This window comes from Myxine glutinosa, unplaced genomic scaffold (assembly GCF_964187855.1).
Source record: "Myxine glutinosa unplaced genomic scaffold, kmMyxGlut1.1 SCAFFOLD_2208, whole genome shotgun sequence".
In the NCBI taxonomy this organism is placed as follows: domain Eukaryota; kingdom Metazoa; phylum Chordata; class Myxini; order Myxiniformes; family Myxinidae; genus Myxine; species Myxine glutinosa.
Window position 1 is genome coordinate 318 of NW_027618303.1, and position 72,089 is coordinate 72,406.

At 48.8% G+C, this 72,089-nt stretch overlaps 2 long non-coding RNA genes across 2 annotated transcripts; both read right to left on the bottom strand.

Annotated features, from left to right (window-relative positions):
• Positions 1–31,052: 31,052 nt before the first annotated feature.
• On the bottom strand, positions 31,053–48,471 carry LOC144889279 (uncharacterized). The gene is made up of 3 exons (XR_013621681.1): positions 48,311–48,471; positions 46,863–47,018; positions 31,053–31,150 (listed from the first exon to the last, which is right to left on the bottom strand). It is a non-coding gene; the product is annotated as an uncharacterized LOC144889279 (long non-coding RNA).
• Positions 48,472–60,934: 12,463 nt separating this feature from the next.
• On the bottom strand, positions 60,935–63,825 carry LOC144889278 (uncharacterized). Its single transcript, XR_013621680.1, has 2 exons — positions 63,518–63,825; positions 60,935–61,274 (listed from the first exon to the last, which is right to left on the bottom strand). It is a non-coding gene; the product is annotated as an uncharacterized LOC144889278 (long non-coding RNA).
• Between the last annotated feature and the right edge of the window lie 8,264 nt (positions 63,826–72,089).

Sequence of the window (72,089 nt, forward strand, 5' to 3'; positions counted from 1 at the left end):
GAGGGAGAAGGGGTAGGGGGGAGGGGGAGGGGGGAGGGGAGGGGGAGGGGGGAGGGGAGGGGGGAGGGGAGGGGGAGGGGGGAACGGCTAGCTTGGCAAGCGATAGCAGGCTTTTTACTTTTATTTTTACCTCAATGAGGGTTATATATATAGTCCATGCTTGGAGTCTTCAAGTTCAACATAAAGTCTTTTTATGAAAAATAATGCAGATGTATAACAAGCCACCAATGCAAGTTCAGAAATGAATGCAGATCCTTTACTTTGCGATACAAACGCAATTCCCGCTATTTCTACTCACGATCGTGGCCTCCACAGCGACCGCGCCTCTTCTTCCTCTTACAACCTCGTCTCACTTCTTTCACTCAAAATGCACGAAATTCTGCCGCATGAAATTATGTAGAGGCCTCGTCGGGGGGATATAAGGTAGATAAGGAAGGTGTTGTAACAGAAGAATAAAAATAAAAGTGGAAGAACATTAGGAAATGGGAGCTATTCTGGACCCACAGCCAAACCCGACAAACCATTGCAATACACCCCGAACGTCTAGCCGCCACAAACTACACCATGGAATTGCAGCTGGCGCGGTTTTTTAAACCATTGATATTAAAATAAAACGTAGCCTAAAACCACCGGGATTTTATGCTGATTCCGAATCTCTGTCTAAAACTTTTCTCCGATGTGTAGTTCTTGAGTTATAACTATAAGCGGACATCCAGACAGACACACACACACACACACACAGACACTCCTCCTTTATATATAGATATATCTCTCTCTCCACGTACTAACTGCCAATATATATTTGAAGTGTTAAACAGCATTAAAGCAGTATTACATTGTGTGTAAAAACAAAAAAATATACTGTATATTACATATGATGTAATTCACCTTTCCGTCAGAAGACAAGGCCCAAAGCCGTTACACCTACCTTATCCAAAATAAAAACATAAGTTCTTTACCAGCTGATTATTGCTCCTTATTTGAGTGAAGGCAAAGTGTAGAAGGTAAAGGCAGAAGCTTGATATCAACCAATTACAGGAGATTCCCTTTAAAACACATTTTGATAAGATGAGTAATTAAATTTGTGATGTTGGAATTTGTCTCAAATACTTTTAAAGAGAGTCTACTGTAATCCGTATTTGTAACTCTTGGCACGTCTTCGCAAAAGCAATCGCTGTGGCTGAAAAAGCTCGTTTAACAATGCTGGTCCAAACTGGACAGGAATTCCAGCCGCCGTGTACTACTCGTGAGCAGGTGGTTCACTTATTCCTGGTAGCCAAAGGTCTCCGGCTGATCTTTTTGCTCTTGTCATTGGTTTTGGGAGGGGGCGCGTTGTTCGCCTGCATGTGCCGCCCGTACAAGCTGTGGAATGAAGAAAGGAAAGAAAATTCGCTTTAATTGATGAGTACACCCGCTCACTATGGGAACGGCAAGGGGAGTCATGTTATTATACTTTTTATTATTTCCAATTATTATTACTTTTCCAATATGTTAGATTAGGTCATTGAAAGGATCAGAACATGCATGATATTATAACATGTTAGATCAGGTCATTGAAAGGATCAGAACATGCATGACATTATCACATGTTAGATCCGGGTCATTGAAAGCAGAACATGCATGAAATTATAACATGTTCGATCAGGTCATTAAAAGGATCAGAAGATGCATATTATAACATGTTAGATCAGGTAATTGAAAGGACCAGAACATGCATGACATTATAACATGTTAGATCAGGTCATTGAAAGGATCAGAACATGCATATTATAACATGTTAGATCAGGTCATTGAAAGGATCAGAACATGCATGACATTATCACATGTTAGATCCGGTCATTGAAAGCAGAACATGCATGAAATTATAACATGTTCGATCAGGTCATTAAAAGGATCAGAAGATGCATATTATAACATGTTAGATCAGGTCATTGAAAGGATCAGACAGACCATGCATGGCATTATAACATGTTGGATCAGGTCATTGAAAGGATCAGAACATGCATGACATTATAACATGTTGGATCAGGTCATTAAAACTATATCATTAATATTACGGTACGCCATTATCATAAGTGTTGTTATTACCTTTTCAATGAGAAGTGGCTTGGAAAAACACCACAAACAAGCGTTACACCTAGGTCCCCCGTCGGTGAAGTGATGCGAGTTGACAAAGTGGAAGACGCAAGGCGGCCATCTTGGATTTTGACGTGGCGACCCAATTTTCAATAGCATTCTCCCTTATGCGTAGATACACCCACACACCAGATTAGAAGTTGGTACTTCGCTTATTTTTCAAGATATTCCGCTCACAAGGTTCATACATACATGGCGGCGGCCATCTTTGATTTTGACGTGGCGACCCAATTTTCAACAGGGTTCTTCCTTATGCCGAGATACACCCAAACACCAGATTAGAAGTTGGTACTTCGCTTATTTTTCAAGATATTTCGCTCACAAGGTTCAGACATATATATGGTGGCGGCCATCTTGGATTTTGACGTGGCGACCCAATTTACAATAGCGTTCTTCCTTATGCCGAGATACACCCACACACCAAATTAGAAGTTGGTACTTCGCTTATTTTTCAAGACATTCATCTCACAAGGTTCAGACATATATGGCGACGGCCATCTTGGATTTTGACGTGGAGACCCAATTTTAAACAGCGTTCTTCCTTATGCCTCGATACACCCACACACCAGATTAGAAGTTGGTACTTCGCTTATTTTTCAAGATATTTCGCTCACAAGGTTCAGACATATATATGGTGGCGGCCATCTTGGATTTTGACGTGGAGACCTAATTTTCAATAGCGTTCTTCCTTATGCCGAGATACACCCACACACCAAATTAGACGTTGGTACTTCGCTTATTTTTCAAGATATTCAGCTCACAAGGTTCAGACATACATGGCATCAGACATACATGGCGGCGGCCATCTTCGATTTTGACGTGGGTTGCACCCACACACCAAATTCGAATGCGGTCCTTCGCTTACGCACGCACGCACGCCCGCACGGACGGACGGACGGACGGACGGACACACGGACGGAGGGGAAAACCATAGTCCCCCTTTCGCTCTGCGGTGCGACGGGGGACAAAAAACGCCTCGGAAGAACTCCACGTCAGAGGCAGGAAGGGTTATGTTATAAACCAACCCTTGTGGGGTATATAGAGTACAGTAGATCTTCGCTCAGTTCTGTAAGTAAAACTTACCTCACGGGTGTCGGGATTCCTCCAAATTTCTTTATTTAGTGTTATAAACAGCATTAGCGACTGTTTAAATCGCTAATCATATGTGTTTGTGGTTTATAATATTTTTACTTCTGGTAGAGGCCATTGCTCCCATGAAAAAGCCATGATAAGCTATTTATAAACGTTGACTCGACGTTTGTTCAAGTCGGAAAAACCCCTTCGGAAGGTGGGATATGTTCTAGTACCGACTGCAAAGCCGCAATGAGCCGGCGAAGCCAAAGCCTCTTGCCACTATTTTACCCATCACTATGGCATCAGTAGGTTAGGTAGTTGGTAGTGGTAGGTGTAGTAGGTACCGTACCTGGTAAGACTTGGTAAGTAGTTGGTAGTAGGTAGGTAGGTCGTTGGTAGTAGGTAGGTGTAGTAGGTATCGTACCTGGTAAGACTTGGTAAAAGAGAACAGCAGACAGTCCTCCCCAATACCTGCATACAATAAATGTCACAAGAAGCTTAAGGAAATAACTATACGATGTGCTAGCTTAAGGCCTATTTTAAGACATTTTAACTGGGCTTAACATACGTTTTCACAGTATGTGTGTAGTCTTCTAACTTCAGTCGCTGGCAGGACTGGTTCTCTCCGGGCACGGCGGCTTCGTCCACCAGAAGACGTTAGCTTGCAGTGATTAATTCGGTGAATTCCGTCTCAACTTCGGATATTTCCGGCCGTGAAAAACTATCCGTATTTCTAAACTAAATATGTAAACCGCTTATACCGTATTTCTGGCCGTGAAAAACTATCCCATACGGCCGCGAGATTTCTAAAAAATAATTCTTCGTCAATGTTAGAATATTTGACGCCGTTTTCACCCTCCAAAACGCGTAATAAGCTTTAAAAAAAATATTTTTTCAAATGCTCGAATCTCATTGGTTCTGGTGTTTGATGACGATTTTCGTTGAAGATAACGAGGTTGGTCTTAACGTATTTTAATTACTAATGAGAGGTTTCATTAGATTGTGAATCAAAGAACGACGGGTGAAACAAACTCCTATTGAACTTTTTCGCAATTGTTTTATGCAAACCTCCGCATCCGGTCGATGGCGCCCACCATTGAGCGCTTTCATTTTAGAAATATTTTGGCAAATGCTCGACTCTCATTGGGTCCGGTGTTTGGTGACGCGTTTTGTTGAAGATAACCAGGCCCGTGCGGGCCGATGTTGGTCTTAAATTATTTTATTAATACATCGGAGGTGCATAAGATTGTGAATCAAACGACGACGAGTGAAAGAAACTCCTAATGAACGTTTTAAATTTGTTATGCATACTTCCGCCTCCGCAAGATGGCTGCGCCCACTGCGCTTCGGATTCTCGAGCCAAGGCATAATCAGGTTTTCAACATAATACGTACTCGTTTATTGACAACACCGGCTTCGCCGGCTATTATTGGTATTAATATTGTTTTGTAATAACATTAATATTATGCTATTATCGTTAGTTTTGTTATAAGAAGCGGCCTTGGAAAAACGCCACGATAAAGCTCATTTAACATTGATATACACCTCAACATGCAACCCCATTTACAGCAATGGTGGGGAAAACCCGCTTGGGGTGAAAACCCCCTGGCAAACGAATGCGCTACAACCTTCATTATGTAACCCTTCGTCATCCTGTCAAGTTTGGTTGAGACTGGATAAGTAACGACGGAATGTATCGCGGTCAAAAAATCATCAGACAGACAGACAGACAGACAGATGTCAAATTGCGTATTTTAGTATGATGAAGTCAATAGGTCGAGCGAACTTGATAGCCGATGGATTTTAACGACAACCAACTTAAAATTTCAATATCCTTAATCGAACTATAGGATGGCCCATAAAAAAAAATCATAACTCGACACCATGACAGATATAAAATAATTCTTTTATGCGAAATATTTGTGAAATACTTAAACCAATTGTTCAGTTTGACCTCCCCTCTGTACTACACATTTTCTTGTGCCAGCAACAGGTTACACATCACCTTATGATGGGTGCCTTGTGTAAATCCCGACACAATCTGAATAAGTGCATAATCATACTTAAATAGGCAACTTAGTGTCTGTTTGTCTGATTTTTTTTAACCATGATACATTTGATCGTTACTTATCCAATCATAACCAAACTTGGCAGGGAGACAAAGGGGCAGGTGATGGAGGTTGTAGCGATTTCACTTCCTCCCCACCCCAAGGGGTTTTTCCCCACCAACAGGATTGCGTGTCGAGGTGCATATCCGTGTTAAGATAGTGTTATTATGGTGTTTTTCCAAGGCTGTTTCTAATAACAAAAGTAACTAGAACAGCACTCAGTAGAGGGCATACCTCCACCTGGTGAACAGTTTACGTTTTGTATGCCACTGATAAACCGGATCTGGATTCGGACATGAACCAAAATCTAATCAGCTTGTGTTATGGATCCGTCACTTCCGTTGTGGTGGTTTGCATCCACTGTAAATATTTCTGATTCCATGTACTATTATTGTTTTCAAAAGGTTTATTGTCCATGAACTGTTTTCAAAAGGTAAAAAAAGTTAATGTTAAAAGAAACAGGAAACCGGATCGGGAACCGGACGACCAAGATGAAGAAGAGGGATGGTCCGAGAGCTAGGTGGATTTTATTTGACATGGAAACTACAAAAGCTTTGTCATGCTGGTGTGGTACAGGTAGCTAACCTGACCCCAGAAAGCCAATTCTTAAGTGCAGCTAGCGGTGGGTGGGGTAGGGGGCGCCACTCAAAGTACCCCCCAGATTGGTTTTATTTGACATAGAGACTACAAGACCAACTCATATGCCAAGTGGTAGGGTGATCTCCACCGACTACAAATCTGCAACTTAAGAAGAAAATTTCTGGTGGGGAGGTCACTTAAGAACAACATTAATTAGTGCTAATTAGGCCTTTATTTGACATATAAGCTACAAAACTGAAATCACATACAACATGTAGAGAATGGTCCCCTCATCAATAAACAACAACTTAAGAACAGAATATGTGGTGGTAAGGTCACTTAAGAAGAGGTCAAAGGTCACGGAATAGGGGTTTTCTGCACTTAATTACATGAGAAACTTGTAAACTGTGAAGACAATGTAAAAGCTGTAGCATTTATTATAACAATTTCTGCTAAATTAGTACAGGTAAAATTTCTTCTAAATTACTACAAGTAATTTCTTAGAATTGCCTGTACAAACTATACTTCAACAATTTCTGAGAAATTATATTTGAGGAATTCCCTGTCCAGCAATTTCCTGTAAATTATAAACTCCAAGGATTCCTCATCTAACATACTCGAAAATAATTCACCAAATTCCGAGAAATAATATTTGAAGGACCCCACCCACTGCTAGCTGCACTTAAGAATTGGCTTTCTGGGGTCAGGTAAGCTGCTGTACTACACCAGCATGACTAAGCTTTTGTAGTTTCCATGCCAAATAAAATCCACCCAGATCTTGGACTATTAGACCTGTCAGACATGTCAACGATTAACGACATACCTAATCTAATTTACATTATAATGCCCTTAAAGAGAGGTTTTGCGTTTCTGATTTCCACACAATCTGATAATAGGAGCATTATAATCGACACATGCAAAAACCTTCAGAGATCCATGTTTCATTTTCTCCATAAGAAATAACATGCCCCCAACTTTTGTTTATTTTCGAACCCACTAACATATGTCATTTTTTTATTTCAGGTGAGGCCTATGCTTGATTATGGAGCATGCTAGCGGGGTAGCTCCTGACCCTGGCAGGAAGTGTATCCTCCATGTGGGAAAAGCAGATGAGACCACTGGCAACATCGCACCCATCACTGAAGACCATTGGTCATCCATCATCAATGTAGCAGCAAGGAGGAGACAAAAACGAAATTTTGTCACATCCAAGTACTATACGATAATTCAGTCGCTGCCAGATGAATCCGACAGTAGCCATGGCTATCACGTGAACTGTTACAAAAACTTTACTGCCGTGCCACATGATGATACAACAGAAAAAACCCAGACACATGCATCAAGTGAGAAGACCCTGCGTTCATCATGTGATTTTGCCCCGTCAACGTCTACCTCGGGTATTTTCCCACGCATTTGCCTGTTTTGCAAGAAAGCTAGGAAGAAGAAGGGTGGTAGAGAAGAACATCTTGGTGAATGTGAAACTCTCGAAGCTGAGATAAAAATAAAAACTGCTGCAGCTGATAAAAAGGACAACAGCCTTCTTGGACTGATCTCTGGTGTAGACTTTCGATGTAAAGAGGTTCGGTACCATCACAGTTGCAGAAGTACTTACCTTTCCAATTCACAGTCTCTCCATAGGCCTACTGCTATTGCAGGTAGCATTTCTTTGTTAGGTTTATATGCTTACATCGAGACATCAGTTATATTTGGCAAAAGGCCTGAACTTCTTACATCCATCTTCACTCGGTACCAAGAGCTTTGTGAAGACGCCGGTGAGACTCCAATTTCTACAGCCAGAAATTTGGCAACAAACTTACAGAATAAATTTGGTGACATAATAAGGGTAGAGTGTAAAGATAGGGCTAGAAAGGCAGGAGCCATTGTTTATCCCACAGGTTTAGGTGAGCACCTTATCCATACAGCCTATGATTATGCAGCATCGCCTGAAGCTGTCATTCATAAGGCAACTCTTGCGTAAAGCAATCAAACATGCACAAATCACACCTCTACCTGAACCTCCCACTCTGCAAAACCTGTATGAGGGTGAAGTTACTGTCCCAGATATGTTGATAGATTTCTTTCAGGTCTTGTACGGGGGCCCCAATCAAAACTTGTACACTCCAAAACTCAAACGTCGTGCCTTGTCCTCAAGCCAGGATGCCTTATTCGTTACTCAAAGGGGGAAAGTAAAACCAGCCAAACAGATAATTCTCGGAATGGCAATCAAGTCTATGACTGGTAGCAGGAAGCTGATTGAAATGTTGAACAGATTTGGCCATGTTGTCAATTACCACACCATTGAGACACTGGAGACATCCTTAGGAGATGCCATTCAGAGTACGGAGCAGACCTGTCCGGAGGGAACCCTTCTTGATCAGGTGTTTGGTTTGGCGTTCGACAATTTTGATGAACTGTCTGAGACATTGTCAGGAGCCGACACTCTTCACGATACAATGGGTATCTTGTATCAAAATAAAGATGTGGTAGGGACAAGCAGACCCGTTAATCAAGTTGCGCCAACAACATCACAGCCAGAAAAAGTATCAAGAAAGAGAAAACTGCATGTTCGGGAACAGCCCCTTGAGCCATACCGTAAAAAACCCCAAATGGGCACATTTGATTATGAAACCACCGATGTTGACAACCGGCCTGCTAATCGGAAGCTGGCTCTAGACAAGGACCTTGCATGGATGATATGTCATGCCTTGCAGATGGCTAACATTCCCATGTGGGTAGGATTCAATGCTTTGATATGCCCAGACACAACTCCAGAACAAAATGTCTTGTATATGAAAAACTTGAACAAGCCGATAACGTCGCTTGATGTTATACAGGATACCCTAATCACCACACAGAATTGTGCGCAAGAGTGCGGTCAGCAGTATGGTGTTGTAACCTATGACCTCAATGCTGCCAAACCTGCCATGCAGATTCAGGTTACCGAGTCGCCCAGGTTCGACAAGGTCTTCATCATGCTTGGTCCATTCCACATAGAAATGGCTTTCTTTAAAGCCCTAGGGAGACTGATCGATGCATCTGGTGGCCCAGAAATGCTGCGAGACACAGATGTCCTAGCTGCTGGATCCCTGATTGGTTTTCTGAGTGGCAAGCACTTCAACAGATGCAAACGGTTGCACCCGATACTGGCCTTGGCATTTGAACTGATACACTTCCAAGCATTCCTTGAGACATTTGAAGGCAATGATGAAGTTGAAGATTTACTTTCAAGGTTACAAACAAAACAGGATGAAGAGACATGGACACAAATAGAATCATCTTCTGCGTTCACAAGATGTGTCACGTCATACAAGGAGTATGCTGTCCAAACCCGATCAGGGACACATGGACCAACTGCCCAATTCTGGATGATTTACATCGACTTTATCCACGACTTCCACCTCCTGGAGCGAGCAATTCGAACAAACGACGTGGACCTGTTCACTCATGCACTAACACCAATCATACACTTGTTCTTCGCCACAAACCATGTCAATTACTCACGGTGGCTCACGAAGTTTCAGTTGGACTTGGTAAACATGGACAGTACTCACCCAGGACTTCGTTCTATCTTGGAAAACGGTGTCTTTACGGTTAAAAGGACTGACAAGGCATTCAGTAGATGCCCAGTAGATCTTACACTGGAACAGACAGTAAATGCCGATTCTGCATCCAGCCGGACTGGTATATCATCCATGACAAACAACTTCAGTGCACGTCTTCGCTGGATGTTAACCAAGTCCACCAGAGCAGCAATTATATCAAGGGCATTAGCAATGACCGGACTATCTCAAACGGAAGACATCACAGCTGAACTCCGCCCAGCCCGCATCAGAAGGGACACAAGCGATTTGCATAAGGTTGTAAACCAGATAAAAGACTCATGCAATCCATTTAAGTACACTGAAATATCGGATAGGCTGTACAACATCAGCACTGGTAAGGCAGCGACAGATTCCATCAAGACATGTTTGCTGGCCATCCGGGAGAAAGGACAAGCCAGATACAACGAATTTGTTGATGCCTGCATTGAAGATCCAAATCGGTTTGAACGGCCAATCAAAAGGGAGAAGCTCAGAACCTTCACGGAAAATGGCACAGTAAATAAGCGTAACAGAGACAAACGTGTTGCATCACTTGTGTGCACTTGTGACCTTATGGGATGCCTGGTTGTCATTGCTTGTCAGAGAAAACTTGATTTGAAACATATCTTTTCATATCCACTGACACCGGTTCCACTGTCCATGTGCAGCACAGACGGTTGTATGGTCAAGACGGAAAAGAGTGGCCTTCTGGAGCTGTTAGAGAGCAAAGTTCCCTCTGTCACACCAAGCTCAGTTGATGCCTATGTGGTTGATGGTATGTTCCTGCTACATGTTCTTCCACCCCACATTCCAGGAACGTATGGAGCCTTGGCAGCCGGCATTTTAAGACAAGTCACCGCTCTCTCCCGTGGAAGAGTGCATCTCATCTTTGACGCATATCCAGTCCTATCAATAAAAGACTGTGAAAGAGCAAGAAGAGGTCTGGATGACACAGACAAGAAAGAATACGCCATATCTGGACCTGAACAGCACCGCCCGAGAAATATCTTGGATTGTCTAAAGTCAAGATCATTCAAAGAGCAGCTACCAAAATTCCTGGCAATGGAATGGGAGGCCCAGCAATATGCAGACATAATTCAAGGACGACTTGTGTATCTCTCGTATCTTGGAGCATGCTACCTTTTCTACGTGAAAGATGGGAAAGTCATGAAGGAAGAAGTAGAGACCTTGAAAACCAATCATGAAGAAGCTGACACCTTGATCTGCACTCATGTTAGTCACATTGACAAGGAAAATGCGAAGAACATAGCAGTCAGGGCATCAGATACAGATGTCGCCGTCATTCTGCTGTATCACTGCAGGCAGTTCAAAGCACATATTTGGATGGATGTTGGGACATCGGGAAGGAATGACAGGTGATTCATAGACATCACTGCAATTAGCAAAGTCTTGGAAACCCCACTCTGTCAAGCACTAGCTGGCTTCCATGCATTTACGGGATCAGATTACACATCTGCCTTCTTCAAAAAAGGAAAGAAACGTCCCTTCAAAATTCTTGAGGGTTATAAGGATGCTCAAGACGCATTTGCAGAGATGGCAACGGACAACTTGGGATTGGATTCAGTGGAAGTAATCATGTCTTTCACTGCAAGAATGTATGGAGCCAAGCCAATTCAAGCACTTTCACTCAATGCACACCGCTATAAAGTGTTTCAGAAGACATATGCACCAAAGGCCACAGCGAAGAATCCTCTTGAGAACCTTCGGGGCATCGATGCAACCATGATACCACCGTGTGAAGCCGAGGTCTCCCAGCAAATCAAGCGTGCATCATTTGTTGCCAAAATGTGGGCGGATGCCAACAAAAAGATGATATGTCAACAGCCAACTGCAGAAAATGGCTGGGAGGTTCAAGGGCAAGCCTACGACGTCATATGGTTTGATGGACCACAGATACCTGGATCTCTTGTTCCTGATGAAGGAGAAACTGAAACTGATGCCGAGGATAATGACAACTTTGAACCCTGCTCTTCTGATGAGGACATTTTGCAATCCGATGAAGATGACGAACAGTAACTCTTAATTTCAAATCTCAGATACAATGTATGTTACACTTACAGGAGGACAAGGCATTGCAAACAGTTTCCAATACGTTTTCTAACATTCTAAACACTAGGAATTCGTCGAAGGATGCATTCAGTGTTTGGTTCTTGTGCAGGAGTGTTTTGTGCTCGAGTTTTAGGCCTACTTAATTATCCAGGTGTTATCGATGTACAGTGTACAGTAATTGCCATTTAACTTTCCAATCAAATTGAGAGGGTTAAATGCCCTGTTCTTAAGTGACCTCCGCACCACAATTTTTTTTCTTAACTTGTTGTTTATTGATGAGGGGGCCATTCTCTATACATTTTGAATCTGGTTTCAGTTTTGTAGCTTACATGTCAAATAAAACTAGTTCAAAGGTCATTCAGTCAAAATTGGCATTTTTGACCTGTTCTTAAGTGACCTCCCAAGCACAAATTTTATTCTTAAGGTGGTGCTCGTTGATTAGGGGACCGTACTCTACATTTTCCATGTGGTTTCAGTTTTGTAGCTTACATGTCAAATAACAGTGTAAATAGCCATGGGGGCCAAATAGGTACATTTTTAAATGTTTTCGCTGATTGAAATCAAAGGAAGTGGTAAGATTGGAAAAATTTCTGCTTCTCATGTATCTCACTTCAGGCTCCACTGATATAGGTTTCATTGACAACGCCATGTGTGTATCATGTGGCATGTTGTAATCAAACAGTAATTAAGAGCTGGAAACCCCTATTCCGTGACCTTTGACCTCTTCTTAAGTGACCTTACCACCACATATTCTGTTCTTAAGTTGTTGTTTATTGATGAGGGGACCATTCTCTACATGTTGTATGTGATTTCAGTTTTGTAGCTTATATGTCAAATAAAGGCCTAATTAGCACTAATTAATGTTGTTCTTAAGTGACCTCCCCACCAGAAATTTTCTTCTTAAGTTGCAGATTTGTAGTCAGTGGAGATCACCCTACCACTTGGCATATGAGTTGGTCTTGTAGTCTCTATGTCAAATAAAACCAATCTGGGGGGTACTTTGAGTGGTGCCCCCTACCCCACCCACCGCTAGCTGCACTTAAGAATTGGCTTTCTGGGGTCAGGTAAGCTACCTGTACCACACCAGCATGACAAAGCTTTTGTAGTTTCCATGTCAAATAAAATCCACCTAGCTCTCGGACCAGAGCGAGTGAGTCGGACAAGAAAGCTGAGTTGCTCCGAGTTCTGAAGCGAACGTTGGCGAGCAAGAGTCACTAGCGAACTTTCGGGTTCCCGGGAAAGGGGTCCCTGCGAAAGAGTTGTCATCACTGTGACCGATCAACCTGCGTGTCAGGGTTTTGGCAGTGGATTCCGAGGAGAATTATCGCCGGGCCGTTACATCTCAAGAGCGGGTCGTTGGCCATTTTGACTCGCGCAGGACTTGTGCTTCGCTCGTGGTTTCGTCTCTTTTCGACCATTTTCACCGCATTCAGACGTCGATCTGGGGCGTGTGTGTGACGTGGCTTTTTGAAGGTTCATTCGGCCATACCCGAGGGTGTGATCTCTCAGTCGCCTGTAGGGCGCCTTTGGATTTTCCAGTCGCCTTGAGGGCGCCTTTGTACAGCTTCGGCTGTGTGACTGTACGTGCCATCCGCACAGGGTTCTGGTCTCGATTGGACATTGTTCTGACGATCGCTGGAGCGAATCAACTTCGTCTTGAAGCCGGGAATAAGAGACATTGGGGAATGTTCTTGTTTCACTCACTTGGAGCACAGTGAGTTGTATATTACAAAACTGATGGTACCATCATTGGACATATTGATTGTACTTTTGAATACTAATGTTGTTGTACTGTTATTCTGGTGTGATCTTAATACAATATTTGTTTATGAGTAACAATTGGGGTGGCTTCTCCATTGATCTTTGACACACAGAATAACACATTATTCGGCCGTGACTCCTCTCGGGGCTCGGAGGTACACCATGACCAGTGGGTCGGGGAGGAGCACGAACAGAACTTGGGGGCTCATCCAATTGGCTCGGGGGCTCGAAATTGGGATCCTCGTCCGGGATTAAATTCCCTAACATTCGTCCGGGATAGAATTCCCTAGCATTCCCAAAGTTCCCAAATTTGGAATTTTTCAAACATTCCCAAATTTTTCAACAAAAAATTGGAAACTTTTGTGTGAAGGTTAACAGGTGCTAACTGATAGTCACCATGGTGTTTGACGCAGAACAGTTTGCGGCGTCCCCTAATGAGGCACAGTTCCAAGCGTTAAAAAAAATTGGAACTCTTAATATTGGCCAGACATTTTAACTTGGAGGTCCGAGTTAATATGAAGAAAGCAGAGATGCAGATATTGGTGGTAGAATCTCTGGTAGGACAGGGAACATGGACAGAGGTAGCCTTGGATTGGTTACCCGAGGAAAAAGAAAATGTGGAGCTCCAGAAAATGGAGATGCAACTGCAGAGCCAGGAAAGGTTAATCGCAGAGGAAAGGAGAGCTGCAAGAGAACTTGAGGAGAGAAAAGCAGAGGAAAGAGCAGAGGAAAGGAGAACTGCAAGGGAACTCGAGGAAAGAAGAGTAGAATAGGAACGAGAACGTGAGGAGAGAAGAGCAGAGGAAAGGAGAGCTGAAGAAGAAAGAAGAGCAAAGGAAAGAGCAGAGGAAAGGAAAGCCGAAAGGGAGTTAAAGGAATGTGACATGGAGTATCAGAAGGAAGTTAAACTCAAGGAGATGGAATTAATGGGAGAACGGGGAGAAGTAGCATCCCTGCCGGCTGGTTCGACAACTAGTCAGAACACCTGGGATGTTGGTAAACATGTGAGGCTGGTTCAACCCTTCAATGAAAAGGAGGTAGCCAAGTTTTTTTTACACTTTGAGAAAGTGGCTCAAATGCTAAAATGGCCTGTGGGGTCCTGGACTATGTTAGTGCAAAGTGTTCTGGTGGGTAAAGCTCAAGATATATTTTCGGCTTTACCGATTGACAAATGTACAGATTTTGAGGAAGTGAAGAAAGCCATTCTCAAAGCCTATGAATTGGTTCCTGAAGCTTACCGGCAAAAATTTCGGAATGCCAGGAAGAGGGAGAGTGAGACCCATGTGAAGTTTGCCAGAATGAAGGAAACCATGTTTGATCGGTGGTGTGATTCGAAGGGGATTGGGAAAGACTTCAACCTGTTGCGACAACTGATCTTGGTGGAGGAATTCAAACAGTGTGTCCACGAGGACATTAAAGTACATCTGGAGGAAAAGAAGGTACCAGAGTTGTATGAGGCAGCAACCGTGGCAGATGACTATGCCTTGACACATAGGATGGGGTTCCACAAACCTAACTTCCCGCCTAGAGTCCGCCAGGGGAGTTATGGTACATCCAGTGCGGAGAACGAATATTCATGGGGGCGGCCTAGAGATGACTATGAGGACAAATCTGATACCGCGACTTTTAGGGATCGGAAGACTACAGTTCCAAGACAGACTTATCTTCTGGGGGGCCCAAGGCAGACCACGAGTTTTTCCTCCGGGCCTGCTTGCGCTTTTTGCAAGAAACCTGGACATTTGATGTCCCAATGTTATGCCCTGGAAAGGAAAAATCAGGAGCGGAGTCAGATTAGTACAACTCCGAATGCATTGGCAAATGCGAGAAATCGTCCTTGGAGGACAGTGCCTTGTGAAGGTTCCCATGCCAAAGTTACGGCATCACAGAATGACCTTGCTCAAGAGAGTTACAAACCTTTTATTTCAGAGGGGTTTGTGTCACTGGATGGAGACTTGACTAAACAGAGACCTGTTAGGGTATTGAGGGACACAGGAGCACATCAATCTTTAATGCTGGAAGGCATTTTGCCATTGTCAGAGAAGACGGCAACTGGGGTGAGTGTTCTTTTACAGGGAGTTGGTGGCTGTGTTAAAGCTCCACTTCATGTCATCCATTTAAAGTCTGATTTGGTGTCAGGACTGGTCACCGTAGGTTTACAAGCCACTCTACCGGTAGAGGGAATATCTTTTGTTATCGAGAATGATTTGGCCGGTGGTCAAGTTTCTGGTAACCCGATGTGTGTTGAAAAGCCTAGCATGAAAAATAACACTGCACAGTTAGAGCAGAAGATTCACGGTATCTTTCCATCCTGTGCCGCGACTCGTGCTATGGGTAGGAAGCACTCTGAAGAGAAGAGGAAGGTACTGACATCACGCTTTGCATAGGCACGTCTTGTCAGGTACCCAAAAACTAAGTGTCAGCACACACAAGTCAGGGATGGAGGCAATGTTGGCAAGCTCTTTGTAGATGGACTGAACTTCAAAACAAGGGAAGTTGTTCTGGACTATGTCTTCGGCCAATATAGACCACTCTAGAAAATTGCGGCTGATAAAAGACAGGGAGATGCAAAAGTCAAGAGGGTTTGGCTTTGTCATGTTTGAAAACACAAAGGATGCCAAAGATGCAGAAAAGGATTGGAATGGGAAGGATTTGGATGGTCGGACCTTAATAGTAGAGCAGGCAGGCTATGGGCGTCGAGGGGGCTACAGAGGAAGAAAACGTGGAGGTCGTTTTAGGGGTGACTATAGCTCCCGGGGTGGAAGTTGTAGTTTTGGTGGTGACCGCAGTCGAGATTACTATGGAGGGCTCCCAGAGTTACGGCGGCTCCCGAAGGGATGATTTATCAGGGTAGTGGCCGAGAAGGAGACCGCTATTCACGTGACTACAGCGACAAGCGCCCCAACCGTGATTATTATGAAAGTTAGGAAGAGTTTGAAGCACTGAATGCTGCGGAGCAGCCGAGCCAAGATTCCTATACGGATTAACCGTGAACTCCACGTTCCTAAAGGCATCCATGTAGTGAATACTTCCAGGCCTCACCACCCAACCACCATGAAACCTGGCTCTCAGCTCGGCCTCCCTAAAAAATGTTATAGATTTGATTGACTTTGGATTTTTGATCACAACCCCTTAACCTTCATTCAAAAAAATGAAAAAATAAAAATCAGAGGTTGATGAGATGGAGTTTGGCTTTGCAGGAGTTCAACTTGGAAATTGAGCATGTAAAGGGCAGGGACAATGTCGTTGCTAATGCTTTGTCCAGAGTGAACTAACTTTGGAAATCTCTAGTTTGTTTGAAGTTTTGTTGCTTTATTTTTGGGAAATATTGATTATATCGTTGCTCACGGGAATTGATGATTTGGGTGTGAGTTTACTTTTGTTTGTTGGGAGAGTTTTGCCGGCAAAGAAAGTTTTCACTATGTTCAAACTTTCTTTCTTGAGGGGGGGAAGTGTTACGGATTCGTCACTTCCGTTGTGGGGGTTTGCATCCACTGTAAATATTTCTGATTCCATGTACTATTATTGTTTTCAAAAGGTTTATTGTCCATGAACTGTTTTCAAAAGGTAAAAAAGTTAATGTTAAAAGAAACAGGAAACCGGATCGGGAACCGGACGACGAAAAGGAAGAAGAGGGAGCGAGTGAGTCAGACAAGAAAGCCGAGTTGCTCCGAGTTCTGAAGCAAACGTTGGCGAGCAAGAGTCACTAGCGAACTTTCAGGTTCCCGGGAAAGGGGTCCCTGCGACAGAGTTGTCATCGCTGTGACCGATCAACCTGCGTATCAGGGTTTTGGCGGTGGATTCCGAGGAGAATTAACGCTGGGCCGTTACGTCTCAAGAGCGGGTCGTCGGCCATTTTGACTCACGCAGGACTTGTGCTTCGCTAGCGGTTTCGTCTCTTTTCGACCATTTTCACCGCATTCAGACGTCGATCTGGGGCGTGTGTTTGACGTGGCCTTTTGAAGGTTAATTCGTCCATACCCGAGGGTGTGATCTCTCAGTCGCCTGTAGGGCGCCTTTGGATTTCCCAGTCACCTTGAGGGCGCCTTTGTACAGCTTCGGCTGTGTGACTGTACGTGCCATCCGCATGGGATTCTGGTCTCGATTGGACATCGTTCTGGCGATCGCTGGAGCGAATCAACTTCGTCTTGAAGCCGGGAGGAAGAGACATTGGGGAATGTTCTTGTTTCACTCACTTGGAGCACAGTGAGTTATATATTACAAAACTGATGGTACCATCATAGGACATATTGATTGTACTTTTGAATACTATTGTTGTTGTATTGTTATTCTGGTGTGATCTTCATACAATATTTGTTTGTGAGTAACAATTGGGGTGGCTTCTCCATTGATCTTTGACACACAGAATAACACATTTTTCTGCCGTGACTCCTCTCGGGGCTCAGAGGTACACCGTGACCAGGGGGTCGGGGAGGAGCACGTAACACTTGTTCTTGTCACTTATCCAACTCGTACAACAAGTTTATTCATAACTCGTCCATAACTTTTTAAAATACAATGTTATATATCGCTTTTCACCCAATCTCTTAATGGTGAATCATCACATAATAATTAAATAATTCTCATATCCGAATCCATTTTCAGATCTTCGAATCGATTCTTCCTTTTCACACACACAACCGGTCCACCAAGTTTCGTCCAAATCTGTCCATAACTTGATGAGATATCCTGCTATGTATCATTTTTGGTCCTATCTTCCAATGGTGAAGAATCACTTTAAAAATTCCAGTAGCCGGATCCGAATCCGGAACTTCACCAAAATCTAATCATTTCTTCCTTGTCACATACGCTACATCTCCACCAAATTTCGTCCGAGTCCAGACAACTTTCTGAGACATCTTGTTCACAAACAAACAGACAAACGAACAGACTCGTGAGATCTCGGAGACGGTGGGAGGGATTTTCGAAGCTCCACATGGTCTCCACGTTTTTCGAAGTTAAGTCTGTTCACAATTGTATTTTGTCGAAACTGTATTTATCTTTCGGTGTGTGAAGTTATTGTGTGCAACTTTGGTTGTTTCTCGGTGTTTATCTTTCATAAATTGATCGTCTGTTTGCCGTGTCGCGAGCAAGGCCTTTGCCGCGTCGCGAACGATTTGAAATCGAAGTTAAGTGATTGTTCCCATTTGTATTTTCGTTAAAACTGTATTTATTCTTCCTTCTCAGTTATCTTCTCTGCCGGTCCTAAAACTGGGTTACTCTCTATGTTGCCATCCCATTCATTCTCTGTATTCAACAGCATTTCCATATATCTTTTCCATCTTCCTTTAATTCCATCTGGGTCCACAACGATTTGTCCCACTTCATCCTTCAAGCAACTCACCCCCATCACATCACACCTCTCTTTCGCTATCTGCTTTGCAATCCTGAATACCGCTCTCTGACCCTCTTCCGAATCCAAGCATTCTCCAAACATTTTCCTACATGTCTCCTGCGCCTTTGCTACCTCTTTCTTTGCAGCCTTCTTGGCTGCCTTATAACTTTCATGCTCTGCTTTTTCTGCTCCCGTACCCTTCGCCTTCTGCCACTCCTTGAACTTCTTCCTCTTCTCGTCAATCCTCTTTCCAACTTCATCATCCCACCACCATGTTTCCGAGTGTAGTCAGGTTCACTATGTTTTTTCGTTCAAAATCATGGTAGAGTAGCAAACCCATACATTTTTGGAAACGTTATTGCATGGAAAATCTGAAAATCTTCGACCTGTCGAAATCTGAAAAACGACTTCCGTTTCCGGTCTTGCTGGCGAGGGTTCGTTTATTCTCAGCCCTCCATGCTATCCATCGAAATCGAAGTTAAGTAATTGTTCCCATTTGTATTTTCGTTATAACTATTTATTTTATGGTGTATATATTGTCTCCCGACGAAGATTTTCGGTGCAAATCTTTCATACCTGCATTGAAAATCGTGTTAATTCGTGTCGTGTCTTGAGGCCTTGTACAGTGTGCACTGTACAACCTTGAGGCTTTGTTTTTCTCTCAGCGGTCCGTCGTTTGTGATCCAATAACTTTCGTTCTCTGTATTCCCAGTCTTTTCACCCATAGCCTACTTCCTTGTGTAAATCGCAACTCAAAAAAAAAAAAAAAAAAAAAAAAAACATTTCCTTCTCTGTTCTCATTCGTTTATTCATTCTTATTCGTTCGTTCGTTCTTCGACCACGTGTTTCTCCCCCATTTCCCCAGATAGTTTTCACTCATTAACCTTCAATGTTTACACTTTCCCCTCAAGTTATGTATTCCATCATATTTTATAACACCTTTTTCTTCTTCTTCTTTAAAAGGCTGCTTTCGACTTGCTCACCAAATCAATTCATCCCAAAAAAAATATCCATCTCCTATAGTGCCTTTTTTCTACATTCCCTAAACTCTCCTGCACTCCATCCTCCATCCAGCGTCCTTAAACGTATTTTTAACTCGAAGGTCACAAGAAACTCATTTTGCAATAAATGTTCGTTTCCCATAAATCGTACACTTTCAAAAATCCAATCTCACCCCTCCCCTCCAAATCTTCCCCATAACCCCTCCCCTCCAAATCTTCCCCATCACCCCTCCCCTCCAAATCTTCCCCATCACCCATCCCTTTCAAATCTCCCCCCTTGCCCCCTCCCTCCTAAACTACCCCCTCACCCCTTCCCGCCAAGACGCCCCCTCGCCCCTCCCCTCCTAGACTCCTGCCTCACCCCTCCCCTCCAAATCTCCCCCATATCCCATCCCTTTCAAATCCCTCCCCTTGTCCCTTCCCTCCCAAACTCCCCCCTCACCCCTCCCCTTCAAATCTCCCCACCCTCATTGCTTCTCAATTTCCCCCCACTCACTCCCCCTCCTCAAAGCGTCCTCCCCGCTTCTTCCCCCTTCAAACTCTCACCTCCATCTCCCCCAACCTTCTGCCTCGCTCTTCCCCCTCCTCAAATAACACCTCATTGTGGCTCACCCAATCACCATCAAACCTTTTGTCCGCCCCATCCTTCCCTTTCTCCGAGCTATTCTGAAATCTCTGACACACCTTCAACAGCTCTCCCTACCTCTTCCACCTCTTCCACATCTTACCCTACCCCTCCTCCCCCCTGTTCTGTATCTGATGCTCCCCCTTCCTCTTCATTAACGGTATGGACCTCAAACATCCGGGGCCTTCGTTCAAACTTAACTGATCTCTCCATACAGGTTGCTTCTGTCAAACCAGACGTGATCTGCTTAACAGAAACTTTCCTCCTTTATGATGTCTCTGATTCCATAGTATCTCTCCCGGGCTACTCCCTCCTCCGGTATGATAGACCTGAGCCTCGTCCTGGAGGCGGGGTTGCTATCTTTATCAAAAACTCTCTTCCTCACTCGCCCTGCACTGCACTCTCTCCACCTCACCCCCAGGAATGCTTCTGGCTACGGCTTCCCCTTCGCTCCCACCTCTTGTTCATATGTGTGTTGTACCGTCCACCAAACAGTGATGACTCCATCTACATCTCGCTGTCTGATGATATGGACCAACTTCTATCTACTCATCCCAACTCTCTCTTCCTCATATGTGGTGATTTCAACTGTCATCATGCCAGTTGGCTGGGTGTGGGTACCTCTCTCACCAGCCATGGCTCCTCAGCAAAGGACTTCTGCGACTCACTGGGACTGACACAATCTGTCAATTTCCCGACCCGGATCTCAGTCAACAGAACATCTTCTCTTCTGGACTTGGTTATGACTAACTTCCCTGAAAATGTCTGCTGCTCTTCTTCTGCTCCGATCGGATCATCTGATCATGTCCTTGTTAAAGTGGACATCTCTCTGACCATCCTCAGGGAGCCTGCTCAGCGTCGACGAGTCTGGCATTTCACTCAGGCCAACTGGCACGGTCTTCAAGCAGCCATCAATCATCTGGACTGGTCTCCCATCTCTACCACCTCTGACATCAACTCATCCTGGGAATTCTTCCAAAGTAAATTGCTCTCTCTCATGCACAGATTTATCCCATCTCGTCTTCAGTTGTCATACCCTTCCTCCCGTCCATGGTACACGGAATCTTGTGGTGAGGCTGTTGCCCAGAAACAACTTGCCTTCGTCTCCTGGAAAGCAAATCCAATGGAAGGAAATCTCATTTCCTTTCACAAAGCCCGAAACAAGTGTGTGTCCACCCTCAGGAGAGCCAGGAAACAATATCTCTCCGTTCTCAAGACCGAACTCTCTTATCTGTCTCCCTCTTCCAAATCCTGGTGGCGTGTGGTCAAATCCGTTTCTGGTGTTTGTTCCCACTCCATCCCCTCCCTTACCTCAAACGGCTACACAGCTGACTCCGCACGTGAAAAAGCTGAATGCCTCAACTCTGTGTTTGCCTCTAAATCTTGTGTCCCAAACCCATCCCTCTCTGTACCCACCATACCCAGTCGTACCCTGCTGCTCCTGGACTCCGTGTCCTTTCCTCCTGACAAGGTGGAAAAGTTTCTGTCAACCCTCGACTCTGATTCTGCAACTGGACCCGACGGCATCAGCCCACGGGTCCTAAAATCCTGCTCTGCTGCTCTATCTCACCCTCTCTCTGTTCTCTTCACCCTCTCTTTTGCTCAAGGTCAACTGCCATCTGCTTGGAAATCAACCAACATCACCGCTTTGCACAAAAAAGGTGCAAAAACAGATCCTAGCAACTACAGACCAATCAGCCTTCTCCCAATTATCAGCAAAGTCATGGAATCCATCATTGCTTCGGATATGAAATCTTTCCTCTTCTCCAATGGCTTGATCTCTGATCATCAATTTGGTTTCAGACCAGGTCACTCTACTCTAGACATGCTGCTTCTGCTGTCTCAACAATGGATGGAGGTCCTCAATGCCAAACAGGAAATTAGAGCTGTCTCCCTCGACATATCACGTGCCTTCGACACGGTCTGGCACCCCGCTCTGCTCACCAAACTCTCCTCCTTTGGTATCCATGGAAATCTCCACGCATGGCTGGCGGACTTCCTCTCTAGTCATCGTCAACGTGTGGCCCTGAATGGGTTTCTCTCATCTCCTCTTCCTGTTCAGGCTGGAGTTCCCCAAGGCAGTGTTCTGGGCCCCGTGCTTTTTCTGGTCTTCATCAATGATCTCTCTGACTCTCTCGAAAATCCTCTCTATCTCTTTGCTGATGACTCCACTCTCTGCCGCTCCATTCCTCTTCCCTCAGATCGGCAGTCTGCTGCCTCCTCACTCTCTGAAGACCTGGACAAAATCACAGACTGGTCAAACAAGTGGAACATGTCTTTCAATCCTGACAAATCTCACACTCTTACTATGTCTCTCCGAAAAGATCGACTGGACAACCCTCCCATCTACTTTCTCAACAATCCTCTCCAAGAAGTTCTGTCACTCAAGATTTTGGGTCTCACTATCTGCCATGATCTTTCTTGGGAAAACCACATTTCCAAGCTGGCCTCCAAAGCCAGTCGCCGACTGGGCATCCTCCGTCGTGCGAAGTCCTTCCTCGGCACACCTGAGCTCCTCACCACATACAAGGCTTTCATCCGCAGCTCAATGGAATACTGTTCTCCCCTATGGGCCGGTGCTCCTGCCTCACACCTAGCTCGGCTTCACGCTGTTGAAACCAAAGCTTTCAGAATTATTGGAATCTCCCGCGATGAAGCTATCTCTGAGGGCCTCTCACTCACTCACCGCAGGCAGGTAGGTGGTCTTTCTGTCTTCTAACGACTCCTCTCCGGCCTTGCACCCCCAGCTCTCTCTGTGCTCTGTCCCCCAAATATTCCTACAGGTCGCACAAGATCTGCCAGCAACCCTCTGATGGTTAAACTGCCGAAATCTCGGCTCTCTGCTCACCTTCACTCTTTCATTCCTCTTTTCTCCCGCCTCTGGAACAAACTCCCTCACTCCCTTCAATCCCACTCCTCCCTCCAGGTCTTTAAAACAGCTGTTCACCACCATCTCTTATCTTCCCCCATCCAAAACCTTGATCTTTTCTACCCCCGCTAATTCACCCCAGATCCACCTTGTTTGAAATTCCAACTTCTTTCCTGGAAGTCCTGGCAGTGTCCATATGTTTTATACCTCTCCCACCGCCCCCTTCCCATGCCCCACCCCCCCCCCCCCCCAAAGCCCTCGCCCTCTCTCAGATCTCTCGATGCCTCCATGTCTCTCGGTCCCTGCTCTCAAATGTTGTGTTTGTGTCCTTCCCCCTCTCTCCCCATCTTGTCTACCGCTCCCGATGTTATATGTTTTATGTGTCGGTTTGTCTATCTGTGTGATTAATGTTCGCTCTTTCACGAGCCTCGATCTTGTATACAAAAAAAAAAAAAAAAAAAAAAAAAAAAACACGTTTGATTACCTTTTGAAACATTCGCTACTCCTGTTTTACACGAAACTGAAAGAGGGAAAATCTGGGGTGTTTTCAGCTACCAAGCAGCTAGCTAGCGCTTGCCAAGCCTGCCGTTCCTTATCAATGGTTTTGAATGGATTGCTTGCTCGAATGCTTAAATCACTTAGTGAGGTCTCCACAAGAAACTTGGAAAATGATGACATCCCCGATGTCTTTGAGGGCCGACCCTAGATATACTATAATCTACAGTGCATTCAGAAAGTATTCAGACCCCTTTACTTTTTTCACATTTTGTTATGTTGCAGGCTGATGCTGAAATCGTTTAAATTCATTTTTTCCCTCATGAATCTACACTCAATACCCCATAATGACAAAGAGAAAACAGGATTTTAGAAAGTTTTGCAAATTTATTAAAAAGAAAAAACTGAAATATCACATTGACATAAGTATTCAGACCCTTTGCTATGACACTTGAAATTTAGCTCAGGTGCCTCCCATTTCTCTTGATCATCTTTGAGATGTTTCTACACCTTGATTGGAGTCCACCTGTGGTAAATTCAATTGATTGGACATGATTTGGAAAGACACACACCGGTCTATATAAGGTCTCACAGCTGACAATGCATATCAGAGCAAAAACCAAGCCATGAGGTCGAAGGAACTGCCTGCAGAGCTCAGAGACAATTGTGTCGAGGCACAGATCTGGGGAAGCCGACAAAAAAATCTCTGCTGCATTGAAGGTTCCCAAGAGCACAGAGGCCTCCATAATTCGTAAATGGAAGAAGTTTGGAACAACCAGGACTCTTCCTAGAGCTGTCCGCCCGGCCAAACTGAGCAATCGGGAGAGAAGGGCCTTGGTAAGAGAGGTGACCAAGAACCCGATGGTCACTCTGGCTGAGCTCCAGAGATCCTGTGTGGAGATAGGAGAAACTTCCAGAAGGACAACCATCACTGCAACACTCCACCGATCTGGGCTTTATGGTAGAGTGGCCAGACGGAGGCCTCTCCTCAGTGAAAGACACATGAAAGCCCGCTTGGAGTTTGCAAAAAAGCACCTAAAGGTCTCTCAGACTGTGAGAAACAAGATTCTGTTGTCTGATGAAACCAAGATTGAACTGTTTGGCTTCCGTATGACCGATTTCAGCATAAGGCTGCAACATAACAAAATGTGAAAAAAAGTGAAGGGGTCTGAATACTTTCTGAATGCACTGTATATACCCTAGAGAGGAATGACCCTTCCTCCCGCCTCCCGTAGGGAACGGGTGTACTTGTCTTTCAAATCAGCAATCGTGGTCGATTCCGACGAAAAAATTCTTCCTTTGACGTCCCCATAAAAATATATTGTAGTGACAACAAGTCGGGTGGGGGGAACATGAAGATAACGATGCAATGTCACGGTTACTGGCATTTTGATATTACAATCTCCAAAAAATATAGGGGCTGTAGATTTATGACAGTCAATCCACACCACCAGGCAGTGATTTCTGGAGAGTAAAGTGGTGCTTCTTCATGTTCTTGTGACTTTTACAATCCTCAAAATCTGCAATTCTGTTTCATCATCCTCCCATAAATGTTGCAAATATGACATTCACCAGAAAAGATTAAGTCATCGACACCAAGGCCTTCATTTTCCAGTGCTTCAGAAAAGCTGATACAAAATCCATTCAGTCTTCTTTGATCATTTTCATCAAGTGCCTGGAAAAGCTGCATTTTGGAAGGAAAAAGCCCAAGGTCTTCCTTCAGTATTCGTCACCCTGATGTATGAATTATTCCTGGTTCAGCTGAGAGTCGTCTTGTTGATTTGCATGGATCTCTCTCCACACGTTGCCGTTCACCTTCAACAGTCTGGGACGCAAAACGAACACGCTGTCCTCAACACGCCATATTTGTGTTTTGTAATGAGCCGGTATCTTTCATATCTTGCACTATTACTAGTACTACTACTAGCCTACTTTTGCGAGACACTGCATGGGATCTTCATTTTGCAGATGTAATGGTCAAACGATTTCATGTGCCCTGATGACAACAGAACAGAGAGCAATATTATTTGGATCCAGTTCTGGAGTCCAACGGAAGACCAGAGAGCACATACCACATTCACAGCTAAAACCAGTGCGGACCCTCATTCCTCCATCTCCCAAAGCATGTGAATAGAATGTTTGCACATAATCAGTGCCATATGGGGTGGAGTGTTGAGGAAGGGGACATCTTCAATTCAATTCTATACAAGTGTTCTTATTTCTCATGAACGACTAAAACTCGGTATTGTGGTGCTGTGCACACACGATTCGTTTGCCAAGAAGGTAGGCCACCACGCGTTGTACAAACTGAAATGCTTTATCAACAGCTCGCACGTAAGCACTGGGCGGGCTCGACTATCGAGCCCGCATATATGTCCCGAGACCACGCCTTGCCCCCGGGCGTGGCCGGTCGGCCGAAAGGCGGGGCATGTCCTCAGTTCCACCCTGCGCCTCGTGACGCCTTCGCTCCGGGCGTGGCCCGAGCTGCGCTTCCACGCCCGGACGCTCGCGCCACCCACTGGTGCGTGGAATTATTGCCCATTGACAATGTGTCCGCCACACACGCCCCCCCAGAATTCCCACGCACCTGAAGGGTGAGCTTGCGGTGAAGCCGGATGACCCGGCCTAAGCGCCCTCAGGCGATGCGTGCAGGGCTGGGGTGTAGCGGGGCTGGGGGGTGCCGGGGTCTGACCGCCAGGGGGCGGCCTCGACGCGGAGGCAGAGCTGCTTGCGGGAGTGGTCCAGATCGAGGTGGGCCGGCTTGAGGCGGTCCACGGAGATACGATCCGGAGTACCGCCGATGTCCACAGTGAAATGTTTGTCCCCGGTCTCCAGCACGCGGAAGGGCCCGTCGTACGGGGGCCGCAGCGGTGCCCGGTGGGCGTCGTGCCGGACGAAAACGTACTCCGCCGTGCGAAGCTCCGGGGCGACGTGGGAGGACGGGCAACCGTGGTGTGCCGTCGGCACCGGGGCAAACCTCCTGGCGGTCTCCTGCAAGGTGGAGCGCTATTGCGCCGCGGACCAATGAGCCGTGGAGTCGGGGATAAATTCGCCCGGTACCCGCAGCGGTTGTCCGAAGACCAGCTCCGCCGAGGACGCGCACAGGTCGTCTTGGGCGCCGTCCTGAGGCCCAGCAGGACCCAGGGGAGCCTGTCAGCCCAGCTGCCGTCGCGGAGGCTGGCCCGGAGCGCGGCCTTCATTGAGCGATGAAAGCGCTCGCACAGGCCGTTGGCCGGGGGGTGGTAGGCCGTGGTGCGGTGCAGCTTGACGCCAAGCCCTTGCGCCACCGCTCCCCAGAGCTCCGAGGTGAACTGGGGGCCACGGTCGGACGAGATGTCCGAGGGGGCACCGAACCGGGCAACCCACGTGGCGATGAAGGCTTGCGCGACATCAGCCGCAGCCGTCGCCGCCAATGGCACGGCCTCCGGCCATCGGGTGGTGCGGTCCACCATGGTGAGGAGGTGGGTGAAACCCCGCGAGGGGGGCAGAGGTCCCACCAAGTCGACATGGACGTGGTCAAACCGACGCTCGGGCACCGTAAACGGGGCCAACGGGGCCTGGGTGTGGCGGTGGAACTTTGCACGCTGGCACGCGAGGCACGTCCTGGCCCAGTCGCGGACGTTCTTCCTGAGGCCATGCCAGACGAACTTCGCCGCGACGAGCTTCTGGGAGGCCTTCGTGCCCGGGTGGGACAGGCCGTGGATGGCGTCAAACACCGGGTGCTGCCAAACAGCAGGCACGATGGGGCGAGGCCGGCCGAGGGAGACGTCGCACAAGAGGGCAGTGCCCGTGATGTCGAACGGCACCTCGGTGACTCGGAGGCCCATGACGGCGGTCCGCAAGGCCTGGACGTCGGGGTCGGCGGTCTAGTCCTCCGCCATCCGAGCATAGTCGATCCCGAGATGGACCGCGTGTGTGACGGACCGGAAAAGGCAATCCGCCACCGGGTTGTTCTTACCCGCGACGTGACGGATGTCCGCCGTGTACTCGGACACGGCAGAGAGGTGACGTTGCTGCCGGGCCGACCATGGCTCGGCGACCTTGGCCATCGCGAACACAAGGGGCTTGTGATCGACGAAAGCCGTGAACGTGCGGCCCTCGAGCAGATGGCGGAAGTGTTGGACCGCCAAGTGGAGCCCGAGCAGCTCGCGGTCGAAGGTGCTGTAGCAGCGTTCGTGCGGGCGAAGCTGCCGGCTAAAAAACGCCAGCGGCTGCCAAGCACCACTCACCCACTGCTCGTGCACCACGCCCACCGCGTAGTCCGACGCGTCGTTGGTGAGGGCGATTGGTGCATCGGGCGCCGGGTGCGCCAGCATGGTGGCGTTGGCCAAGGCCAGCTTTGCGCCCGCAAACGCTGCGGCCATCGGCTCCACCCAGGCGATGTCACCTTTGCCCGGCTTCCCCCGGAGGGCCTCGTGCAGTGGGCGGAGGAGTTGGGAGACGCGGGGCACGAAGCGGTGATAAAAATTCACCATGCCCAGGAATTCCTGGAGCCCCTTGATCGTGCGGGGGTGCGGGAAACTCCTGACCGCCTCCACCTTGGCTGGCAAAGGGATGGCCCCGTGCCTGGTGATGCGGTGCCCCAAGTAGTCGATGGCGGTGATGCCAAAACGGCACTTCGCGGGGTTGATTATCAGGCCATGCTGGCCCAGGCATTCGAAGAGCGTGCGGAGGTGGAGCAGGTGCTCCTCCCGGGATGCGCTCGCGACTAGGATGTCGTCCAGGTAGACGTAGATGAAAGGTAAGTCGCGCAAGATGCTGTCCATGAGCCGCTGGAAGCATGGGCCGCATTTTTCAACCCAAAAGGCATCCGCAGGAACTCAAAGAGGCCGACAGGGGTGATGACGGCCGCCTTTGGTACATTGTCCGGTTGTTCGGGGACCTGGTGGTAGCCCCAGATGAGGTCCACCTTGGAGAAAACGGTCGTGTTTGCCAACCAGGCGGAAAAATCCTGAATATGCGGGACCGGGTAGCGGTCGGGGGTGGTGGCATCGTTGAGCCGGCGGTAGTCACCGCACGGCCGCCATCCGCCGCCGGGCTTGGGCACAATGTGCAGAGGAGAGGCCCATGCGCTGTTGGAGCACTGTACGATGCCCAGCCGCTCCAGCGTGGCGAACTCCGCTTTCGCTACGGCGAGCTTCGTGGGGTCGAGGCGGCGCGCCCGGGCATAGACCGGTGGTCCGACAGTGGGGATATGGTGCTCCACCCCGTGTTTGACGGCCACCGCTGAAAAGGTGCGCCGCGTGAGTGCCGGGAAACTGGCGAGGAGGCGGGTAAACTCGTCCGCTGCCGGAAGCGTACAGAATAACCTCGCCGGGACGGAACCACTCAGCAATCCGTTTGGCAAGCCGCTCTGTGAGCCGCTCAGCGAGCTGCTCAACGAGCCGCTCAGCGAACAAGCGAGCGAACTGAAGGTTTCGGCCTGGACGAGACGTCGACGCTTAACGTCCACCAACAGCCCATGCGCACAAAGGAAGTCTGCACCGAGCAGGGCCATTGGCACGCTGGCGGTGACGAAAGACCATTGGAAGCGCTGCCCTCCGAACTGCAATGAGAGGCAACGCTTCCCGAATGTGCGGATGGGTGTTCCGTTGGCGGCGAGCAAAGCGGGGCCCAGGCCCGCGGCTTGCTTGTCGGATGCGGAGGCAGGGAGGACGCTTACCTGTGCTCCCGTGTCGCACAGAAAACGACGACCAGACGAGGTGTCCGTGATGAACAGGAGGCTGCCGGAATGGCCGACGCTCATGGCCGCAAGTGAGCGCTGGCCCGGTCGTTTCCCGACCCATCGAAAGAACACGGGGGGCGGCACGTTCTAGCCTTGCGGCCGATCCTGGCATGATAGCAGCACCAGGTTTGCGGTGGTGGCGGCCGCGTCGGCCGTCCGGGTGGCGGTGGTGTTGGTGGCGGCGGCGGTAGTGGGCGGGGCGTAGCAGCGGCCATGAGGGAAGCAGGGGGCGCTGTAGCCTCTGCACCAGGATCCACTACGGCAGCACCATACACCGACCGCATGTCGCAGGCCGTGAAAAATTTGTCGGCCTCTCCGGCCAGGGCGCGGGGTTCCGTTAATTTAGAACTGGCCAGCACGAGCCGCACCTGCACAGGTAGCTGGCGGAGGAAAAGCGCTCGGAACAGGAAATCCGGGCGCTGGTCTCCAAGAAGGGACAGCATAAAATCCATCCGAACGGACGGTCGTGTGTCGCCGAGAGCGGGAAGGTCCAGGAGGCAGTTGGCGCGTTCGACCTCCATGAGCCCGAATGTGGTGAGGAGGAGACGTTTGAGCGCCGCGTACTTGTGGTCGCCCGGCGGGCACCGAAGGATGGACACGACGCGGGCGGCAGTGCTGGGCCCGAGGGCGGCGACCACGTGGTAGTACATGGTCTCATCCGCCGTGATGCCCCGGAGCTGGAATTGAGCTTCGGCCTGCACAAACCAAACGTCGGCTTGCGCTTCCCAGAACTCCGGGAGTTTGACGGCGACAGTGTTGGTAGCCATGGCGCGTTCGGGGGTCAGCTACGGCTGAACCAGTCGGGGTCACCAGTGTGGTGCTGTGCACACACGATACGTTTGCCAAGAAGGTAGGCCACCACGCGTTGTACAAACTGAAATGCTTTATTAACAGCTCGCACGTAAGCACTGGGCGGGCTCGACTATCGAGCCCGCATATATGTCCCGAGGCCACACCTTGCCCCCAGGCGTGGCCAGTCGGCCGAAAGGCGGGGCATATCCTCAGTTCCACCCTGCGCCTCGTGACGCCTTCGCTCCGGGCGTGGCCCGAGCTGCGCTTCCACGCCCGGACGCTCGCGCCACCCACTGGTGCGCGGAATTATTGCCCATTGACAATGTGTCCGCCACAGTATCTGCATTATGCTCGAACCAAACTGCCGCAAATATTTGACTTCCTAACCCTTAGAAAGGTTGTTATATTTCACAAGTCCACCTTTTCATGCAATCTGCGAAGAAGCAGGAAGTACTTGATTACATTCGATGGGATACACTGCCAGCTCTATGGACTACAGAGCTCAATGTCAGTGGCATCTACCTGGTTGGGACCAGGATTTCTGTGCTCCCAGCCCTATCAAGACAATGATTCGAGATTATCAAGAGCAGAAAATCACTCTTGATTTGGGCTTTTCTCATAACAACCATAGTGTGTGCTCACCTTTGAGTTAACTTGCTATTGGAGTTGTTGGTTGTTCAGATTGATCACTTTGCCAATTAGGACCTTTACCAGTCAATAACCTCTACTACATTGACGAAATTCATTAAAGGACTCCATGAATGATGAGCCTTCAATGGGAGATTACATCACTTCCCATTTCATCAACCTCGGTGTTGGTGTAGCGAAAAAGGTAAGCACTGGTGGTGATGTAGGAATGAGTAAACTGGAAGTCAAGAAAGTTTCCTACCGAGACAGCTGCAGAAAGCCTGAGTTTTCATTCCCCAGGTAGAAGGTGCTATTCAACTTCAGTTTGCTCTGGCAAGTTCTATTGTCCTTACAGCCCAGGATAAGGAAACCAACCTGAAACAGCATGACCAACATTTGAACAAGAATCAGGATTAAAAGTAAGTCATAATCTCAACAACTTGTCGCAACTTATCACGTTTAAAGACTTAAGGAGAGTATGGAAAATATCAGAAGTTGGGAAATAATCCTGGCAATCCATGAGGTGGGCACACAAAGCTAGAAAACTTCTGGGGTATGGACTATTACAGCCATTTGTATAATTCCTGTAATTGATTCCTATAAAGGTAACCTGTTAGTAGTAGTCTAGTGGTTACGACACTAGATTAACATCACAGTTGTTAATATTGTTGCGGATATGGCATTTGGCCTCAATATCCGCTTGTAAATATTCCCCTATTTCCCCAATACTCCCCAACTATCCCCAATCCCCCATTCCCTAGTCCCATTGTCTGTAAACAACACTCCGTAGAACCGACCGTCCCCTTTTTCCCCCATTAAATGTCGTGCCCAGGTCCACCGCATCTCACGTAGACAACTTTCGGACATCTTGCTAGTTATTCTTAGTCTATGTCAGTTAAGGACTCGTTTCCATTAATTCTGACTCTTCGTTGCACCAGAATGTGATTATATGGCACCAGTAGTGAGTTTAGGACCTTCCCATACCTCCTCCCACCTTCTTCCCCAAACAACAACTACAACAACAACTACAACAACAACTACAACAACTACAACAACGGCGCGCGCGGGGAGTGTGCGTCCTCACTCCGGCTCGGTTAGCCGCCATTACCCATGCGCTCCACTGGGTTACCACGAAGGGGCTGGCTGTCAGCTCCTCGTCAAGGGCGGAGCCTGGTAACCCCCCCGCACCCAATAAGAAGGGCGGACCGATTCCATCTGGGGCGGAGCTAACGAGCCGAGGGCGTGTCACTCCCCGCCGGATATACGCAGCGACTTACCGGACGTGACGTGAGATGCGCCCCCAGCTTGGAGAAAGAGAAGTCACTACCTCCGAGCGCTGAGAGACCTCCTGCATCTTTTGGGCCGCGCTATCCTGTCCCTGAGCACAAGGTGCACCTTGTGCTGGCCATCGAATACCCGCTTTCCTTGCCATCAATCCCCGTGTGAGTCAGTTTTTGTCCTGTTTATCTGTGGTCTGTCGGGAATAAGATAAGTGTGTCTAAGTGCCTGTCTTTCTATGCTGTCCCTCTTGTAGTTGTAATCTGACCTTCCGCCCTAATATAACCTCCTCCGGAGGTCTTGAGAACTGAACCCTTGGTGTCGTGTCATTTTAATCCCAGCCGTTGTGTCCCTTTCCATCATTGATTCAGCGTAGCGCGACTCGGCAACGTTCGAGTGGAATCGGGTAAACTGTGCAGACGTGGTCATACCAAACCGCTCGGTAAACCAACATCCACAACCGCGTCTGTAACATTTGGTGTCAGGAGTGGGATTCGAACCTGGGACTAAATTTATTAGGCCCAAATTTTGGAACACCAATTGTACCACTAGGGTAACAATTGGTGTTGGGGAGGTAGAATTCGATTCGGAGCGCGTTTCCCGCTCGAAATTATAACGGCGAAATTTGAATTTGTTTTACGAAAATAAAAACCCGAATTTTGAAAGTCGCGCTATGGCGGATCAAGACAGCTGGGTTCCGGTAGAGGAGAGTGAGGCAGGGTCGGTCCAGGACCAAATTGAGGGACGTGAGGAGAGCGAAGCAGCGAGGGTAGCAGGCGCGCAAAATGGCGCCTCGCTGGTCACCGCGCCCGCGACCGTGGCAGCGCCCCTGGTGGATTCGAACCTTTTCCTCCTGCAAATGAGGGCCCTTATGGAACAAATGGGTGAGCGATTGGAGGGCCAAATGGGGGTAATGAGGGACGAAGCGAGGGCTCGGAGTGAGCAATTGGGGGTAATGGGAAACCAAATGGGGGTAATGGGAAACCAAATGGGGGTAATGAGGGACGAAGCGAGGGGTACTGGTGAGGGATTAGACAATAATTTTAAGGGATTAGACAATAATTTTAAGGGATTAGACAAGAAATTTGGGAAATTAGACGATAGATTAGGGGAAATACAGGAGGGGTTAATGGGGGTAGAAAACAGAATGGCCGCTCAAGAGAATCAAATGGAAGGGATGCAAAAGGGGTTAGAGGGGTTAGAAAACAGTATGGAAGGCAAATTGAGGGACATGAGGGACCAAGCGGAAAGGGAAGTTAAACAAATGGGGCAGCAGATAGAGGGGGTCAGAATGGGGGTAGAAACCAAACTGGATGCTCACAGGGAGGAAATGGAGCAGATGAGGGTGGCATCTGGGCAGGAGATGCAAGTGATGGGAGAGGAGATCAGAAGAGGAGTGAGTGAGGAGGTCGGAGGAGTGCGCGAGGAGGTGAGGCACTGTAAGGAGCACATGGAGAAGGAGGTGAGAAAGGGGACTGTAAAGTTACAAGGGGGCATAGAGGACCTGACGCAGGAGGTGGAGCAGCTGACGGTGGGACAGACGGAGTTAGTGGAGCAGGTTCAAAGGAACACTGCGGTATTAGGAGGGTTAAAGGCGACACAGAAAGAACTAAAAAACGACTTAATAGCGACGAAGAGGGAATGTCAGATGGTACGTGAGGGACTGACAACGAGGCTGGACGAGGTGATAGAGGTAATGGAGACGAAGGACCGGCAGGTGAGGACGCACATGGAAACGGTCAAGGTAGCCTTGGAGGACGAGCTTGAGGAGACGTACCGGGGAATAAAGGAGGTGAAGCAGAAATTAGAAGAAGTGGAAGAAGGGGTGAGCGAAATTAAGAAGCGACGGAGAGAGGATAAGAAAGAGATAAAGGAGGAAGTAAAAGAATTGGTCCAAAGTCTGTGTTCGGATCGTGATGATGTGCTCATTAACCGGATGAGGGATTCGCAGGTGATGGAGGAGAAGCGAAGAGGAAGAGGACCTGGTGTAAGTGGTGGCCAATATGGTCGTGCGTATGATGCGCCAGGTGATTTAATGAGCTTGGGGGTCGAGATGGACCCGGGTGTTCGTGAGAGGCCACTGGTGAAGTGTGCGACAGGTCTGGTGTGCGAAAAAGGAGGTGTGCGAGGAAGTCCGACTCTGGGGTGTGTGAGGAAAAAGTGCGTGCCAAGGAGTGAGGGTGCTGGCGAGAGTGAGTCGGTCGTAGCGTGTGTGCGAGGGAGCACATGGAAGCGCGGTGTGGTAAGTGTTACAGAGGGTGTGACGGGAGAGTGTGCGGGAGAAAGGTGTGTGACGGACAGGTGCATGGGGAAAGAGTGCGCTGTCAAAAGTAAGGAAGAGTGTCCACCTGTGGTGAGTGTTGCAGAGGGTGTAACGGGAGAGTGTGCGCGGGGAAGGTGTGTAACAGACAGGTGCATGAGGAAAGAGTGCGCTGTCAAGAGTAAGGGTGAGTGCGCTGTCAAGAATGGAGGTGAGAGTAGTGAGAGTGACAAGGAGAGTGAGTTGGTTGTGACAGGTGAGCGAGGATGTACACCTGGGATGGAAGGATGCACACCTGGAATGGTAGAGCGTGAGTGGGAATGCACGCTGGAGTTGGTGGTGAGGCACGTGGTTGGGTGTGCGAATGAGAGCACACCTGTGATTGTCACAGAGGAGGTGACAGAGGAGGGGGTGCGAAGAGGTGTGTTGGTGAGGTGTGCGACCAACGAATGTGTGCCAAAGTGTTCGGTGGTCAGGTGTGTGACCAAGGCTGTGAGTGGAATGAGGGTACCGAGGTGTGTAAGGAAAGGTACGAGGAGCATGGGCACGGCTGGATGTGTGAGCAAGGAACGGGCTGCGGGGTGTAAGAATCCAGGTGAAGCATCGACGGTAACCAGGTTAGAGGTTAGGTCGACTTTTAGCCGAAGCGGGCCCTCGGTGCGTGCCGGGCCTCGCTTTGAACGGCCGCGTCCGGGCTCCACTAGGCGGAGCGGGCGGCTGGATAGGAAGGGTCGTCATGGCGACCACTTTTTGTTGAGGCATTCCGGCAGGTCGAGATCGAGCCATGGGATGGCTCCACGCCGAGGGGGTGCGTGGGATCTCGGCCCGGGTAAGCCCCCGTCCCTGCACCGAGTGCCGGACGCATCCAGCCGCTGGCACAGAACAACCCGCATTCATTGCTCGGCTTTACGAAGCCGGGCTTTGGACAGGAATTGGCGCACCGAGAGGCATTAGTGAGTAGACTGGGTGATGAGGTTAGTGTTTTGGACCCAAAATTAGAGAAAAACAAAATTTGATGATTGGCAAGGGATTGGCAGTAGTGATTGGCAGATGATGGGTAGTGATTGGCAAATTTTTGATTTGTTGAAATTTGATGTGCAAAATTGGTAGTGGGAGATGCCCGATGTGGTGGGATGGCAACTCTGTCATCCCTCACAAAAGTGGGGGCAAATGCGCAATAGATTATGGGGTGTATGGCAGTGAAAACTAGCCCGGGTGGGTTAGGTTATATTGATAGGGCCCTAGAAGATGACATTAGGTGACGTTAAGGTTAGTTAGTGACTGATACCTGCCGTGGGGACGCAGGTAGATTAGTGTGGATTATAATGACGTGGGAGCGCAATAGTTTAAAGGGACGACTGGGAAGCGCAAGTTTCAGAAGGGAGTAGTTAGCTGAGATGATGCCGTGTGTGTGAGAATTGAACAGGTGTGATTGCACAGGTGTGCAACTGGACAGGTGTGATTGCACAGGTGTGCAACTGGACAGGTGTGTGGAGCAGTGTGTGAGTAGTGAGTGTGTGGATCAGCGCGAATGCGCTTGGGGAGAGAAGGGTGCAGGTGGCAACAGGTGTGAGAGCACAGGTGTGCAAGTACAGGTGTGTGGAGAGAGTAGGAGTAAGTGGTACGGAGTGGTGTGCATGGTGCGAAGGTGTGGATGGGGGAAGAGTGGACCCCTTTCACGAGTACCCGGGGCGGGTAGTGTAAGTGTTAGGTAGAGGGAATAGGTAAATTGTGGTTGGATATTGGCATTTGTGGTGCGGTTGCAGAATGGTGTTGTGGATGGGTGCATTAGTGTTGTGGAAATGGCTGGGCGTGTAGCCTGTTAGTGTGTGTAGTTGGTTGGGCACTCCACCACTGTGAGGATGTCGGCCAGGTGAGGCCGCAGGTGGGCTTTGGGAGCCGGTAGTTGTGAGTGGGTGCCTGAGGATCCCGGGTGTGGATCGGGCAGCCCAGTGCCAGAGAGGGCACCGAGTGGGGAGAGCGCCAGAGGGCCTTCCCCAGGTAGTTAGGTTAGGGTAAGGAGCAGGTAAGCTCGGAGGCAACTGCAGTGGTGGAGGTGTGCAGGTGGGTAGACCCGCTGGGAGAGGTACACGTCGCAGCCCAGAAATTGTACGAGGGCACCGGGAGATGAATCGGGGGAGTGAGACCCCAAATTGAAAAGCACCACAGTTTGGCCAATGGGAATTGGTTTTTAGAACCCATAGTGTAAGAGGGCCAATGGTTTGGCCGGAGAAAGACCCCGGGTAGTGTAAAGTTGTTAAAGTCACTTAGGAAATAGTTAGGATTGATGAACCTGTCGCACCATACGCAGCCACTTACCTGTGGTGATGATGATGACTCCACACCTGTGTTTTCTTTGTTTTGAGTTGCAGGAAATGAGATTGCTGTGGATTTGTGAGACGCATCACGACGTGGATGAGACATTGGGGTGATTCCATCTCTCCCTCCTTAGGAGGGACTGATGATGAATTGGTGATGGCAAATTTTGATGTTGAGTTGGAGATGGCAAATTTTGATGAGAGTTGGAAATAGCAAATTTGATTGGTTAGGAGGGAGAGAAGACGAATTTGGTTTATGGGAGGAACGGGGAAGACAGTAGGGACGTTTGTTGATTAGTAAAATAGATGTTTATGGGTAGTGTTGTGTTTTGTGGATACAGTAAGGGGTAAGGGAGGGGCCATGTAGGTTACCTGGTGGGGGGGGGGGGGGGGAGCGTACGGTAGGAACGTACCTGTCTCACCTGGTTCCCATGTGCCCCCAGTGTGCATTACCTTGCATTGCGTGCACTTTTGCGCCCTTACCACCTTACTCACTTGTCTTCTTCTTTTGTCTCCCACCTCCGAGGATCTGGCTTTGGGGCAGAGAGAGAGGAGAGAGAGGTGCTGGCTACGCAGTTGTGGGCCTGCACTTTCGCTGCTTGCTGCCTGGATCGATACACCATATGGACCGCAATGTTGGTGGCCACCCACAATGGACCGCAGTTTTTTTTGCGGCCAAGCACCACCCATTGATGGACCTCTGGGTCAACGTGGCACCTATGCCAAACAGGTGAACCACTAATAGTTGGCACCCTGACGGCCACAATAAGGAAATGGACGCGGTTGGTGCCTTTCTTTATTTTTTGAAAGAAGCCAGAAGGCCACGTGCACCACACGAAGAGCAAGAGACACCTGCAGGGTTAGGGGTTGTTGAAGTTATTTTTATTCATTGAACAATGGTGACTGCACCGGATGGTGCTGACGGTGTGATGGGGTGGTGCTTTTGGTGCTTGGATGGGGTGCTCTGCACATTATTAAAGGCCGTAAGGCCACAGAGCACTCGTGGGTTGGTGTATCGATGCTGGCATGCGTGCTCTCTCTATGCATAACATCTGCATGTGTTCCTCCAAAAACAGGTCCTGGATCGTAGTGTAAATATCAGCGTAGTCTTGTGTAAATAATGCTCCCTACCGGCTGTATGTTTAGTTTGCGAATTCTTTCCGGATTCGGTTATCCTGTGGGTGTGTTTCTGTGAGGAGAAGGGTGCAACGTCGCAGGGGGACATATTTACTCATTTGTGAATATCTGTAAAACTGTCGCACTCGGGGTAGAGTTAATAGTAGAGGGAACTACATCTGAGTGCCACACTAAAATAGGTAAAAATTTATCGGGTCGGGACGCCCCGAGGGTAGAGAAGGGTGCAATGTTGCGGATATGGCATTTGGCCTCAATATCCGCTTGTAAATATTCCCCTATTTCCCCAATACTCCCCAACTATCCCCAATCCCCCATTCCCTAGTCCCATTGTCTGTAAACAACACTCCGTAGAACCGACCTTCCCCTTTTTCCCCCATTAAATGTCGTGCCCAGGTCCACCGCATCTCACGTAGACAACTTTCGGACATCTTGCTAGTTATTCTTAGTCTATGTCAGTTAAGGACTCGTTTCCATTAATTCTGACTCTTCGTTGCACCAGAATGTGATTATATGGCACCAGTAGTGAGTTTAGGACCTTCCCATACCTCCTCCCACCTTCTTCCCCAAACAACAACTACAACAACAACTACAACAACAACTACAACAACTACAACAACGGCGCGCGCGGGGAGTGTGCGTCCTCACTCCGGCTCGGTTAGCCGCCATTACCCATGCGCTCCACTGGGTTACCACGAAGGGGCTGGCTGTCAGCTCCTCGTCAAGGGCGGAGCCTGGTAACCCCCCCGCACCCAATAAGAAGGGCGGACCGATTCCATCTGGGGCGGAGCTAACGAGCCGAGGGCGTGTCACTCTCCGCCGGATATACGCAGCGACTTACCGGACGTGACGTGAGATGCGCCCCCAGCTTGGAGAAAGAGAAGTCACTACCTCCGAGCGCTGAGAGACCTCCTGCATCTTTTGGGCCGCGCTATCCTGTCCCTGAGCACAAGGTGCACCTTGTGCTGGCCATCGAATACCCTATTTCCTTGCCATCAATCCCCGTGTGAGTCAGTTTTTGTCCTGTTTATCTGTGGTCTGTCGGGAATAAGATAAGTGTGTCTAAGTGCCTGTCTTTCTATGCTGTCCCTCTTGTAGTTGTAATCTGACCTTCCGCCCTAATATAACCTCCTCCGGAGGTCTTGAGAACTGAACCCTTGGTGTCGTGTCATTTTAATCCCAGCCGTTGTGTCCCTTTCCATCATTGATTCAGCGTAGCGCGACTCGGCAACGTTCGAGTGGAATCGGGTAAACTGTGCAGACGTGGTCATACCAAACCGCTCGGTAAACCAACATCCACAACCGCGTCTGTAACAATATAGTACACCCTAGCTGAAGGCAGCAGTACTAAGCCTTTGGAAAACTACCATCCCATCTTCAGATTGTTGGTTAAAGTCTAGCTGAGTCAATAATGACCCTCAAGGAGGGGGTAACCTCCTTGAGGGTCACAGGGAATTACCAGTGAACTGGTACTCAATTTGCTGACCTCAGAAGGATGACAGGCTGAGTCAACCCCCCTGGTTGTTAATTCAGCGATCGACCAGGATTCGAACCCAGGATCCTTGGATCCCAAGCCGGCACCCTAACCGCTAAGCCAACACCAGGACGATAAAGGTCTCATAATTGAAACACAAGCTGCACTGTGTTCACCACAGTGGTAACTGGCACTAGCATTCATTGGGATCAGTGTTCATCCCATTGTACCTATAAAATGGTCGAGCTCGGTGAAATTCCCCAGATGATTAAAAAAGCTAGCCTCTTACAGCTAGGTTATCATTGTTATCTGGTATGTCTTAACAACGGGCTATACTTAATGGATAATTTATCTTGGCAAGACTCATCAGCAGAACGATTTTGCCCCTCAGATGTTGTGGCGAAAGTTATAAGATCCTTTAAACAACCCAACTTCTGGAGAAGGCTAACAAAACTGGCGAAATCCAGGGGAAAAATTATTCAAAGATAAATTCACTGAAAAGCAACACGCTCCGATGATGAGCGATTCACACAACTGCCCAAATTAATGATACTAGACATGTTTATGTTTAATCAAAATACAGCATATTGTACTAGACTAAGATAGTAACCCAGTTTTAGGACCGGCAGAGAAGATAACTGAGAAGGAAGTTGAGGAAGCGATAAAAGCAATGAAGAGTGGAAAAGCGGGAGGGCCGACGGGAGTTGTGGGAGATATGTTGAAGGCAGCGGGAAGTTGGGGTGTGAAGAGAATGACAGAGATCTGCAATCTGGTGGTGAAAGAAGGCCGCATTCCAGTGGCTTGGGAACTGAGTACCCTCGTCCCTCTGTACAAGGGGAAAGGTGAACCTCGGGAGTGTGGCTCGTACCGAGCGATAAAGTTATTGGAGCATGGAATGAAGGTATTGGAAAGGGTGTTGGAGAGGAGAATAAGGAAGAAAGTGAAGCTCGACGAAATGCAGTTTGGATTTATGCCAGGAAGAGGGACGACAGATGCGCTTTTCATTGTGAGGCAGTTGCAGGAGAAGTACATGGAGAAGAGGAAGAAGTTGTTTTTTGGGTTTGTTGATCTGGAGAAAGCATTCGATAGGGTTCCACGCAAAGTATTGACATGGGCATTGAGGAAGTTAGGAGTGGAGGAATGGTTGATCAGAGTAGTGATGGCAATGTACAAAAGAGCGCGCACAGCTGTAAGGACGAAAGACGGGAACAGTGGTGAGTTTGAGGTGAAGGTGGGAGTGCATCAGGGGTCGGTACTAAGTCCACTACTATTTGTAGCTGTGATGGAGGTGCTGGCTCAGAACGTAAAGGAGGGTTTACCGTGGGAGTTGTTGTATGCAGATGATCTGGTGTTGATTGCGGAAAGTATGGATGGACTGAAGGAAAAGATGAACAAGTGGAAGGAATGTATGGAGACAAAAGGTCTGAAGGTGAATATCGGAAAGACGAAGGTGATGGCATGTGGTAAAGCATGTGGTGAGGTGGAAAGAACTGGGAAGTGGCCATGTGCTGTGTGCAGGAAGGGTGTCGGAGTGAACTCCATTCAATGTACAATGTGCGCTGAGTGGGTTCATCAAAAATGTAGTGGTCTGAGAGGGTCATTAACCAGTGTGGCAGCTACATTCAAATGTAAGGTGTGCACAGAGGGAGCTGCAGATGGAGGAAATTTTTGAATTGGATCTTGGAGACGGCATGAAGCTGGAAGGTGTGAAAACATTTTGCTACCTCGGAGACATGCTGAATGGAGAAGGTGGATCAGACTCGGCAACGGTTGCTCAAGTGAGATGTGCATGGAAGAAGTTTCGGGAACTGAGTGGCGTGCTGATGAGGAGGAGAGTGTCACTGAAGCTGAAGGGAAAGGTGTATGCTGCATGTGTGAGAAGTGTTATGATTTATGGGAGCGAGACATGGGTAATGAACGTAGAGCAGCAACGAAGGCTGGAAAGGGTGGAAATGCGAATGGTTCGATGGATGTGCGGAGTATCGTTGAGAGAGAGGAAGACAAATGATTAATTGCGAAAGATGATGGGAATATTGCCTGTGATTGATGCTGTGAAGAGGAACAGGTTGAGATGGTTTGGTCATGAGTTGAGGAAGGATGAAAGTGACTGGTTGAGAAGAGTGATGGAAATAAATGTAGAAGGAAGTAGAGGACGGGGAAGACCGAGAAAGACTTGGCTAAAGATGGTGGAAGAAGAAATGCGGGCAAGGGGGTTAACAAGGAGAGATGCAGAAAATAGGGCAAAATGGAGAAGATTGTCATGGGGACCGCAAGGCTAACCCCCGCTCTAGCAGGGAAAATGGCCTTAAAATGCATGTTGTTGTTGTTGTTGTTGTACTAGACAAACATATTGCATGTCGATCTGTGCGTGTCAATAGAATGCAGAGTGAATGAAACGTGTGAAATAGGAATTTAATAACACATAATTGTTGTTGTGGTGGCTGTGGTTGTTGGTGTTTGTGTGCTACTTCCGTGTACGTTTATACATTTTTATATCGTTTCAAGAAGTATTATTGTATTAAAGCGCGGCGTTACGCGCGCTGCTTGTGAGCAAGGAGGAAGCGGACAAGCGGTAACATATAAACGTCTTTATTGTAAGACTACACTGTAACACTGAACTCCTCCGGGCTGGTCGCCCGGTGTATAGCATGAGGCCACGCCTACCCCTCGGGCGTGGCCACCGCCCACTTGGTGCGTGGAATGATGTCACCACGCCAGTGGGCTTTTGTGTCCGCCACACGCGCCCCCCCAGAATTCCCGCGCACCTGGAGGGCCAGTTTGTGGGGCAGTCGAATGACCCAGCCGAAGCGCCCCCTGGCGATCGGCGGCGTCCGGGGTGCAGGGATACCAGGTGGGATGCCCCTGGCTGCCCCTGGGATGGGTGCAGGACCGGGGGGCGCCGTGGCGGCGGGGCTGGGCGGTGCCGGGGGTCCGCCCGCAGGAGGGTGGCCCCGACGTGGGGGTCGGGCCACTGGCGGTGGATGGTCCACATCGAGGTGGGCCGGCTTGAGGCGGTCTACCGAAACGCGGTCAGGAGTACCGCCGATGTCCAGGGTGAAGTGCTTCGCCCCGGTCTCCAGCACGCGGAAAGGCCCGTCGTACGGGGGCCGCAGTGGTGTCCGATGGGCATCGTGGCGGACGAAGACGTACTCCGCCGTGCGAAGCTCCGGGGCGACGTGCGTCGGTGGGTGCCCGTGGCATGCCGTTGGCACCGGGGCGAACCTCTGGGCGGTCTCTTGCAGAGCGGAGCGCTGCTGTGCCGCGGACCATGGTGCCGTGGAGTCGGGGAGGAACTCGCCCGGCACCCGCAGCGGTTGCCCGAAGACCAACTCCGCCGCGGATGCGCGCAGGTCCTCCTTGGGCGCCGTCCGGAGGCCCAGCAGGACCCAGGGGAGCCTGTCGACCCAGCCGCCGTCGCGGAGGGTGGCCCGGAGCGCGGCCTTCAATGAGCGGTGAAATCGCTCACACAGGCCGTTAGCCTGGGGGTGGTAGGCCGTGGTTCGGTGCAGCCGGACCCCGAGCCCCTGCGCAACCGCCCCCCAGAGCTCCGAGGTGAACTGGGGGCCGCGGTCGGATGAGATGTCTGAGGGGGCGCCGAACCGGGCGACCCAGGTGGCGATGAAAGCCTGCGCGACATCGGCCGCCGTTGTCGACGCCAAGGGCACGGCCTCCGGCCACCGGGTGGTGCGGTCCACCATGGTGAGGACGTGGGTGAAACCCCGCGAGGGGGGCAGAGGTCCCACCAGGTCCACGTGGACGTGGTCAAACCGGCGTTCCGGCACCGTGAACGGGGCCAACGGGGCCTGGGTGTGCCGGTGCACCTTGGCGCGCTGGCACGCGAGGCATGTCCTGGCCCAGCCGCGGACGGCCTTCCGGAGGCCATGCCAGACGAACTTGTCGGCGATCAGCCTTTGGGAGGCCCTCGCGCCCGGGTGGGACAGGCCGTGGATGGCGTCAAACACCTGGCGCTGCCAGCCCGTGGGCACAATGGGGCGAGGACGCCCGAGGGAGACGTCGCACAAGAGGGCCGCGCCCGCGCCGTCGAACGGCACCTCGGTGACGCGGAGGCCCGTGACGGCGGTCCGCAAGGCCTGGACGTCGGGGTCAGCGGCCTGGTCCGCTGCCATCCGGGCATAGTCGATGCCGAGGTGGACTGCGTGGGCGACGGCCCGGGAAAGGCAATCCGCAACCGGGTTGTCCTTCCCCGCGACGTGCTGGATGTCCGTCGTGTACTCGGACACGGCCGAGAGGTGACGCTGCTGCCGGGCCGACCACGGCTCGGTGACCTTGCCCATCGCGAAGATCAGCGGCTTGTGGTCGACGAAGGCAGTGAACGCCCGGCCCTCGAGCAGATGGCGGAAGTGCCTGACCGCCAAGTGAAGTCCGAGCAACTCGCGGTCGAAGGTACTGTAACGGCGTTCGGGCGGGCGAAGCTGCCGGCTAAAGAACGCCAGCGGTTGCCAAGCTCCACGCACCCATTGCTCGTGCACCGCGCCCACCGCGTAGTCCGAGGCATCGGTGGTGAGGGCGATCGGTGCATCGGGCGCCGGGTGCGCGAGCATGGTGGCGTTAGCCAAGGCGAGCTTCGCGCCCGTGAACGCCGTGTCCATTTGCTCGGTCCAGGTAACGTCGCCTTTGCCCGGCTTACCTCGGAGAGCTTCGTGCAGGGGGCGCAGGAGCTGGGCGATACGGGGCAGGAACCGATGGTAAAAGTTCACCATGCCCAGGAACTCCTGCAGCCCTCTGATCGTGCGGGGGCGCGGAAACCCCTTCACCGCCTCCACCTTGGCCGGCAGGGGGACGGCTCCGTGCCTGGTGACACGGTGCCCCAGAAAATCGATTGTGGCGGCGCCGAACCGGCACTTTGCGGGGTTCACAATCAGGCCATGCTGGCCCAGGCGTTCGAAGAGCGTGCGGAGGTGGCGTAGGTGCTCTTCGCGGGACGCGCTGGCGACGAGGATATCGTCCAGGTAGACGTAGACAAAATCCAAGTCGCGCAGGACACTGTCCATCAGTCGCTGGAACGCCTGAGCCGCATTCTTCAGACCGAAGGGCATGCGCAGGAACTCGAAGAGTCCGAATGGCGTGATGACCGCCGTCTTCGGGACGTCCTCCGGCCTGACGGGGACCTGATGGTAGCCGCGTATGAGGTCCACCTTCGAGAAGAAGGACCTGCCCGCCAAACGGGCGGAAAAGTCCTGAATGTGGGGGACGGGGTAGCGGTCGGGAGTCGTGGCGTCATTGAGACGGCGATAGTCCCCGCACGGTCGCCACCCCCCGCCGGGCTTCGGCACGATGTGCAGCGGGGACGCCCAAGCGCTCTCTGAGCGCCGAACGATGCCGAGTCGCTCCAGGGTAGCGAACTCCGCTTTTGCCACCGCCAGCTTCGTCGGCTCGAGGCGGCGTGCCCGGGCGTAGACCGGTGGCCCGACGGTGGGGATGTGATGGGCCACCCCGTGCTTGACGGCCCCCGCCGAGAAGGTGGGCCGCGTGAGGGCCGGGAAGCCGGCGAGGAGGCGGGTGAATGCGTCCGCTGCCGGAAGCGTACAGACCAACGTGGCCGGAACCGAATCGTTCGGCAAGCCGCTTGGCAAGCCGCTCGTTGAGCTGGGCAACGCACATGCGAGCGAGCTGAACGTCTCGGCCTGGACAAGCCGTCTGCGCTTGACGTCGACCAGGAGCCCATTAGCGCACAGGAAGTCCGCGCCAAGCAGTGCCATGGGCACGTCGGCGGTGACGAACGTCCATCGGAAAACCTGCCCTCCAAACCGCAGAGAGAGGCAGCGTTTTCCGTACGTACGGATGGGCGTCCCGTTCGCGGCAAGCAGCGCGGGGCCCCCACCCGCGGCGTGCTTGTCTGACGTGCCGGCGGGAATGACACTCACCTGTGCTCCCGTGTCGCACAGGTAACGGCGCCCGGAGAAGGTGTCCGTAATGAACAGCAGGCTGCTCGAACGGCCGGCGCTCATCGCCACAATTGAGCGCCGGCCCGGGCGTTTCCCGACCCGTTGAAGGAGCACGGCGGATGACACCGCCGAGCTTCGTGGCCGAACTTGGCGTGGAACCAGCACCAGGTGGTGGAGCTGGAGGAGCGCGGCTGGCTCTGCCAGGCCGGTGGAGTCGACGGGTTTCCCCGCGGTGGCGGTTTTCGCCGCGGCGGTGGGCGGGGCGTGGCGGCGTTCACGAGGTGCGTATCAGCATGCTGTTGAACCTCAGCGTGCTGTAGAAGATGATGCTGTGGAACATCAGCGTCGAAGGCCGTGACGGCCACGCCAACGCTCGCCCGCGTGTCCGAAGCGGCGAAGTACTTGTCCGCCTCGGCCGCCAATGTTCGGGGTTCCGTTAGCCCGGTCCCGGCCAACGCGAGGCGAACCTGCGCTGGAAGTTGGCGACGGAAAAGCGCCCGGAATAGCGAACCGGGGGCTTCGTCGCCCAACAGTGACAGCATATGGTCCATTCGGACCGACGGGCGCGTCTCACCGAGCTCGGGGAGATCCAGGAGGCGATCGGCCCGTGCGTCGTCCGTGAGGCCGAACGTGGCTAGGAGTAGCCGCTTGAGTGCCTCGTACCTGTGGCCGTCCGGTGGGTGGCGAAGGACGGACACAACTCGAGCGGCCGTGCCGGGCCCGAGGGAGGCGACGACATGGCAGTAGCGCAGGTCGTCGTTGGTGAGGCGCCGAAGCTGAAATTGGGCTTCGGCTTGAACGAACCAGACTTCGGCCTGGGCCTCCCAAAATTCGGGAAGTTTAATCGCCATTGCCTTGTCGTTGGCCATTGCAATGGCGTCGTGTTCGGAAGGATCGCTACGGCAGATCCAACGTCGAGGGTCACCAGTAAAGCGCGGCGTTACGCGCGCTGCTTGTGAGCAAGGAGGAAGCGGACAAGCGGTAACATATAAACGTCTTTATTGTAAGACTACACTGTAACACTGAACTCCTCCGGGCTGGTCGCCCGGTGTATAGCATGAGGCCACGCCTACCCCTCGGGCGTGGCCACCGCCCACTTGGTGCGTGGAATGATGTCACCACGCCAGTGGGCTTTTGTGTCCGCCACAGTATTTTATTTTGTGTGCTCCTCCCGTGTCCTTATAAAGGGTCTCTGCTGTCGTAGAATAAGAAATGTGTACGTTTATACATTTTTATATTGTTTCAAGAAGTATTATTATATTTTGTTTTGTGTGCTCCTCCCGTGTCCTTATAAAGGGTCTCTGCTGTCGTAGAATAAGAAATGTGTACGTTTATAGATTTTTATATTGTTTCAAGAAGTATTATTATATTTTGTTTTGTGTGCTCCTCCCGTGTCCTTATAAAGGGTCTCTGCTGTCGTAGAATAAGATATGTTACCGTTGGAACCGCTACGTTAAAGCTCGAGGTCCCGCTTCTTCTTCCTCAATCCTGAAACACTGGGCTTTTAAAGCAGTCAAGTTTGTGATTAAAGGAACAAATTTTTGCTCCAAATAAATGGATTATTAGCTTTCCAACAGCACCATTTCTATTTTCGTACGACAGCAGAAACTTTGGAATAAAGCGTTATGGCCGGAGAAATTTGGCTCCTTTTCTATATCGATTATCCAGTTATCCTGCACAGTAATTTGTTCAACCGGTACATATCATGTTCAATTACCTGCAATGAAAAGTGATTGTTCGATGCATCTTCCAATATGGGATGTGGGGCAATCAAAGTGGGAACGGCACCATGTTCAGGTGTTGAGATTTCATCCTCATGAATCCCATAAATACCATGAAAGATCAGGGGCTTCAGAAGATTATCAACTTTTCCCTGGTAAAGCCAATAAAATGTCAGTTAATGTTCAAGGGATAGACAGAGTAATTCATTTGAAGTTGGTTAAAGCACGGAGAACAAAAGAACATTGTACGAAGGTGGTTCAAGAGTGATGTGGGCATTTGATTGCACGTAAAATAAAATAAATAGGGGCAACAGCCCTGGGCGCTCACCTGGTAGAATAAAGCAGTATACTAAACTGAATGAAGGTATTTTAAACAGTATCATGGTATTTTAAACCAATTTCAATGGTTGCTATAGACAGGGTAGCATGTAGAATCACACTAACGTAATCATAAGACAAACAAAAAAATACATATTTTGGGGGGCAACCCCACCTGTCCCCCACCCCCTCCTCTCCCATCCATAGACCTTCATAGACCCCGATTTTTTAATGCCGTGAACAAACTTTGGTACATCAAGGGTAATGAAGGTTGTGGTCAAGTTTCATCGGAATTGTGTGTGTAGTATCTGAGAAGTAACCAAATACCTATTTGGGGGTGCAACCCCCCCCCCCCTCCCCCGTAAAACCCTTTAGGGCCAGATTTTTTTTTAATGTCGTGAACAAACTTGAGTTGCCACATCTCAAATATTATTTTACCCAAGTTTGGTCATAATCCCATCAGCAGTTTCAGAGAAAAAAGTTGCAAGTGTTTATGGACTGATGGACGCGCGACGCGCCATCTCATAAGCTCACTGGAACTACGTTCCAGGTGAGCTACCTAGAACACAACACTCGGAAGGGAAGGGCGCATACCTCCGCCAGGCTAAACAGTTCACGTTTTGTATCTGACTGATAGGCCGGATCTGGATTCAGACCTGAACCAAAATCTAATCAGCTTGTTGTTGCCAAACCAACCCATCCACCAAGTTTTGCCGTAACCCCTCCACAACCTTTTCAAATATCATGCTACATATGTCGTTTTTTGGTCCTATCACTCACTGGTGAAGAATCACTAAAAGACTAAAAAAACTCTCGTATCTGGATCCAGATTCGGATCTTCACCAAAATCTAATCGATTCCTTCTTGTCACATACCCAACCTCCACCAAATTTCATCTGAATCTGTAGAACAACTTTTTTGAGATATCCTGTTCACAGACAAACAAACAAACAAACAGGTATGGGTGAAACCATAACCTCTGCCCACCTTAGGTGGCAGATGTCATCATAGTGAGCAAAGCCTCTTTTTAAAAAGGCAGCACTGGCTGCTTCCCTCTAATGACAAGACATTAATCATCTACCATAACCCCTCAATGTACTCTCATTCCCATCGAGGAACCACTCACAGTAATTTGTGCGATGGTTGTTACACATTCCTCTTCCTCTTTCCTTGGTAGCTTCACCGAATCATTAAAGACAGCAAGCGGAGCACCGTCAGGCCCCTGGAAGGTTAGGTACTTTGGATGTATCCAGGTAGGTGATTGTACAGTTGCTGCTAAGTTCAAGTCCAGCTCTGAATGGAAAAAAAAGACATCCAACTGATATTGTCCCTTACAGTCTCAAATAGTCCAATAAGTAATTCGATTCCAATCCTCTTTGTAATGTTACTGGTAGTATTGAGGAAACGTGCAGGTCCGGTGGAAGAAGTAATCAAAAACTTACTCAGCATGTAGTCTAGTAGGAAGACTAGGTCCCCCTGCACCCCCCGGAGATATACTTCTAATCAGTGTTTCTAGATTGGAAAAAATGTGTAGAAAATGACTAGCTATGGCCCCAAGCTGAAATAATGTCCCACATACCATTTTTATGCAAATTACTGCTGCCATTATCAAAAAAAGACTAGGTCCCCCTGCACCCCCCGGAGATATACTTCTAATCAGTGTTTCTAGATTGGAAAAAATGTGTAGAAAATGACTAGCTATGGCCCCAAGCTGACAAAATGTCCCACATACCATTTTTATGCAAATTACTGCTGCCATTATCAAAAAAAGACTAGGTCCCCCTGCACCCCCCGGAGATATACTTCTAATCAGTGTTTCTAGATTGGAAAAAATGTGTAGAAAATGACTAGCTATGGCCCCAAGCTGAAAAAATGTCCCACATACCATTTTTATGCAAATTACTGCTGCCATTATCAAAAAAAGACTAGGTCCCCCTGCACCCCCCGGAGATATACTGAAACTGGCAGTGACTGGTGATTGAAATGCGGTGCCTTTTTGTGTTTCAGGTCGAGGTACGTGAACTCCCCACGATCTACAGCAACCAGGAAGAGACTGATACCAGGGTGGTTCTGTACCTCCATCATGCTGCTACCATCGGATACAAGAACGCTGTAGTCAGAACACCGGACACAGACATCCTCCTGATCCTGCTCCACCATGCCCACAACATCAAGCTGACGGTGTACCTGGATACAGGGTCAGGGAAGCATCGCCAACTTGTCAACGTCTCTGAGCTGGCAGAATCCCTGGGAGAGGACTACTGTGCCACTCTCCTGGGGTACTATGTGTTCAGCGGAGAAGACTGCACCAGTGCCTTCAAAGGGAAGGGAAAAGTCGGGCCCTTGAAAAAGCTGGAGAAGAATCCCAGGTTTCACAGGGCATTCGGTGAATTTCACAGGGTATTTAGAAAAATAAAACTTTGTGTTAACGTCTGTGTAGACGGACCTTAATATGAGTCTATTATTTCGTAAAACTGTGATTATTTTGTAAATAAAGCACTAATTAGCATACTAGTATACCATAGACACATGTAATCATGTTATGAATAGTTCTATCATGATCTATGCCCTTCAAAACATGGGTCTAGACACCTTCATTTTTCAATTATCTGCAATATTGGCTGAGATATGTCAAAAATCGTTTTTTTGATAATGGCAGCAGTAATTTGCATAAAAATGGTATGTGGGACATTGTTTCAGCTTGGGGCCATAGCTAGTCATTTTCTACACATTTTTTCCAATCTAGAAACACTGATTAGAAGTATATCTCCGGGGGGGTGCAGGGGGACCTAGTCTTTTTTTGATAATGGCAGCAGTAATTTGCATAAAAATGGTATGTGGGACATTTTTTCAGCTTGGGGCCATAGCTAGTCATTTTCTACACATTGTTTCCAATCTAGAAACACTGATTAGAAGTATATCTCCGGGGGGAGCAGGGGGACCTAGTCTTCCTACTAGACTAATGGAGTTGAAGTGTTCACTCTTGCATGAATATTTGAAGCACATTGTGACGGTCACAACCCTGGTGTTGGGCTAGCGGCTAGGGTGCCGGCTTAGGATCCTGGATTCCTGGGTTCGAATCTCGGTCGATCGCCGAATTAATGCCAGGGGGGTTGACTCAGCCTGTCATCCTTCCGAGGTCGGCTAATTGAGTACCAGTTCACTGGTAATTCCCTGTTTGTCGTTGAAGGCGGCAAAAAGGGTTGGCGTCAGGAAGGGCATCCGGCCGTAAAACATTGCTTCAAAAAGGGCACCAAAAAACAACAACTACCACGGTCCCCGAAAAGGCCAACCCCCGCTTTGCGGGGATAAATGGCCTCTAAACGGTGGTTTTTATTGTGATGGTCACACTGAAAAGAAGAATGCAATGTAATGAAGGAGCTGGGGCTCCCACGTCGATCGGAAGAATGGACGCGACAAAAAGCTAATTCATCCGAGTTGCTTTAATCAAACCAAACACTCAGGCACTCTGAAAAGCCCGTTTATCGGGCAGCAATATATATACATATTATCCCGGAGCGTTTGCCCAGGAAAGGCGAGAGGGGGCGTGGCCCAGCGTCCTGGCTGCGGCCTGGCAAGTTGAGGGCGAGCCTGCCCGGGCGTCCTGGACGAGCCCGGCATGGTGATCGCTCCGCGTCCTTGATAGGTGCAAGGCGATTGTGAAAACCCAGCGGTAGCCGCTACACACGTCCCCCCAGAATCGACTTGCACCGGCAAGGTCAATTTGATGGGGGTCCTGATGACCCGGCCGAAGCGACCCCTGGCGGGTCGTGGGAGGGGGTACCGTGGACGGGGGGCGGCCTCGCCGCGGCGGAAGGGCCACCCGTGGTGGGTGGTCGACGTCCACGTGCGCCGGCTTGAGGCGGTCCACCGCAATCCGGTCCGACCTGCCGCCGATGTCGATGACGAACGACTTGTCGTCCCGTCGCAGCACCCGGAAGGGCCCGTCGTACGGCGGCCGGAGTGGCCCCCGATGTGCGTCGTGATGCACAAAAACATACTCCGCTGTGCGAAGTGCTGGGGGGACGTAGGACTGGGGGTCACCATGGTGGGATGTTGGCACGGGGGCAAACCGTCGGGCGGCCTCCTGGAGGTCCGAGCGCTGGTGAGCTGCGGACCAGGGACTGGTAGCGTCGGGCACGAATTCGCCCGGGACGCGTAGCGCCTGGCCATAGACAAGCTCGGCGGTGGATGCCTGGAGGTCCTCCTTGGGGGCCGTGCGGAGGCCCAAAAGGACCCACGGCAGCCGGTCGGCCCAACCGCCGTCTTGAAGGCCGGCCATGAGCGCGGCCTTCATGGAGCGGTGGAATCGCTCGCACAACCCGTTTGCTTGGGGGTGGTAGGCCGTAGTACGGTGGAGCTTGACCCCCAGGTTGCGGGCGACCGCGCCCCACAGCTCAGAGGTGAACTGTGGTCCGCGGTCTGACGAGATGTCCGCCGGTGCGCCGAAGCGGGCGACCCAGGTGGCGATGAAAGCCTGCGCCACGTCGGCGGTGGTGGTGGAGACGAGGGGAACGGCCTCCGGCCACCTGGTGGTCCTGTCCACCATGGTGAGCAGGTGTGTGAACCCCCGTGACGGGGGGAGGGGGCCCACCAGATCCACGTTGACGTGGTCGAAATGTCGTTCAGGCACGGTGAAAGGTGCCAGCGGGGCCTGGGTGTGTCGGTGGACCTTGGCCCGTTGGCAGGCCGTGCAGGTGCTGGTCCAATCGCGGACGTCCCGACGAAGGCCGTGCCAGACGAATCGCGCCGACACCAGCTTCTGGGAAGCTTTCCGGCCCGGGTGGGAAAGGCCGTGGAGGGAGGCGAAGATGCGGCGTTGCCAGGTGACGGGCACGATGGGGCGTGGCTGGCCTTGGGAGACGTCGCAGAGCAGGACAGTGTCCGCGAAGGGGATGTCGGCCAGGCGGAGGCCCGTGTCTGCCACCCGGAGGGCTTGCACCGTGGTGTCGGTGGTTTGGTCCGCCGCCATAAGCGCAAAGTCCACGCCCAGGTGGACCGCGTTCGCGCTGGCCCGGGAAAGACAGTCGGCCACGGCGTTGTTTTTGCCGGCGACGTGCCGGATGTCCGTGGTAAACTCCGACACGGCGGAGAGGTGGCGCTGTTGGCGGGCCGACCACGGCTCCGTGACCTTGGCCATGGCGTAAACCAACGTCTTGTGGTCGACGAACGCCGTGAAAGGTCGGCCCTCCAGGAGGTGGCGGAAATGGCGGACGGCCAGGTGTAGACCGAGGAGCTCCTGGTCAAATGTGCTGTATTTGAGCTCGTTCGGCCGGAGCTGCCGGCTGAAAAAAGCGAGTGGCTGCCAAACCCCGTTCACCCATTGCTCATGTACGGCGCCCACCGCGTAGTCGGAGGCATCCGTGGTGAGGGCGATGGGAGCGTTGAGCACCGGGTGAGCGAGCAGTGTTGCGTCGGCGAGGGCCCGCTTTGAGCTTTGGAAGGCCGCATCCATTGCTGCGGACCAGGCGATGTCGTGCTTGGCCGGCTTGCCCCGGAGGGCTTCGTAGAGCGGCCGCATGAGTTGAGCAGCGCGGGGCACGAAGCGGTGATAAAAATTCACCATTCCCAGGAATTCCTGCAGGGCCTTTATGGTGCGGGGACGCGGGAACGTGGTGATGGCCTCGACCTTGGTTGGCAGCGGCACGGCCCCGTTCTTGGTGATGTGGTGGCCCAAAAAATCAACGGCCGTCGTGCCGAAGTGGCATTTGGCCGGGTTGACGATGAGGCCGTGCTCGCTGAGGCGCCCGAACAGTGTTCGGAGGTGGAGGAGGTGCTCGGCCCGGGACGTGCTGGCGACGAGGATGTCGTCCAGGTAAACGAAAAGGAACGGCAGGTCACGCAGCACGCCGTCCATCAAGCGCTGGAACGCCTGAGCCGCGTTCTTGAGACCAAACGCCATCCGCAAGAATTCGAATAAGCCGAACGGCGTGATGACTGCCGTTTTAGGGACGTCGGCCGCCCTGACAGGTACCTGGTGATATCCCCGTATGAGATCAATTTTCGAAAAAATGACCCGTCCCGCCAGACGGGCGGAGAAGTCTTGGATATGCGGGATCGGGTACCTGTCGGGGGTGGTAGCGTCATTGAGATGGCGGTAGTCACCACACGGGCGCCATCCACCCCCCGGCTTTGGCACGATGTGCAGTGGCGAGGCCCACGCGCTATCGGAGCGCCGCACGATGCCGAGGTGCTCCAACGCGTCGAATTCGGCCTTCGCCACGGCGAGCTTGGCTGGGTCGAGGCGGCGGGCCCTGGCGTAGACCGGCGGGCCCGTGGTTGGTATGTGGTGCTCGATCCCATGCCGTACTGCGACGGCCGAAAACGTCGGCCGTGTGAGGGCCGGGAACTCCGTGAGCAGGCGAGCAAACTCGTTCGCCGCCGGGACGGCGCATGCCAGCTCGGTCGGCGCGGAGCTGCTCAATGTGCATACCAGGGAGCTGAAGGTTTCGGCGTTGATTAAACGACGCCGTTGGACGTCCACCAGCAGTCCGTGTGCGCAGAGGAAGTCGGCGCCTAGCAGAGCCATGGGCACGTTTGCGGTTACAAACGTCCAAGCAAAGCGTTGGCCGCCGAAGCAGAGGGTGACATTGCGCGGGCCGAAGGTGCGGATGGTCGATCCGTTGGCCGCAACCAAGGAGGGGCCACAAACCGCAGATTGCCTGTCCTGGTCAGAGGCGGGTATGACGCTCAGTTGGGCGCCGGTGTCGCACAGGAAGCGCCGTCCGGACGCTTTATCCGTGATGAACAGTAAGTTGCCCGTGTGGCCGGCGCTCATGGCTGGTAATGAACGCCGGCCCAGCCGTTTCCCGGCCTGCCGAAGGTGCACGGGGGTCGGCATGTCCGGGCCTTCTGTCCGAACCTGGCATGATAGTAACACCACGCTTGGTCAGGTGGAGGCCCCGGTCGTCGTGCTGGAGGTGGTCGGCTCGGTGTAGCGGCCGCCAATTGCGTCGGCAGTTCGGTCGTCGACCGTGCCGGGTGCTCGGGCGCCATGGGTGTTGCGTCGGACGGCGGTGGGTCCCATGTCGCCGCTGCGATGCGCTGTCCTGCGGCGGAGATCTTGTCGGCTTCTCTGGCAAGGGCCCGGGGATCTGTGATCGTCGTGCTTGCCAGGGCGAGGCGTACCGGGTTAGGCAGCTGACGGAGGAACAGCTCCCGGAACAGGAATGCCGGAGAGTGCTCGCCGAGCAGTGAAAGCATGTAGTCCATTCGCTCGGAAGGGCGCGTGTCGCCGAGCTCGGGCAGGTCGAGCAGGCGCCGTGCGCGTTCCGCCGATGGGAGGGCGAAAGCGTCGAGGAGAAGCTTCTTAATCGCGCCGTATTTGTCAGCGGCTGGCGGGCTCTCGAGGAGGCTCAGGGCGCGGGCCGCGGTGGCCGAACCGAGCGCTGCTACCACATGGTGGAAGCGGGTGTCGTCGGCCGTGATGCCTCGCAGGGCGAACAGGGAATCCGCCTGTGCGAACCAAACCGCCGCGTGAGCCTCCCAGAAGGTAGGCAGTTTAAGGGCGACTGCCGTGTCCATGTCGGTAGGTCACCAATGAAGGAGCTGGGGCTCCCACGTCGATCGGAAGAATGGACGCGACAAAAAGCTGGAATTCATCCGAGTTGCTTTAATCAAACCAAACACTCAGGCACTCTGAAAAGCCCCTTTATCGGGCAGCAATATATATACATATTATCCCGGAGCGTTTGCCCAGGAAAGGCAAGAGGGGGCGTGGCCCAGCGTCCTGGCTGCGGCCTGGCAAGTTGAGGGCGAGCCTGCCCGGGCGTCCTGGACGAGCCCGGCATGGTGATCGCTCCGCGTCCTTGATAGGTGCAAGGCGATTGTGAAAACCCAGCGGTAGCCGCTACAGTAACATGATTTATTTTTTCCCTGAAAATCTCCATCCTGTGTTGCTCATGTACTGTGCTCGTGCCAAGTTTGAACAAAATCGGACGATGCAGGTTCAAGAAATGGTTGGGGACACTTTTAAGTAACAAAATGGCCACCAGTCGGCCACCTTGGATCTGATCTCGAAAGAAAATGACGTGCATACGTAAACCATCATTCATTGTCTGTGTGTCTGTGTGCCAAGTTTGAACTACATCGGTAAATGAATGTCCGAGAAATGGTTGAGGACGTGTTCAACATCGGGTTTTTTTTTTACAACTAAAATGGCCGCCAGTTAGACATCATTGATCGGATTACAAAACAAAATCCTCTTCTTATGTATACTCTCATGTATCGTCGTTTTGCCGAGTTTGACCAAAATTGGTCCATACATCTCCGAGATATGGTTGAGGACGTGTTCAACATCGGGGGTTTTTTTTTACAACTAAAATGGCCGCCAGTCAGCCATCTTTGATCGGATTACAAAACAAAATCTTCTTCTTATGTATACTCTCATGTATCGTCGTTTTGCCGAGTTTGACCAAAATCGGTCCATACATCTCCGAGATATGGCTGCGGACGCACGGACGGACGAGACCAGATACATACACCTCTAGATCTCTGAAACCACTCCATGGAAAAAATTGAGACCTGGCTCATTGTAAAGAACTCCATATGGGGAATAGGTGTTGTTGACGATGACGTCATTTGTGCCATAATTATGACGTCATTATTCGATAGGGACAACACTTAGTCTGATCAGTTTGAAATCTATTGAGCATGATCTATGCAACCATTACATTAGAGAATATAAACTTATGATGTCATCGCTCACATGGTTGGTGTTTAGAGGACAAATACAGAAGAGTTGGCTCGCAATAAGTTGACTGCGCAGGGTAAGTGTTCTATGAATACCATTTAGTTGGTTTATGGCTTTGATTTTGTTTCTTGGGCAAGATGTGTTTTCAGGATCAGCCTCGTTCTATGTAGGTATTGTATGGTCATTGTTTTACGCATTTTTTATGACAAATTTGGTAGCCCTCTTCTACTCCAAGGTATTTGTAAGATGCTTTGTTGTCTTGCTCCTGTATTGTTGTATCTAGGTCGATTTTTATGTTATCCGTTTTTGTTTGTCTACCTTGTACGAATATGCACATGGCACAATTATCTCGGCGAAATTCCATTTGGATGTCGTTGGAGAACTGGTTCACTAATTTCAGTTGTTCTGGCGATTTTTATTTTTTTTGTCGTGGTGCAAAGAGGTTTAAATTATCCATAAACAGTAGATGTGTCACCTTTCCTGTTTCTTTGGGTGTTCTTTTATTAGATGTAGAGGTGTATCTTTGTCCTTGCTCATTAATGAGGTTACTTAGTGGATCCAGGGCCAAGCAAACCAGGAGACGGGAAAGGCTATCTCCTTGGAGGATCCCGCATCGTATCTTTACTCTTGGTATTTCAATCTTTCCTTCTGATTGCTGCAGGATTCGTGTGGTATTCCATAGATCCATGGCTTTCTCAATCAGCTTGATTATATATTTGGGGATTTATCTTGTACATTTGCATGCACTTTATCATCCATGAATGTGGAACACTGTCAAAAGCTTTTTTTATGGCCTATCCATGCTGTGGACAATTTGGTTCTTCTCGTATTGCAATTTTCGTGCATGGCCTTGTTTAGTAATAGGTGGTCTATTGTTCCATGACATCCTCTCTTGCATCCCTTCTGTTCTGCCTCTAGGCCTCTTACATTGTGGTGTGGTACATTGTGTCTGTGATGATTCCTGTTAAAGGTTTTTATGTTGTTGGTAGACAGGTTATTGGCTGGTATTTGTGGGGTATTTGGGTCTCTTTAGATTTTGGGATGAGGAAGGTGTTGCCTTCTGTGAACCATTCATCCATTTTCTGATCCCATTGGATAAATTCATTGAATGTGTGGTTGTGGTGCACGTGGAGAGCATGTGAGTGCATGTATGTGTGTATGGCATGCTTTTTGTGTCTTTTAATTACGTACGTCTATTAATTAATTACATACTGTTGTAACGTAGTTTTTAGCCCTTTAAACTGCTGAGACCCCTTTGACTTTTGAAAACCATTTAAGACCCAGATGACCCAAAAATCCCCGAGGACCCAAAAGACACATAAAACCCGAAAGTCCCAGAAGACCCAAAAGATCCAAAAGTCCCCGAAGACCCAAAAGACCACGAGGACCCAAAAGACCGTGAGGACCCAAAAGAACCCCCAATTACGGCAGGCGGGTATGCTACATCGTGTGAGGACCAATGAAAATTTGGTCCAACGGACCCACTAGTCCTTTAAAAATGTGGCAGATACCATATTGATTCTTTGGATAAATCCCAATACTCCAGGCATGATTATTCCCTCCATAATTGCCAGTCAACATTGTTGCTTCCTCTTTGAAAACCCTGTTCTGATAACTCTCAGAAACTGCAGGTTAAACTGTCTGACTTGTCTAGTCTTGAAGCAATGAATGCAAAAAATTGCAAATTTATTTGGCAAAAAATCAAAACAAAATTGAATTGAAGCAACAGGTGCATGAAAAAGGCCGAAAATGCCAAATGCCACTCCTCAAATCCTTATTTACTGAAGTACCTGATTACGATAAATACAGCAGAACCATTATAGATTACAAGACCTTCCTTCATACTTCATTTGACAGACGTTCACCGGGGTATTTTGATGTATAATGGCGTCTCTACCGTGATTAGTTAGGAATCTTTGACGTATCAAAAACGAGAGTGGTTGCCATTATCTATGAAAAATCACTGTGTTCTCGTCATGGATAATTATTTTAATAAAGCAAGGACAACCTTTGGATTTTGAATTTTTAAAAGTATGTTGTCCATTCTTCAAGTTTACCAAGTACAATAGCTCATGTATTAGTGGTGCTGAAGATACGAGGCCTTAAAAATGGCTGAATTGCCACAAAGTGGATTTTTGGACCCTGGTAGCAAACTTTAACATCCCACAGCACCGTGTTGGACAGATATTTATTGGAGAACTTTTTACTCAGAGTCCACCATGTAGTCGTCTATACCTATGCGAAATTTCAAGTTGCACTTCAGTCATGGAACGAAAACCGATTTCTAGCTGCTTTTTCCACCTGCTGCACACGGCCTAAACTGCTATGAAACAACAGAGATTGCTATATCTTGTGGTTATTCGCCACGATTGAGAGGGTGCCAATCCCGCGATTAAACGGAAAAAAAACAGCCGTCACATGAATCTGTAACACCTTCCCTGCCGAGCTACCAGCATATGGACCCAGGCGATTTGAGTAGTGAATCGAACACCTGTGTTGGTCTGCCGTCGACCGAACTTACCTCTACCTTACTAGATGTGCTGCCGAACATTGCCAACACCTTTCCCGACACATCTGAAGAGCTCAAAAACCTAGAAGCCATTGTCTCGGACGCCATCACATCAACCCCATAAACTACCACCCAAGGAAGATTCAAATTCAGTATGATCGACATTCAAGAAAAGAGAGAGAATGAGGGTTAGTATGTCTGAAATGTCTGTCATGCGTGCATGTGCGTGTGTTTTGATTACGGTAGTGTGCCGACATACACAGAAAGAAAATCTTGCACTGCAATATATAAAGACGATATCTCCACAGGAGATGCAGGAAATACAATCGAGCAGCATATCCATATACCCTGATGCCCAGTTTAGAGGTACGACTTTTACACCTTCCTCCGAAAGTGTTTCTATCAATAATCTTTTCTCCAGTAGCTTCTTCACACTCTCACTGATCCGTTTGAACATACTGAGAGCCTTCAGAGTTGCTAATGATGGAGGAATCGGTATCGGAGTCCGAACTCGGAATACACTGTTTCTCTATGGAAGTGTTAGGGATATTTTCCTACAGTAGTATGTAATAGATGAACCAAAAAATTCAATGTCAGAAGAGAGTCACAAATTTTAATTCCCGAGGAGGATAACACTTTCTGTCTACAAAGAAATACACAGCAAGAAAACAATAACCCTTATCAAACCAAGGAGAGCACGCTACAATTCACAAAAGCACATTCCAAGATTCACAGAAGGTCCCAAGTGAACGCCTGGTACAGTAGAGATGTACAACAAAGGAAACATCATAGAGATACAGTAGCATGCACAGTATACAGTCAACATACAGTGTAACCATACAGAATCAAAAGGATACAGTAGCATGCATAGAATACAGTTAACATACAGTGTAACCATACAGAATCATAAGGATACAGTAGCATGCATAGAATACAGTTAACATACAGTATGAACATACAGAATCGACCAGCCAAGTGAAGTATCCTGGCTATTTGGACATCCATTCTGATTTTTATACATTTTCAAGTGGGAGGAGCAAGTGGAGGGGGGGGGGGGAGCGAAGAGAGGGGAGGAGAGCAATAGGATTGGTTGGGCAAAGTTTGGGTGGGAGGGAGCAAGGATCGGGGGATACAATGTGATTGGTCAAGTGAAATCTTGGGATGGGAATGCCCCCCGCTGGGAGCAGATCTGCATTTACAAATCCTTTAATGAGAAGAATGTGCTGCTTCAGACTCTTCGGCACCAAGACACTATCAATCATAACGATGCGTAAACGTTGCAGCAACGTTTTATAATGCCATTGCAGGGACATTTATGATTGAATATTTAGAAAATATACCATAAGAAAGTCCTTATTTAATCAAAAGGTCACTCAGTAGCTATGACAATCACATCCTTTTCCAATCTGCAAATCATCTTTTCCCTCATAAGTCAAAATCATACTGCAATCCCACAAAAGATCTTTACTGAGAAGCAGAGAGCCAGAGAGAGCTAGCCTCCATGGATTTTATACTTTATTATTTCTGAACCGTTGTTCAGTTTAGTTTTGTTTTAAAACTCAATACTGCACGCAATTTTTGTCGTTCTATACACAATTTTTCTCAAAACCTAGTTGTAACATTAAGTTGAGGATGGATTTCGGAACTACCATCCCCCAGAAGTCACGAGGCAAAAGTGGGAGGGGACACACCTTACAAATATTTACATCTAATTTATTAAAACAATGGTAGTTTTCCAGACCTCGTACTGAAACGATTTGTCATAACGAACATTTGTTTACCAAGCGCTTTGGCAAGTAAGCCTCGATAACCCAGCAAATCACTTCAAAGAGCCTGGGTAGACATTGTGGCTCCAGTTGTATTATTTAATTATTAAAAGAAAACAATATATTTTTCTCCAATTTGCTTATATAACTCCATAAGACATACTCGATCTAACATTACATTATTTTCCAAAAAAAACATCCCATCTGTATTACATATTCCCCTCAGTCATAAAATAATTTTGCCATGGCAATATGCGATCTACCATTGCCTATACTAAGAGTTTTACTTTTCTCGAGCAAACAAACCTGGTCAGAGGGTTGGAGATAACTTGCCAACTGTAGGAAATCCTAAATTCTGCATGGAAAGCATGGAATGCAAAACGAATTTAGCCAGAGTGTCGGAGATAACTTGCCAACTGTAGGAAATCCCAAATTCTGCATGGAAAGCACAAAAAAACTTGCAGACTAGGAAAGCAGGTTGTGGCTCATAGAAATTACTTGCTTCATAAATTTACACTTCCACAGAAGTCGCCATTTGGATTGAGGTGAGATCACTGATGTGACGTCACTGGTGAAATCGAACATCGACATTCTAGGGCTTTTGGCACTTTGTGATTGGCAAAAAAAAAAACCCTTCAAATTAGACCGTGATTCATGATTTTCAATGGTTTTCAGAAAAAATAAAAATTGCGTTTGGGTGCCCCTTTAAGTGAGGAAAATGAAGGATATTTTTGTGATGTGACATGTTTGCTCTGACGTGTTAAAAAAAGGCACGACATGATGGCAGATCAAAAAAAGAGTTTATTGTTTCAATTTTTTGAGAATATGAAACAGCAGGAAAACAATAACCTTACTTCCTGGCATGAATCACTAGTTACCAAATAAGTTTGTCAGAAGTCTCATCTGTCTGCTTGTCTTGCTTCAACAAAAAATCTTTGGTTGTGCTGGTGAGAGGAGGTTAATTATCACCACAATCCCGAGATCTTCTAAGTAATGCACCTTCTGCTCCAGAGATCTCCTGTGGTGATTCATTTTCATGACATCACCTACAATATGATCAGATCACCCAGCCCAATGTCGTCCTCTCCAATTTCTAAATCTGCAGGCTCAGTCATCTTCTCATCTGTGGTGGTAGAAATAGAAAATTGGTCATCCTCAACCACAAACATAGATAAGGCTTTAAATCTCTGTATGGTATTGTAATTCTGCTGATATAACACAAGCTCGGCCTAAAGCTTTATCTAAAAAGTATCTGGGTATATGCGAGATTCTTTTGTGGTGGGATACTGCAAAATGCTTGGTAATCTTCTTCACCACTAATTAATGCAACATCAGAAAACACTCTGAAATATTTTCAGGCATTTAATCTACCCCGGCTTCCAAAACCAAAGGTGGATGGAGGTTATGTTTTCGCCCCTGGTCTGTCTGCTGTTTGTTTGTCTGTCCGTTTGTGAACAAGATATCTCAAAAAGTTGTGGACGGATTCCGACGAATTTTGGCAGATATGTAGCGAATGTGACGAGGACGAAATTACTAGATTTTTGTGAGGATCCGCATCCGGATCCGGCTACGAGAATTTTTTAAGCGATTCTTCACCATTGCGAGATAGGACCAAAAATGATACATAGCAGGATATCTCAAAAGGTTGTGGACGGATTTGGACGATACTTGGTGGACAGGTTGTGTGTGTGACAAGGACAATTCATTTCGATTTTGGTGAAGATCTGAATATGGATTCGGATATGTGAATTATTTAATTTTTTAAGTGATTCTTCACCATTGCGAGATAAGACTAAAACCAACACATAGCAGGATGTCTCAAAAAGTTGTGGACGGCTGATTTTGATTAAATATGATTCTGTGTTGTGATTTTCTGGTCTAGTTGTGTTGTGAACGAGGATACAAAACGTAAACTGTTCACCTGGTGGAGGTATGCTCTCCACTGAGTGCTGTGCTAGTTCTGTCTGTCTGTTTGTTTGTATGTCTGTCGCCTTAAGAGTCACAATTTTCAACCGATCTGCACTAAACATCACCAAATGGTAGAGTTGGTCATAAGCAAGCAGCCTATTGTTTTTGGGGTCAAAAGGTCAACATAGGCCAAAGGTCACCAACTTTGTCACATTTCTAAAATCCTCAATTTACATCCGAGTGACTTGAAATTTGAAGAGGACTTGCACATCTGGTCACTGAATTCAACCACCAATTATATTTTAGGTCAACATTGGCCAAAAGGTCAACATAGGCCAAATTTCTAAAATCTTCAATTTTCATCCGATTGACTTGGGAATTTAGAGGATTTGCATATCTGGTCACTGAATTCAACCACCAAGTATTTTTGAGGTCAACATAGGCCAAATTTCTAAAATCCTCAATTTTCATCCGATTGACTTGGGAATTTAGAGGATTCGCATATCTGGTCACTGAATTCAACCACCAAGTATTTTTGAGGTCAACATAGGCCAAAAGGTCAACATAGGCCAAATTTCTAAAATCTTCAATTTTCATCTGATTGACTTGAAAATTTAGAGGATTTGCATATCTGGTCACTCAATTCAACCACCAATTATTTTTTAGGTCATCATAGGCCAACAACTTATTTTAGGGATATCGCAAGTATCGTGCTACACACGACATATTTCTTGTTTATTATTCTTTAAAACGAAGTGCTGTCCCCGTAGACCCACCATAAAGGAAGTGCAGGTCATTTGTATATTCGCGCGAGAACGAGATTCAAATCCGTCGCCAATTTCCAATGGTCACCACCACTATAGGCAATCGCATAGACCACCACTAACCGCTATTAACCTTCCAGCCATCTCCACACCACCATACCACAACTATCTTCCTCCAGAAGAACAAACTCCTCCTCGCACTTTTATTAACGACCACGCTCAAACCAACCCTGCTCGATCCAGATTGCTTAACCACCATCCCACAGATTCAGACCTTCACCACACAACCATGGCAAACGCCCACAACCCTACCTTTACCTTCAAAGCAGTCGACAACAGCTGCACGGTACAAGAGAGGTACGAACGTTGATGCTGTTAGTATATTGCTTGTAATTTTACTAAACGCTAAAGTAATTTCATAAGTTTATAGCAATAATACCAAATTTGACTTCACTGTTTCAATACTTATGGAGGGTACTGTATATAATGTTGGGATCGAAAATGATCCCATTTCCACCACCCGGAAAAATAAATTGAGATGGACATTGTCATGATGTGAAACATTTGGTCTAAAGTGTTAAACAGCAATGACAAGATTGCATATCAAAACAGGAAAACTTACATTTCAATCATGTGACAATATTAAACAGCACGAAAACAATAACTTTACTTCCTGGCCTGAATCACTCGTTACCGAGTGGTTTGTCACAAGTCTCAGCTGTCTGTTCATCTTGGTCATTCTTCACCGGAAAATGTTTTGGTTGTGCTGGTGAAAGGGTGCAATTATTGGCAGAATCCAAAGATCCTCCGAGGAATCCGCCTTCAGCTCCAGACATCTCCGTTAGTGAGGGTTCAAACCCCATCGGAGTGAGGAAAGGAGAGTTCATTGTGTCGATGTTTCTACTCTTCTTCAAGTCTTCACTGTGATCAGGGTCAGCAAGCTGTGTTTTTTCATTGAAATATTCCACGAGGTCACTCACAGTATGATATTTCAGCCAACGATCATCATCATCATGATCATCATCTTCAACTTCTAAATCTATAAGCTCAGTCGTCTTTTCAGCTGTGGTAGGAGAAACGGAAGATTGGTTATCCTTAAAACAATTGACACAAACAAGGCCTTACGTCTCAGTATTGAAATTTGATTGATAAAACAAAAGCGCAGGTCTAAAGCTTTTAATATCTAAAACGCATCTCGGTAAATTAGAGATGCTTTTGTAATGGGTAATTGGAAAATGCTTCGTAAGGCTGCTGGGCCATAGAAGTTCACGGTTCACGTTTCACGTTTCACGTTTCACGGTTCACGTTTCACGGTTCACGTGAACAATCGGACCCTGGGCCATAGGATTTCACGCTTGGCTGTTCACGTGTTGCGCGCCAGTTCTGCTTTGGCCGAGTAACCGTCAACATGGACTCTTCGGATGAAGAAGATTGCCTCATTCTGCTTCTACTAAGACGGAGGAAGAGAAAAAGGCACAGAATTTGGAGCCGAGAGCACTTCCTTCTGAGAGAAACCCGTGGTGAATTCCACCGAACATTCCGTTATCTGCTTGACAATCCCGATGAAGAACTGTTTTTCAATTATACCAGGATGTCATACAGGACTTACGATGCCTTGAAGACCCTCGTCCTGGAACATCTACAGCCAGGTCAAACAAACTGGAGAAAATCGATCGAAGCAGAACAAAAGCTCATCATTACTCTCAGGTTGGTACCTATTAATTTGGATAATGTGGTGTTGGTCGTGATGATCTAGGCGAGGGTAATTTGTCTAGTAGTCTAGCGAGTCTACTTTTGAAAACGTTCAGACTGGGTGGTGAGACCTCTCTTCTCTTGCGCTTACAAAGTTATATTTGTTTTCATTGAATTCAATCTATAGATTTGTGTTGTCATAAACTCAGTCTTAATTTTTTTCCAAAAGACATAAAATGATGACTTAAAGAAGAAGAAGAAGAAGAAGAAGTAGAATAAGCTGGAATGTAATTAATTTATACGCACATCAAATTTATTCAAACACACACACATTGAGACACACACACATACACATAGAGACAAACTCACTCACAAACACGCGCGCGCGCACACACACACACACACACACACACACACACACACACACACACACACACACACACACACACACACACACACACACACACACACACACACACACACACACACACACACACACACACACACACACACACACGTGTATAGAAAAATACAAACAGGGACACCGTAAATATGCTTCTGAACGATTTAATGAGTATGGCACGGTGCAGTAGGAATGCGGAATGCGGTAGTTGCGGATATGGGATTTGGCCTCCATCCATATCCGCTTGTAAATATTCCCCTATTTCCCCAATACTCCCCAACTATCCCCAATCCCCCATTCCCTAGTCCCATTGTCTGTAAACAACACTCTGTAGAACCGACCTTCCCCTTTTTCCCCCATTAAATGTCGTGCCCAGGTTCACCGCATCTCACGTAGACAACTATAGGACATCTTGCTAGTTATTCTTAGTCTATGTCAGTTAAGGACTCGTTTCCATTAATTCTGACTCTTCGTTGCACCAGAATGTGATTGTATGGCACCAGTAGTAAGTTTAGGACCTCCCAATACCTCCCCACAATCTCATCTCCGCATCCTCCCATCATCTCATGAAACAACAACACCAACAACAACAACAGCGCGCGGGGAGTGCGCGTCCTCACTCCGGCTTGGTTAGCCGCCATTGACCATGTGCTCCGACGGGGTTACCACACAGGGGCTGACTGTCAGCTCCTCGTCAAGGGCGGAGCCCGGTAACCCCCCCGCACCCAATAAGAAGCGGCGGACCGATTCCATCTGGGGCGGAGCTAACGAGCCGAGGGCGTGTCACTCCCCGCTGGATATACGCAGCCACTTACCGGAGGTGACGTCAGATGCGCCTGAGCTTGGAGAGAAAAGGACGCCACCTCCAGCGCGACGATACCTCCCCGCATCTTTGGACCGGACCGGGTCGATTCTGCCCCTGAGCCAAGGTGCACCTTGAGCCCTCGACTACCTGCCCCTCCTTGCCATCAATCCCTGTGTGAGTCAGTCTTGTCCCGTTTATCTGTGGTCTGTCGGGGCTAAGATAAGACCGTGTTTAAGTGCCCACCTTTCTATGCTGTACCTCTTGTGCGTGTAATCTAAACGTTCTGCATATCCCATATTATAACCTCCTCCGGAGGTCTTGAGAACTGTACCCCTGGTGTCGTGTCATTTATCCCAGCCGTTGTGTCCTTTCCTTAATTGATTTAGCATAGCGCGATTTGGCCAACGTTCGAGTGTAATCGGGTAAACTGTGCGAACACGGCGGCCATTCCGCTCGGCCCATAATAACATCCTAATAAGTCGTGTCCGTAACAATATGCTTCTGAACGATTTAATGAGTATGGCACGGTGCAGTAGGAATATTATACGATTGTGATGGTGTCAACATGGAACTCGTGAGGGGAGATTAAGATGGGATAAAGAAAATGTTGGGATGACAGAGAAGAGTGTCGTAATTGTCACGATATGTTCCTGTGATGATGACTGACAATAATGTATTAATCGTCACAATCGATGTTCCTGTGCTGATGACAGAGAAGAGTGTCAACATTGCCGCAATCAATGTTCCGAACGAATTTTACAAATTATCATAGGTAGGAATGTTGTAGGTTTGTGATGGTGTTGGCGATGGTGCCGACATGGAACTGTTGTGGGGTGATTGAATTGGGAAGAAGGAATGTTCGGATGATAGAGAAGAGTGTCCAGATTGGAATGATAACTGTTGCTGTTGTGTTTTCTGAATATGAAGGTTTTTCAACAGCTGCAGTGTTTGGAGCTGGAACTCCTGGAATTGCTCGTCATCGAGAGCATCTACCCGCGGCAAGATGGAAGTGAAAAAGCCCATCCGTGTAGATTCAGATTTCCTCTCAATTTTTCTTTTTCAACAAGGACAGGATGAGTTCATCATTGTCTTTGTCTTTCCTTTTCTTTTGTTTTCTTTTTTCATTCTCACTTCCGGTTCTTCTCTTCGCCACAGCAACTGCTTCCTCAGGGTCAACTACTCCATCATCATCGCTCCTAATGTCAGTGTCATCCATTGCAGTTTGCAAAATGTCCCCTTCTTTTGGGTCACTTTCTTCATCACTCAACTGGGGCAGGTTTCCTTTTGAAGTTCTTAGTCCTTGAGCCAACCGGCCATTTTTTGAAGTGAATGCTCCGGGGGGGGGGGGGGGGGGCAGAGAGACTGGGGCAGGCCCGGATGGACGCCATCTTTGAAACCACCCAGCTCGAAAATGCCCATTTGGTGGGGTACATTGTTGCACGTGTATCTGGACTTCTATACTAGCTATCGATGTGCGGTTGACGACTAAATATACGTCCGATGTGTACCGTCTAAATAAAAAAATAATATGAAGCATTTTGTTTTAGATTAATTATTATAAAAATCAATTATCGAAAAAAAATCATATATTTTTCAATATTTTATTATTAGACTTGTACTTTTTTTAGTGAAACAACACTGGTATGATTTTCCAAATTATGCATTGTGCTACACCGTTTATCTGTCTATAAAAATAACTCAAAAACTAAAACATATCATCCACCACGAGTGTACACAAAAAATATATGAAAAGGCATGCACTTTCCACAAACCGAAACTATGTCAGTTGGAATTTCCCGCCGATAATCAACCCACAGAACCCAGTGCCGAAAGTGACGTCAGTCTATTCTATATCTATATTCTATATCTCAGTCTGAGATTTGTTGCAGTGACCTGATTAATTTCTGAGGGGGGGGGGGGGGGGGTGGGTGGCTTAAGAACTAAAAGTGAACATGTTAGATGGCGCCACATACAACTCTATTATAGAGTTGTATTGTGGCGCCATCTAACATGTTCACTGACTTGGATGAGTATGTCTATGTAAGCTGGCGAGCTTTTCGGATATCGGAGTAATCTAACGTCAGTCTTTTTGTTCTTTCAGCTGAGATGGCCGGTGTCGAGGCGAAACGGGCGAAGATTGAACCTGAGTCCGGAACGTGCATCCTGTGCAGCAAGAAGTCGCCACTCTCTGAACTAAGCAAGGCAGCGGGCAACAGTTCTTGGAAGACATTGTGTGACGCAGCCGCAGTTAGAAACTTTTATCCAATTCTAAAGCTAGTCCAAGAAGGCGCAGTTGAACTTCCTAATATTCCAATATTATACCATAGGGCTTGTAGATCAGACTTCACTCACAAAAACCACCTAGCTACTTTGACCAATGCAGCTAGAAGTTCTTCAGTTGATACTGGCGATGCGGTGCGACGGCGATCATCACGGGAAGAGACAGGATCAACTTCAACGGTCTACGATGATAAATGCATTTTTTGCCAGCGTGCTTCAAAATTCATAAAAGGCAGTCGTACCCGTGAAACAGTTGTCTTGGCTGTTGAACTTCGAGCAGATAAGACAATAAGAGATGCTGCGACAGCTCGCAATGATGAGAGAGTTTTGGCATTGACTACACAAGATATGGTTGCAGCTGAGGCTCACTACCACTTCTCCTGCTATAGAAACTACACACGGCCCCAAAAACCTCAAGTAGAAACTGACATTGAAGATAATATCGAGAAAAAAGAAATGATACGATGTATATTCAATTTCATTCGCACTGACTTGTTCTTGAACCCGAGGATTGTTCCAATAGTTGATGTTGCAACAGATATCCTGTCTTCAGATACATTTTCAGTTGATGTTCGTGACTCCATCAAGAAGAATCTGCAGCGCACATTACAAAGAGAGTTTAGAGAATCGCTCATCTTCTTCAATGTGAAACACCGTGTATACTTGATGCCCGATAATCTGACAAAGCGAGAGATTGCTGCAGAGTGCGTAAACCTGAAAGCAGAAGTGAAAGCATTTGAACGAACGGACGGTGAAAGTAACATTGTGCGTGCAGCTACTTCACTGCGACACCAGATCAAAGATGCTCATTACAATGAACGTTGGCCGCCTCAGCCAGCAGAACTCACTTCAGATTACGTGAAGATACCAGATTCTCTTCGTGTATTTCTGCATACTTTGATTTGCGGGAGTGGGGGTAGCTCTGCGCGTGCCGACACACTGGTATGGTCGATGGCTCAAGATATCATCAATGCTGTACACCGGGGTACCATCAGAACATCGAAGCATGTCCTACTTCGGTGGGTCATGAAAACGCTCACCGGTAATACAGAGGTCATCAGAATATTGAATCGACTCGGGCACGGATGTTCGTACACAGTTCTGGAAGAAATCGAGACAGCGCTATGCATAGACAAATTAGCAAGTGTGGAGAAAGATACAGTACCACTTCCGTCACATGTGCACCCTTCGGTCCCGACTGTATTAGCATTCGATAACATCGACAGGCTAGAGGAATCGCTGAGTGGTGGCGGAACATCGCATCGCGTCAACGGTATCATCGTCCAACCGAAGTCGCAGTCGTGTTTGCCGCCCCAACCTCCATCGGCAGTATCCAAAGCAGATAAGAAGCGATCTATCCCGTCATCCAGCGATTTAGTTCCAATATACAGCGGTGGGAAACGAGAGGGCCCACCTGCAATCAAGCCTGCAGATCTTTCTGACACTCTTGCAGGCGCAACATCCCTTGCGCAGCGCCGAAATCACGTATGGATTATGACTCGCATGCTGGAACCATGCGACCAGACAATCAGTTCGTGGACTGGTTTCAACATCATGACTAGAGATCGTGTTCAGGTGACGGAAGATGTAGTTGGCTACCTGCCGACTATAAACGCGCCTGCCACAGATATGGCAACAGTGCAAGAAATCCTCAGAGAAGCTCTGAACATCATGTCATCACTTCAGCTTGAGCGTATACCGGTGGTGCTAGACCAGGCACTATTTGCTAAGGCGACCGAAATAGCATGGAAAGATGTCGATCGATATGGAAGAATCGTGCTCATGATGGGGAACTTCCATACCATCTGTAACTTCATGTCGAGCATTGGGAAAATGTTTGGAGATGCAGGCCTTCGGGATGTAGCTGTTGAGTCAGGAGTAATCGCTGAAGGTTCCATCAACAGGGTTCTGGAAGGCAAGCAATACAACCGTGCTGTGCAACTCCACAAGTTGATGTACGAGGCACTAATGCGCATCATTTGGAAGGGCTTCCAGGTGTGGATAGAAAGCAATCATCCTGACAAGGAACCCCAGATTCGAAGCACTGACCTCAAAATTCGCAGCATCAAGGAGGATGTTTGCCATGAGACTCTCGCTGCTGCTCTCGATGATGATTCATGTGTACAGAGCTTTGACATGTTCGCGAAATACCTACATTTTCTGCGAACCAAACATGGAGACCTGGCTCGCTTCTGGATGATGTATATTGATATGGTAGAGACCCTGCTGGGGTTGATTCGTGCGGATAGAGAAGGCGACTGGATGCTTCACTTGGCTTGTGTCAGAAGAGTGATCCCTTGGTGTTTCGCAATGAACAAGGTGAACTATGCTAGATATCTACCAGTGTACTATGCACAGATGACGCAACTCCACGAAACATGCCCTGAGTTGTACAGGCATTTCAATCAAGGCTACTTCTCCGTACAGCTTAGACCAGGGAATCCATTTGCCAGAATCGCTGTTGATCAGACAACAGAAGAAACAGTAAACAAAGATACGCAAACAGCTGGAGGAACACGAGGTTTTAGTCTTCGACAAGGGGCTGTGTCACGATACTATCTAACTGCAGAAAATCGGGCTACTGCACTGAGGCAACTACGAGAAACTATCCTTGTGAATGGCAGCGACACATCTCACGCCAAGCACCCTGACTTGTCTACTTCTCGCATCAAACGTGATGAGTCTGGCGTCACAGCTATCTGTGATCTACTGGAAAATGACTGGACCAATCCATTCGCCGATGATCCGTCATGTCTTCTCAGTATATCTACCGGAGCGGCTGCGAGGGAGGACGTTTCTAATGACCTACTCAACACCCTGCAAAAGGGGGAAGCGGCGTATCAAAGCTTCCAGAAACGTCTTGAAGAGGGAACAGGCTTTCATGACACATTGAACAAGCTAAACTTGAAGACCTTTGGTAAGATCAAGCAGAAAGTTGTGAAGGGCACAAACAAGGAGATCGTCCTGAGAGCTGACAGACAACTGTTTGCCACCATGATACTCATCGCCAAGACAAGGAACCTCGACATGCAACTTGTCCTTTGTCACCCACTAGGGCCGTTACCATGGTCTTTGGCAAACGTTGATGGGTCAATGAAAAAAACGAACAAAGCTGCACTTGCGAAACACATGGAAGGTCTTGTGGAACCAGCCGAGAGCGTTGACAAGCGAAGTGCAACAATAATTGATGCGATGGCTCTCATACAAAAGATGCATGGCGAGAACGACACGTTCGAAGAACTATCTGACCGCATCCTTGCTGCAGCGCTTCACGCTGGTCAAGGCAGTGAGCGCATCGATGTTGTCTTTGACACATACACAGAAGAATCCATCAAAGCAGCTGAGCGTGTGAACCGCGGTTCAAATGAAGGCATCAGTTTCAGCGAGATCAGACCCGCACACAAAATCATGAACTGGCGGCGTCTCCTTGCTTGCAGCCAGACAAAGGAGAAACTGGTTGTGTTTCTGGCGGAGTCGTGGAAACATGAAACAAATCGCGAAAAGCTAGGCAACAGAACACTGTATGTCACCTGTGGTGAAAAATGTGTGGTACTGACCCGCGATAGGTGGAAGTTGGTGCAAGCACTCGAATGTAGCCACGAGGAAGCAGACACGCGTATGTTTCTCCACGCAAAGCACGCCGCTACCCACTACAAGACGATCATCTTAGTGGCAGATGACACCGACGTTCTGATCATCAGTCTTCATCTCAGCAGAACCATCGATAGTCAGCTCTTCATCAGACGAGGAACAAAGGTTCGAGTCAGAATGATCGACGTTGGAAAGTTGGCTGCGGTATTGGGGTCTGGAGTTTGCAGTGCATTGCCAGGGCTTCATGCATGGAGCGGGTGTGACACTGTGAGTGCTCTGGCTAGCCAAGGAAAGATAAAGGCTTTGAAGCTTGTGCAAGCGAATGAGCTGTATCTTCAAGCATTCACAGATCTGGGATCTTCGTGGAATGTACCAACAGACGTCTTCAATAGCATTCAGGCCTTCACGTGTCAGCTGTACGCCAAGAACACGAAGATCGTCGGTGTTAATTCGCTCCGTTATCACATGTTCTGTGCAAAGAAGGGCCAGATCGAA